The 71,667-nt window shown below is 47.8% G+C and overlaps 3 protein-coding genes across 6 annotated transcripts; 2 read left to right on the forward strand and 1 right to left on the reverse strand.

The window, feature by feature from the left end:
- The first annotated feature begins 13,102 nt into the window (after positions 1-13,102).
- Positions 13,103-44,827, forward strand: LOC119400232 (uncharacterized). Of its 3 annotated transcripts, none has more exons than XM_037667238.2 (2): positions 13,103-13,208; positions 41,351-44,827. In XM_037667238.2, exon 2 carries the CDS (start codon positions 41,366-41,368, stop codon positions 41,813-41,815), a length of 450 nt encoding a protein of 149 aa, XP_037523166.1. In that variant the 5' UTR covers positions 13,103-13,208; positions 41,351-41,365; the 3' UTR covers positions 41,816-44,827. The 3 variants fall into 3 exon arrangements, with proteins under 3 accessions (XP_037523166.1, XP_037523165.1, XP_037523168.1); XM_037667237.2 differs by lacking the exon at positions 13,103-13,208 and adding an exon at positions 22,665-23,068; XM_037667240.2 differs by lacking the exon at positions 13,103-13,208 and adding an exon at positions 30,609-30,627.
- Positions 44,828-53,183: 8,356 nt separating this feature from the next.
- LOC119400230 (uncharacterized) lies at positions 53,184-58,008 on the reverse strand. Its single transcript, XM_037667235.2, has 4 exons — positions 57,998-58,008; positions 56,980-57,905; positions 55,053-55,932; positions 53,184-53,619 (listed from the first exon to the last, which is right to left on the reverse strand). Exons 2-4 carry the CDS (start codon positions 57,837-57,839, stop codon positions 53,254-53,256), a joined length of 2,106 nt encoding a protein of 701 aa, XP_037523163.1. The 5' UTR covers positions 57,840-57,905; positions 57,998-58,008; the 3' UTR covers positions 53,184-53,253.
- Positions 58,009-61,400: 3,392 nt separating this feature from the next.
- LOC119400233 (uncharacterized) lies at positions 61,401-66,171 on the forward strand. 2 transcript variants are annotated; one of them, XM_037667242.2, is made up of 3 exons: positions 61,401-62,412; positions 63,064-63,933; positions 64,918-66,171. In XM_037667242.2, exons 2-3 carry the CDS (start codon positions 63,703-63,705, stop codon positions 65,281-65,283), a joined length of 597 nt encoding a protein of 198 aa, XP_037523170.1. In that variant the 5' UTR covers positions 61,401-62,412; positions 63,064-63,702; the 3' UTR covers positions 65,284-66,171. Both variants share the same exon structure in this region; 1 of them encodes a protein (XP_037523170.1).
- Positions 66,172-71,667: the final 5,496 nt, after the last annotated feature.

The raw sequence follows: 71,667 nt of genomic DNA on the forward strand, positions 1-71,667 counted from the left end.
GCATATCAAATAATATTAATAACAACTATTCTTCCAGTCATCATCACCATCCTCACCTGTTCTTATTCCCCGGTGCAGAGTAGAAGGGTGGAGAACACTAGATCAGGCCGATGTTTGTGCACCTCCTCCAAAGGTTCGAGCAGTGGCTCGAAACAGTCTGTGAATAGGTATTTACAATACGACATATCTTGTGAACGGTGCTAGGCATAAAGATTTCGTGAGACTGCATGTTGCACATAATGCAAATGGCACCTTTGTAAGCGTACAATGGTAGGCGTACAGAGGTTCCTCATTTCGCTTAAAAAAGCCTCGCCGGACATAGATTCTGAAGTGCCCGTTGAATGTGCGACATTCTTTTCTGTTCTCTTCAGTTCAGTCCTGTTCTGTTCTAACTGGCTTGCTGTGGAAAGGTTGACGTTTGTATCACCTCGGCTACTCCATTTCTATAAGTTCTGGAGCGACAGAAAAAAAAGGTTACCTAAAAACAAATATGAACAAGTAAAAAAACATAGCAAACTGGAAACATGAAGAAAATAAGATGGCGATGGACAGTTTGCTAGCGAGAGTTCACTTTGCAATCGAACATTCACACGCGCACATTTCTGTCCAAATTATACATACACGGACTGACCCATCACTTCTTAGTGCAAGTGGATGTGGCGCTTCACTTGTGACATCTATTTAAGCTAACGCAGTAGTAATATTTTATATTCTGGTGAAAATCTTTTACAGTCTATCTTAAAAGAAAATTAGCGCCACGAAAAACGGGGACAAGAATAGAAAAGACGGACTGCAGCGCCTTTTCTATTGTCGTCCTCGTTTTTGTCGCGCTAATTTTCGTTCAAGATGGAAGCCACGGCCGCTCTATGAAAACGCACCGTTCCAGTGCGTTCCATGAAGCGGCCGTGTGGAAGCACACCAATTCGCCCAATTGACAGTTCTGACGCTTTTACAATCTAGTCAGTTATAGTATTCCTTCCCTAATGTAGAGAATAATTACACGAATCTCAACTTAATCACCGTGTCTCTTAGTCAACTCGCGCTAACGAGCGTACTTCCCGCCATTGACTTTTGCTATTTAGAATACTAATTACGGTTGTCAAGCTTCAGAATTCAAATGATCTATAATTTGGAACAGCTTCACCAATAATTTAAAGTTTGACGCGCCTCTTTATTAATTCCTTATAAATAGCAAATATTCATTCCACGTGTTTCTTCAGTTACCTTTCCCCGATTCTTGACTCATCTGTGACATATCTAATGGATTCATTCTGCATTAACTTATAGTTAGTTTCTTTGAACCATTTATAACCAAGATTCCATGCTGTTGTACGCCAATGAATATCCGATATCATGCTGTATTACAGATTCATGCATGTCCAGAGTTTACATTTTGTGAATACATGTTACGAGGTATCTTTGTTCCGCATGCTTGCTATTTTAACTATTTCTCACGCTACTGAAATCGTGCGAAAAGCTTTTCGTGTGGGATATCGACAAATGTCTAAAGTGCGTTGTATGTCTTCCTTCATTAAATGTGCTTGAGGGACGGTTGGGGCCTAAGTGTGGCTCCGGCTACTTCTCTTCTCCTTCAGGATAGTTTTCATCGTGAAATTGTCAATAACTTCAAAACAGTAGAAAATTGACACATGAATGAACATTCGCAAACCTAATCCCAGTACTACAGTATTTACGCATGAATGAACATTCACGTTACTAATCCCAGTACTACAAAATGCACCCATGAATGGACGTTCACATTCCCAATCCAGTTCTACAAAACTTACACATGAATGAACATTCTTATTTCTAATACCAGTACTACAATATTGATAAATGAATGAAAATTCACAAACATAATTTCAGTACTGCAATATTTACTCATGAATGGACATCCAGAATCCTAATTCCAGTACTACAAAATTTACATGTAAATAGAGATTCACGAACCTAATCCCAGTACTACAATATTTCCACTTGAACGGACATTCACATTCCGAACTCCAATACTACTAAACTTACACATGAATATGCATTCACACTCCTAATCCTAGAACTACAATATTCACATATGAATATACATTCCCATTCCCAGTTCTACACAACTTACACATGAGTGGACGTTCAAATTCCTAATCCTAGCACTACAAAATTTACATATCAATGTGCATTCACACTCCTAATTCTAGTGCTACAAAATTGACAAATCAATGGGCATTCTCATTCCCAGTTCTGCAACATTTACACATCATTGTACATTCACATTTGTCATCCCAGTACTACAGAATTTACTCATAAAAAATTCACATTCCCTATTTCAGTAATACAATATTGACACATGAATGGACATTCACATACATAATCTCAATGCTACAGAATTTACGCATGAAGTGACATTTACATTCCTAATTCCAGTACTACAATGTAACTGTCTACGCGGCAGCAATGTTCACGCACACTTATACACACACACACACACACAAACACACACACACACACGCACATACACGGACACACGCACACATGCACACATACGGAACGCCCATGCTATAAAGAACAGTTCATCAAGGTGATCGCACAACAGTAACTGGGCGCTTGCCCACACTTTAAACACAACTGCCATGATTGTTCAAGAGAGGCTGTAATAAGGTTCATACTACAAATGCATTGGCCACTCGAACTGTAACGCGTAGAACCACAGATAAAGTTACAGATTGTACTTAACGACGAAAGCTGGGGTTGCCCTGAGAGTGCATTACTGTTATCTCTTTTTCACGCAGCATGCAGTTCTTCGCGCAGAGCCTCCCTCTGTGATGAACATCGCAGCATGCACATCGTGGTTGCCGACGTTCGGGCTGCATCACGAAGCGCACGACTCAGCATGTGCAACGTGGCTTACAGATAAAGCTCACAATTGTCAGGAAGGGTGAAAACAACTCGCGCACAAAAGCTCACGCGTTCGAGCTGTCGTTAGCGCAAATCCAGCGAAAAGATATCATCCAGCACCCGCAGTGAACGAAAGCAAAGCAGTTCACAACAGTTAGGGCGTTGCGACTTCACAAGCACTCCAAGTGCTAACGGCTGACGACAGAGGCCAACTTCGGGCGTAACTGGAAGCTTCATGCAGTAGTTTAATTTATAGGTTTTACTTTACACGTTCTAGTTGTAAGGTGCGTGGTTACGTGTACGACAGCCAACCCGCCCTGACTTCCTTTGGATTGAAATACTCATCGGGTTCGATAGCCTTCGACTTCGACGGGCATCAGTGAGGTCAGCCGTCTTCACGCCCACTGCGGGTCCACAAGTCGCCTGTGTCTGCATGAGTGAATCGCAGCTTGATCGTGAAAGAAACGTGTTCCAGCAGGAAGAAATCCATGTCAAGCTAGGATGTAATAACAAGCTATAACATGCGTACGTTTAGTTAGCTCGAACTTCATCGTTTAACAAAATGTAAGCACTGTCGTTCCTTCCAACTACCTTTCATGTTACAAGTAGAGGAATCATATTTCAACTTTAGTTCATGTATACAGGGATAAGTGCAGCGTACCAGCCCGACCCTCTTTAAATTTATTACTCTGTAGACCACCATCGCTGAAGAACACAAGCCTACCTCAAGGCCACCAATATTTGTATCGGTCTGCCAGTATTGAGACTCTACTGCACAATTTACATTCATGTCTATCTGTGACTCAGCAGCCACACGCTAAGAGGAGGTATTGACACCGCAGGTATTCGGGATCATGCATCAAACCGACTGATGCTGCTGCTCCTGCCAAGTAAAACAGTGACGAAGACCCATAAATAGACATTCCTCGGCGCTTGAAAGGCGTCAGAGCAACTAGGAAACGATCAGTACGTGCGTGATCAGCGACCGTCGTCATGGAAACAACTGACGGTTCCCTACAAGCCCCACCGGCCGCAGCAGAGACAACAGCGGTCACCATTGTACCGGCCGACGAACCGGACATGATGTCCATGACCACCACGGAGTTATGGATGGCCTGTACCGGCATCCTCATGTCGTCCCTGGGCTTCTTCTGCGTCTGCCTGGGTCTCTCATACCGGTTCCTGGTGGTAACCCTGATTGGCTACGTCATGGCACCCGTCGGAGTGGTCGTCTTCGTCGCCTTTCTCTTCCTGTACCAGACGAGTCGTCGACTCAAGTGTCAGGGCGAGCACGGCGCGTCGTCGTCGTCATGGAAGTACGACAGAGTCGACAGCGAACAGATCGATCCCAGAGACGTGCCGATGGTAGCGGTGCGCACCGCAAACGGCGTCAAGACAGTCGTCGCGACGACGGAGTCCGTGGCGTCACTACCCGCTGCGGAAGAGGTGGCCGGAAGTGGGAACCCCCTTCGAGACAGTCACGTGTGATGCGCTTATACAATGTTCCTTGTGAAACCGCTCTTTCTTCTTTTGCCCAAAGTGAAGTGCGTGTACTATATGTATGCGGTCGTCGCGACGACGGAGCTCGTAGCGGTACCACGCGCTCCGGAAGTGGTGGCCGGAAGTGTGAACCACTTTCTGGGCGGTTACGTATGATCGCTTGAATAGCATTCCTTGTGCAAGCGCTGTCTCTCGTCTTTTGCCAGAAGTTCGTGTACTATACGTATATGATTTGCTGTATCGATGTTGGAAAGTGGGCGCGTGACCGGAAAACTTCAATAACTCGACCAGTGAAGGGTTAATGTAGAACTCCCGGTTCTTGAACAAGTGTGTTGAGTTTCGTTTCCCAGTGCACAGTGCTAGCCGATGAAGTGACTCGGGAGGTTGTACACGGCGCTCTGCCGGTGACCAGGGGCAGTGCCAGGATATTTTTACGAGGGAGGGCACCCATTACAACTACGAGTGCCTTCGTGAGGGGGAGGGGGAGGCAGTTATGCGGGGAAGTTATGCATTGTGTTTTGAATATGCTTGCTCTAGGGGGGTGCAAAGGGGGCGGCAGGCGAAAAAAAAGAAAATCTGGGCAGGGGATGTGCCCGCTCTCGGTGTCCTACCCCAGCGGTGACTATGTTGCAATGTCAGAGCTCCTCTAAAATAGATGCTTGGCCATGTCGGTACGCCAACACATGCGCGTGGACTATTCGTCAACGGCTCTACGTTAAAATGCAAGTGCAAAAGCGTTTGTGTATCGTGCAATGCGCCCACTTTCAAGAACTTCAAGCACTCGAAGCTAGTCAGGACACTATCGCTACAACGTCTCTCATTGGTGACTCAAGTTCGTGTCTATGGCGTTGAATCAGTGGCCAAAGCAGCAAATCAAACTCAGCGAAACTTGAAGTGATGGGAGCATAGGCGTGCGCAGGGTTATCCGTTAAGGGGGTGGGGAGGGAGGAGTTGTACCGCAGCCTCCTCCCCCCTACCCCATTGGTCGAGTCCGAAATAATATAATCTTTTTGATGCAAAAATAAAAATGAAGCAATGACGTGCTTTTCACATGGCCTGCCTTTAGTCCCCGGCTTTTCGGGGGTAAATGTAGGGAAGTAAGCAGGTCTTGGAAGTTGCAACGCAACATCCGTGTTCCTCGGCTGCCATTATCGTCGAAAACTTGTATGGTCCTAACCCTGCACATCAAACAATGAAGAGACAGGTCGGACAGAGTAAAGGTATGGCATAGATATGGCTCCCACCTTAAAGGGACACTAAAGAGAAAAACGATCTTTCTCATATTAGTGAACTACTCTTTCACGATACCAAAAACACCACGCTTGCTGCGAGAAGACGCTTACTAAGCGACAAAACGAGCAAAAACAAATTGTGGGTGGCGACGCCACCCAGAAGTTTCCGCATCATTCGCAGTGACGTCACATGTTTTGACGGCGCCTACTAGGGACCACGTAATCCCCAATCGGTAAAAATGAAGTACATTGTCCTCTGAGGGGCCCATAGACTTAACATACCAAGTTCGGGGTAACGTTGTTGAGTGAATGGCGCCAAAATACGATAAGTACACTTTGAAATCCGTGACTTCACGCGGAGGCGCAAAATTTAGAAGTGAAACTTTGAACTTGATTTTCTCCTCTATTAATAAACGTATGATGGCGAAATTAACGACATTAGAGTTCTCAGAGTACAATTAATCGATCCTAAACGATTCATTGTTTCTCTTTAGTGTGTCTTTTAAAGACTAGAGAGTCTTTAACTCCTCCCCAACTCCTCTTGTGCGCACACCTATGGCCGGTAGTGGCAGACGAGTAGAACTACGCTTAGCTGCAACCAGTGTCGCCCCAATATTCTCGTCGTTACTCAATATTGTGTGGGCTATACTGGCTGCGCTGCCAGAGATGACGCGATGGCATCGCATATTTGTGTCTCGTGACGTTGTGCTTGCGATTTCTAACAGCGCAGAAAGTATGGACGTGTGCCAAAGGAGCCCAACCAATGCAGGTTGATGACCCTGTCGCGTGGACGTTGTATCTGTACATTGTTGCCAGAAGTTGTAGCAACAAGGTTGCTGCTTGAGATTTTGCTGATGCTATAGAGCAGGGGTCTCAAACACGCGGACCTTTCGCTATCGGCCCGGCCTGCACACCACTCTCTTCGTCCCATTTTTTAAATAAGTGTGTTTATGAGCCACACAGACGTGACCAATCTCAACCATTTTTTTTCGAGAGGCACTCAGTGGCGTAGCCAGGGGGAGGGCACATCGGGCCCGTGCCATTCCCCCCCCCCCCCCCTAAAAAATTTGTCCCATGGGATACACAGACGTGACCACACAGACGGGACCAATCTACACAGACGTGACCAACCTCAACCATTTTTTTTCGAGAGGCACTCAGTGGCGTAGCCAGGGGGAGGGCACATAGGGCCCGTGCCATACCCTCCCCCCCCCGAAAAAAAGTTTGTCCCATGGGATACACAGACGTGACCACACAGACGTGACCAATCTCAACCATTTTTTTTTCGAAAGGCACTCAGTGGCGTAGCCAGGGGGAGGGCACGTCGGGCCCGTGCCATCCCCCCCCCCCCATAAAAAAATTTGTCCCATGGGATACAGAGCACATTGACACTCGACCCCACATATCTGCCCAGACCCAATGTAGGATCAAGGAGGTGCCTCCACCCCTCCACCCCCCCCCCCCCCCCACCCAAAAAAAAAAATTCTGTCTATGCCACTGGTGGCACTCCTTGCGGTCGCCATGTTTGAACCATAACCGTCAAACGGAAACTCTATATTTTAGATCGGCGTCCAGAATTCAGTCATTCTAGAGATCTATATCGATGTGTTCTTCGAATTCTGACCTTCAGAAATGATCCATATGTGAGATATGGCAAATGCCGAGTTTCAAATGGCAACGTTAGATGACAACCCCCCCCCCCTCCCTGCCCCCAACTCGTGCCTTCTTCACTGTCCCGGCCACTGCAGGACTCAACTTTGTGACTGCGGCCCGCTAGCTGAGGTCATTTTGAGACCCCTGCTATAGAGGTAATACTCATTCCAAATACAACAGAACAAAAGAAAACGTGTGCCTTCAGTGAAGCCTAAGTACGCTTTCGCGTGCTTGTGAAGTTTGCTTGTGAATGTATGAATTCCCATTTAGGATCATTAAAGGTTGTACTTGCAGTGTATTGCGTAATCAGTGCATGCGAGGTATGGTGCTTGTTTTTATTTCTGTGTTTATTGTTTTTATTTCTGGGCAGAGTTTTGTAGTGTGCTCAAGTGCAGACGTAGGCTCTATAGTAATGTTAGAAAACGACAGTTTTATAAAATTTGCTAAACTAAACAAGAAAAGAAAGCTGTGCAGGTTATATAAGTTGACTAGTTGGTTAACCGCTTTCGCCACGTAGCTGCATTCTTATGCACATTGGTTCAGTTTCCATATTTGGCCTGCCACGCAAAATTTGATTGTGTGGAGCTTTTCCGATATTTTCTTTTTTAGTGGCGTCGGTCTGTAAGACTAAAAAATTCAGAGCCTTGCCACTACATTGAAGGGGGTAGCCACCGAAGCTGTGACTCTGCGTGGCTATCGTTGGTCTGGTATCGTGAATATTGCTATTGTAAATTTATGCGTTATCGTTATTGACTATATTGAGCGAATAAAGAGACGTACACTCAAAGGTCCCGGTGTGCATCTCTAGCGCGTGACGCATATTATCTCATTAACGGTGGTTTGCCAAAATGAAATAATGTAGTACATAAGAAAGCTCGTTGTTTGGAAAGTACAAAAATGGCATGACGTTCGTTTGCTATATGCAAGTGGTCTTGTCTCTGAGTCAAAGCTGTTCACTTCATTCTGCCATGTCGACGAAATGATGCACCTTTATGTTTACTTTTATGCCATGTGTGTTTTTTTTTTTTTCGACACGAGAAAGTTGGAGTAGTCGAGTTAATTGGTTATCCAAAAATTGTTCTACGGGTTCTTGTCCGCGGGCGCGATCCGCCAAGTCATATACAGTTTCTGTAGTAAAGCAAGAGTGGAATATTAATGTAGTATTTACTCGTTCTTGTCCCAATGTAACATACTCGGTACACTATTTATTACATCGCTCCCGCGTCCTCCCGCAATGTTTGTAAGAAGCATGCCTAACACACGTGTCAACGCGTCCTTGTTCATCAGTATTCGTCCTAGCACGTTAACTGTCATTACTGCCTGATAAATTTGTCATTCGGGATATCAAACCTGCCCGAGCTTCATGCAAGTGAACAGTACAGAATATTACACAATGTTCAATTTAAGCGAGGCCCGGGATCATCAAATGGGACACGACCGGCTGGGTCTCCGACTAGTACTTTTGATAACCTTGTTTCCTTATGTTAATGGAAAGACTTAACCCGAAAATTAGGTTAAGTGACGTTAGAAACTGCACTACCACAGCACCAGAGGGAAGAACCACTCTCGCTGCTAAAAGTCTTGTTAATTGAAATTTTTAGATTAGAATGTATTGGTGGACTAGTAGGTTGATCATGAGAGCGCGTGACAGCGCACACGGGGGGAATGGACGATTGCTAGAGGCCCGTGTAATGTGCGATATCAGATAACGTTAAAAAACACCAGATGGTGCAAACTTCCGGAGCCCTCCACTACTGCGTGCCTCATAATCATATCGCGATTTTGGCACATAAAACCGCGCATATAATTATTATTGTTTAACTAACCTTGTTCTTCAGAGGCCGTTCCAGATCTGCGTGCCCGAACCGAACAGGAAGAGAGCTCTCCCAGAGATCCAATGCCTCGTAAATTTTGACGCCTGCTGTAGGTAGCGTCGAAACATTAAGATGCATCGAATCTAGAATGAAACGAGACAACTCTACCCTTCTTCAAGGCATACGAAGTATAATTTTTTTAGCAGTGACGGTGCAATCTGCATGCGACCATTAAAAAAAAAGTTCAAAAGCTCTTCTCTTACCGGAAAAAATGGGGGCAAGCGAAGCTTTGCGTCTGGATGCCTCATGTGATAATTTTCTTTCTTTCTTTCTTTCTTTCTTTCTTTCTTTCTTTCTTTCTTTCTTTCTTTCTTTCTTTCTTTCTTTCTTTCTTTCTTTCTTTCTTTCTTTCTTTCTTTCTTTCTTGTTGTTGCTGCAAGCAACAACGACGGTCATGTGCTCATGTTCAGGCAACAATAAAATGCGACAGCGCGAAATGACAAGGTACCTCGATAAAAGATCAGATTGCCATATTAGAAACGGCTGATCGTCGACGAGCCTACGATCGAGAGGGTATCAGTCATTGGTAAACGGAGCATACAAATACGCACGTCACTGGCACACTTTTGAGGGCCGCATTTCTGTGCACTCGCCGGCACCGGGTTTTCCGCGTACATAGACGCCGCCACTAAAACGTGTGAGTTATAAAAACTTCGCTCAAAAGAGCTTTCTCAAAGAACCGATGCCTCATAAATTTTGACGCCGCCTGCAGATGCTGCCAAAGCACTCATACGCAGCCAATATATAGCGAAACGAGACTTTACCCTCTTCGATACACATGAACTACGTTTTTTTCCCCTGCGATGGCTCTAGCTGCATGCAACTAGCGAAAAAAGGAAAAAAAAACAAAAATAAACACGAAAGAAAGATTAACAGGAGAGCAGACTACATTCGCTCAAGAGCTTCGGGCTTCGAGTGTACAGCTGCGCACGTTCGCTTGGATTTTGATCCCAGGCGAAAGCGGATATTATATATCTTATCGCCGGCTTGGCCCTTTGGTCCTTATCGAGCGGCAATACGCGTCGTTTCACTCCACATCGGTGCAACCTTTTGCCACACCTTCGGTTGCGTAAGAGTTTTGCCCGGTAGTTCCTTTAACATTGGAGAACATCATCACATTGAGTCCTTCTCACGCGGATGCGTTGCTCGTTGCGATGGATAAAACGAGTACGAAAAAACGTGGGGCGAGACGATTTGCAGCTTGGAAAAAATGGTATAGGTGAGGCTTTCTTTATCGCAAATAATGCAATGGGGGTTTCTGAAGACGCTCTCGAAGTTTGCAAGTCGCATTTCCTGCCTGAAGTCAATATTTACCAATTTACTTATAAGTATGCCTAACTAAAAAAATTAATTACAAAACAAAAAGTTGTCTGTAGTGCGCAAGGTGACTGTCAGCAATTTGCAACTGATTTCACTCGCCTGCCTATGGATGGATGGATGGATGCGAAACTTTATTGTAAGTCCTGAGGTGCACGACTCAACGCACAGCGGGCCGCTCCCACGTTGGGACAGTCAGGCCAAGCCCGACCATAATATTGTAATTTTTAACCCTTGGCTAAAAATAGCTGGGACACATATACACCGCGCATAGAGAGAAACGCGCGCTAACCCTTCCTCCTCCTCCCCCCCCCCCCTCCTCCAAGCGAAAAAAGTTTCTGTCTACGCCGCTGAACACCAGAACAAGCAATGTATCCGACCACCTGTGACTGGCTGTGTATGTGTCCTTTCTGGAGCTCACCTCGGCATGCACCCTGATGCCCTATCACTGGCAGGTGTGTTGCAGAGAGACAGTGAAAGACAGAATGGGTGAGGGTGTGCTGGGAAGAGGGAATGCACGTGAGAGAGTGAACAGCTTTCGTGCATTATAGTCAGTCGGTCTCTCCCCCTGATGACGTCAAGCCGTGTTATCCGCACTCTCTCGCCTCGCTCTCTCGATGTCGTCTAGCGCGATAGACGTCACGCGAGGTGCGCTATCTGATGGACGGGCAGTACGCGAATTTCTCGGACGAAGTGGTTTATTCGAGTCTTTTAGGCAAGTTGAGTAAAAATACGGTCGTTGCGCTTTTGACTCTCCTAATTCCAGTGAAGGCACTCCAACGCTACAAATCATTTTGTTTCAAAAATTACTGTGGGGTTGTCACGCCTCATTGTTGCCTCTGAGCATACGCACTGTTAACGAGGAACCTGTCGTTTGGGGGATCCACTGTCACTGGAACTGGGAGCGGCATAAGCACAACGAGCGAGAAAAGAAGAGTGGTACTTCCGTACAGTCTTTCCGCAACTTGCTAAAAGACTCTATCGTAGAAGACATTTGTGGGCTTTCAGTTTGTCCTCAAACTGTCGTTTTCAAATTTCCAGATCAAAAGTTTATTTTGCATATGGTTACATCATGAAGGATATACGTTTGTTTGCGGATTAGCGGGTTGACAGGAGGAGTAAGCGTGTGCGGCCGGGCTGTCCGAAAATTTATGCTTGTTTGCAGACACTGACTCCAACGCGAGCGTGAGCGGCCAGATCGCAAGCTTGAGGCGTAACACAACAAAACGCTTTCGGAACGTAAGATCGTTCATACGAAACGCATGTTCGAGACCTAAGCCTAAGCAGCCGGATGGGCAAGGCCACGTGGTGATGCAGACTCACCGAGCTCAACGAGACGGACACGGATTGCCCATAACAAAACGTGTTTTTACTTCGCCGTTGGTGCAAACTTTCGGCAGCGGCGTAACACGAGCACGCTGCCATTTCAAAAAAATGTTTCCCGTAAATCGGTACGAACACCCACGGAACAGTTATACATGCGCCTATAAGAGAATGTATCAAAAATTCGTGAACACAGGGTGCCACTGGAACCGACGTTTAGGCAAGCGGACCTGTCTTCCTCAAGGCAGCAAGTTCGCTTGTCGAAACGTCGGCTCCGACATCCCTCGTTCATGAAGTTTTTATCTCTTCAAGTTTGCAGCTTCCCTTAAGCTTCTGACTTTTATAAAAAAAATTTAGTTACACGAAGGAACACATTGTGTCGCCAGTGGCGTTCAGTAACCCGTTTGCGTTTGCCGGAACGGAGGAAACACTAGAACTCGCTTTCAGTGTATCGCTATCTTCCTTCTTTTTTTATCTGCCGACTAATCTGTCGATCTGGTGCTGCTGCATTCAGTGTTGTGTGTTTAGGAAAATGTTTTATATCACGGACGGTTAACATCGATAACAATGCAACATAACGTTTGCTTGCTAGACAGGCGTTTACGAGAATGACAAAAAACACTTCAGTAACATGGACACAAAACATGAAATGACGCGGAGCAACACGTTCCATCGACGTTTCCTTGTAATCATCGCAGGTGTCGCTTCATAGCACTCCAAAGCAGCACCGCTATATAAAACTCGCTAAACTGCTACAATACGTCTTCCTTTTTTATAATCACACCCTCACATCCACTGAGGGATGTCATATGTCTCATAGAAGTCATATACAGTGGATTCTCGTTGATACGATTCTCCATGATACGTTTTTCGGCCTAATACGTTTTTCCTTTTTATTCCTGTCCGACGTCCCTTGGAAATAGTGCATTTCCCTGCGTCTAATATGATCCCACTTTTGCCCAAAATTGACCGCGAAAGTGGACCTTGATCGATATATCTAGAAATCCTACGTTTCTTCTTCAGTATACAAGCTCACACCGCATTCCAGCAAGCATAGGCGTGCGCAGGGTTCCCCATTAGGGGGGGCAACAGTTCGCCGCAGCGCCCCCTTACCCTATTAAGTCAATGTATGGGGCAGATTTTGCGCCCCCCCCCCCTCTTAGGCGACTCGAAAGGTCAATGTACGGGGCAGACTTTGCGCCCCCCTCTTAAATGATTAGGGGGGGGGGCGCCCCCCCTGCCCCCCTGTGCGCACGCCTATGCCAGCAAGCCATGATCTGCACGTTGCAGAGCCGCTGAGGCCGCAGCAGCGTCGCGGTTTCGCGGCGAAGAGATCGCTGCCAGGCGTGGCCGCTGCGTCCACTGATGGAAAGGAGAAAGTGCAGCGCAGATTAACCAGCTACTTCAATGTTGTTCAATAGAGGTGAGTTACCGACGGAGTATCCATATGTTCCTCCTTTTTTCTAACCTGTTTGGTTAATACGGTTTTTGCATAATACGTTTTATTTACCGGTAGCCGTGAAAAACGTATCAACGAGATTCCGCAGTATACTGCGCTCCAAGACATTACATTACCTTGAGAAAAATTCCGATGCGCGCTATGAGCACTGAAATTTTTATCCCTCAGACACAGAGAATGAGACAGGAATTAAAATGTATACATAGACTGCTATAGATACAGTCTTACTTAACAATATAAAGAGATTGAAAAGCACCGCCAGTTAATTCACCACGTCCACTATCGGAGCCGTTTTTTTTTTTTTCATTTTCGTTATCTGGGTCGTATTGTCACGAAACAAAGAACGAAAACTGACGCAATCTGGCACATGTTATCATTCGTGTATATGAGCGTTATGGCAAAGTAGATCGATACCGGAGACAGCTTGACAGACTGATTTATTTGATGGTTGCACAAGCTGCAGGCGCATGTATCATGGCACGAACGTAGCCGAACGCGTACTATGACAGGCATCGGCAGATATGCTGCAGACCGGTTCTGTTCTCTACAGAATTGCACTATGAAACGACAACCGCTAGCAGAAGAAATACATTCTCGTTTTAACAAGTACATAGAGCCGCGTTCAACGTTCATTTATTACGGCGATTAGCTTTCTTGGAGTGTACGGCTATTCCATTAATCGTCAACCATCGTTGATAATAACAACAATAATTCGTGGGGCTTAACATGCCAAAACCACGTGAATATTAGGGACGCCGTAGTGGAGGGCTTCGGAAATTTCGACCACATGGGGTTCTTTCACGTGGACTTAAATCTGAGTACACGGGCCTCAGCATTTTCGCCTCCATCGAAAATGCAGCTGCCGCAGCCGGGATTCCATCCCGCGACCTTGGGGTCAACAGTCGAGCACCATAACCACTAGGCCACAATGGCGGGCTAGAATGAATGCTCTCGCTGCAACAAGTGCACGCCGTCATGCTTAACATTCGTTCAATGCGCCGCAGTGAGCTTTCTTGAAGCCTATAGGCCAGGGGTCTCAAACGCGCGGCCCGTGGGCCTTTCGCCAGCGGTCCGGCCCGTATATGACTGTCTTCCTCGCACATCTCTTTTAATTTTCTTAATTAATTTATGTGCTTTCAACCCGCAATGGACAGCTGCCCGCAACAGAAAGGAACTTGGCGGGCAAGCGAGCGTGCTTAAAACTTTAGCATTTATCTTGTGCTTGGCAAGGAAAACATTCAGTGACTTCGCTAAATGGCAGTTGATTGATTTTTTCGCCTCTTGAGATTAATAGCACTTCGTTCGGGTAAGCCATGCAGACGTGACTGCTTTCAGGCATTTCTTTCGTGATGCATCCCATGCGGTCACCATTTCTTAAAACATAACCACGGAACAAAAAAACCACAGCATATCCATGGAGTGAATGATGATGAGTGGGCGAAGCTGCGGAGGTTCATCGGTAAACCGTGAATCTTCCGTGAATTCTGCCCAGTACATCATCACCGACGTGAGATCGGGCGCGTTTATACTAAAGGTTCGATGAGTTATGACGACTTGCAGCGCACTTTAATTTTACATGTACGCTGTGAATTTTCATTGTTTAGAAAACCATTGCTTTAGAAAACATCTGGCGTCTTTCGTTAAGCAGCTGGTGTCTTTTTTTTTGCTTTAGAAACATCTGGCGTTCTTTCGTTTTGCTTTTTAGAAAACATCTGGCGTCTTTCGTTGGTTTATTTCATCAATCAACGGCGTTTTGAACAAAACATTTTATTGTTTAATCACGCACAGGAGAAATCTCACCAGGCACTACCTTGGAGGTAAACAATGGCTGCTAATGGGAATGAGAGACAGAAGAAGTCGGCTTTTAGCTAACACTTACACTTCTACTTCTACTAACGTACTTCTACTAACCTACTGGAACATGCCAATGGCTGCTAATGGGGAATGAGAGACAGAAGAATTCGGCTTTTAGTTAACGCGCACGCTGCGAATTTTTTATTGTTCAACAACGCACAGGAAAAATCTCCCACCGGCACCACCTTGGAGGTCAAAGCGTAAGACTGGTTACGCACTACGACTACTACTACGACTACGACTACGAGGGACGAACGGGCGCCGCCTTAAGGAGCTTCGCCCCTAAAAGTCTGCATTTCAGAATCGGATTCCAGATCTTAGTCATTCTGAGTATCGACGTGTTTCTCTAATCCTGAGGCCAAATCCCCTTCCGAAGTGACCCCCATATATGAAGTACGGAATATTCCTTGTAAATGGCGACATTGGCTGACATTTCTCTTCAAACACTGCCCCCCCTCCCCCTTTTCGCAAGGCTATTCTCGGGCATCGACAATCATGCATCGTTGGTGGTCTGCGCACCGATTTTGTATTCATTAAATTGAATAGACTTGTTTTAACAAAAGAAAACAGAACTGACGGCCGGGCTAGCTGATCTTGACGGCATGTAGAAATTACTTCTACAACTCGAAATACAGCATGGACGGCAAAGAAGCTAGCGCTTGCTGTGTGTGCTTCTTTGACGTCCGTGCTGTATTTTCTTTTTTCGAAAGTCTGCCCTAAGGCATAATAATTACTGATTCAAAAATACACACACAAATTTGCTTCGTGTATGAAGTCAAGTAATGAGCGGTGGTGAAGTCCACGAATCCAGCGGTCAAGGTCGGCCAGGCCTGGGGCCTGTTGCACGGAGGTGACGACGACGGCTTAATTGTAGACCCGTGCACGTCCACAATAAGTGTGTGGCAGTAACATTTGCGACGCCCCGATCCGTGTTGTATTTCGCGCTCTACAAATCGATCCAATATTAATTGTTCACAAATAAGAGGGCCATAGTGAGGGAAAATTAAGAGCATTACCCCTATCTCAACAAATATAATAGTTGGGGTTCTACGTCCCAAAACAACGATATCATTGTCAGGGACGCCGTAGTGGAGGGCTTCGGAAATTTCGACCATCTGATGCTTTTTTACAGCGAAAGCTGTTATGAGATCATTTCACCGGCCGTTTTTGGCGCCGTAGTTGTCCGCCGCCGGTGTTCGTAACCAGTATCGCTCGAAATAAGAAAAAAAAAACCAAATAAGAAAAAAAATTCCAGGATGGAACGAGGTTCGAACCTGCGCCCTCTGCGTGTGAGGCCCAGTATTCAACCTCTGAGCCATGCCGGTGCTTGAAACTGCTTTGCAGAAAGGCTTCATGTCGGGAAGGAACCACATTAGCATATGCAATATATAGCGTGGTAGAAGAGTAAAATAAGCACCAAGCGTCGCACAACGCGAATTCTGTAACCAGGCGTCACACAATGCGAATTGCGCAACGAGTAGGTTGTTGAATGCTTCCAACCCATTACAAAGAGCTCTGCCATAATTCTTCGTCGTCATCAGGCACAGCATCAACAAAGTGCGCATAATGCCTTACATGCGTTTAGCAGGTACCACGGCTCTCCGTAGAATGACGAAAAACGGCACAGTGCCTGCTGCCCTACTTCTAAAAAATTGCAATGATTTATAGCGTAGTGGGTTCCTCGCAAGTGCACTTGTATTGGTTTCCAAGGAAGCCCATATGCGCATGATCCATTTCCTCGGGGTCTCAGTAAAATTTCAATGATTTATAGCGTAGTGGGTTCCTCGCAAGTGCACTTGTATTGGTTTCCAAGGAAGCCCATAAGCGCATGATCCATTTCCTCGGGGTCCCAGTAAAATTACAATGATTTATAGCGTAGTGGGTTCCTCGCAAGTGCACTTGTATTGGTTGCCAAGGAAGACCATAAGCGCATGATCCATTTCCTCGGGGTCTCAGTAAAGTTCTTCGCCCCCCCCCCCCCCCCGGTCTCTCTACCACGTCAACGTATGTTATACAGCATGACGGGAGAGGGAAATAGCGACCGGGCGTCACCCAATGCAAATTACATAACTGGTGGGCCGTTTAAAGCTTCCAACCCATTACAGAGGGCTGAGCCATAATTCTTCATCGTCATCAGTCGTCGCGTCAACAAAATGCACATAATGCCTTACAGACGTGTAGCTGGTGCCTCGCTTCTCCGCAGAATGACAAATAATGGCTTAGTAGGTGCTTCCCAACTTCACAAAAATTGTGATTTATGGCGTAGTGGGCACCTTTCTAGTGTACTTGTATTGTAGACCCAAGAGAGCTTACAACGGTCTCTAGAAACGCCGCTCTTCCAGCTTTCGCTGTGACTGTGCTGCGGTTTCAGCGCAGGCCTGGCGTTTTTTTTTTTGTTTTTTTTAACGTGCGTCTAAATGTAAGTATACGCGGGCCTCCAGCATTTCGCCTCCATCGAAATGCGGCTGCGGCGGCCGGGATTCGATCCCGCGACCTTTCGGTCAGCAGTTACTCATAATAAGCTTCGCTTGAAAAAGAGCAAGAATGCTTAAACAAGACGCCACTCTCTCCGTTGATCTTATAAAAAGAAGCCGCTCCCTGAACTCACACGCTCCTTCCGTTGACAGGCGTGGCGGCGCACGCAGCAAGGCCGGGGCCGTTTAGCATCTATTTGCATAGCGCTCGCTCCCTTTGTTACGGACCCGGGAGGTCGCGAATGCGTCCGGAAGCCAGCGGCAAATTGCCGGCAACATCAACGACAACTGTATTGTCTGGTGTATACGCGTACGCTGCAGCTATACACATAGCATGTAGTACCTATTACGAGGTTAAGCCTAACGTGTGACCTCTCATTACGTGATGTTTCGGTTTTTTCGATGTGCCCTTCGTCATTACCACCGGTGCTATATTTGGAGTTACGTGCGATAAAAAGGGGATCTACAAGCGGAAGACAATTATCCTTCCAAAACACGGATGAAAGGGATTCTGTTTACATTCAACGAGAATGTGGCATGCTCGGCTTCCCGTTTTAAATGGCACTGTCGTGCTATATTTCCAGAGAAACATTTTAGCTTTGAACTGCACATTTATAGTCTTAAAATAGTGAAGGGGAAGCGAAGCCTTTGACACGAATTTTTTGTATACGTCTGTATTGCTTCGTTTTTTGGTAGTAGCGTTACAAACATAAATGCTTTCGTCATTGGGCTTACGAATACAAAGAATCGTTTCGATATCTGTCAGGCTCCCGACAGGCCTTCTATAGGAGGTTGTATCTATTTAAAGTAAAATATAGGTGGAAGAGGAAATGAAGCATTAGCATAAGCGTCTGAAAAATCCTTCATAGTTTCCATTGACGTAACCAGATTGGAGGGGAGGGTGAGGTGTGCTGGATTCTGTTTTATAGAGATATGGGGTGCTATGCAGGATGGCCCGAGCTTCTCGGGCACACGAGTTTGCTCCGAGCTTGCATTACGGCGGTCATGACAGGAAGACAGTGCGGAGCACGCGATAGCAGCGTTGATAAAAACGGCTACAAGAACGAGAATGGCGTCACAAGCGCATATGCGGCATTTGCGGCGGTTTTCAAAGTAACACCGCGTGCAAACGCGTCAGCGCCGCCACTCAGTCAACATTTTGACAGTGCAGCAACGTCAGCATGATTGTCGCGCTATCTTTTTGCCAACTGATCATCGCGCCTCCCACGGGCGTGTTCGTGGGCGTTTGTCCTCTTTCGGAAAATTCTTTCGTTCCACCTGCAGCATGGAAATTTCCACTCTCGAAGGCAACAAGGGCGCACGCGCAGCACTTTGGTGCAGCTCGTTTCGCTTCTCTGGAATATTACAGATAAATAAACGGACAGGTTACTGCTATACTTACATTACACGTCTGAAAATTTTTCTGTAGTACCGAATCGGTAGAAACAATGCCTCCACAAACAAGTAAATACTAAACAAGTAAATAGTTCTCTCCGAAAATCGCACCAGGGGCGCTTGCTTCATAGCTGTGAGTGGTACGTCATGAGAGCGCTGAAAGTGAATGCGAGAAATCGTAGCCACGTGATGATATAACCTTTAGTTCTTCGTGCGTGTGTGCATAGTCTGTGCGATTAGGCTCATAGATGAATAATGCTGCTCGCTGGCGTTGCGTCGTGAGCACTGTTCCACGGCAAGAGGAAACTCGGTGGGCGGACCCCCCCTTCGCCGCGGGCGTCTGTCAGTCAAATTGATTGACGCGCGAACTCGGGCACAAACTCGTTGATTCTGAAAAGGCCCCAGTTCAACTCGGGACTGTCATAGTGCCGGTGTGCTTGTCAAGTGTTTATGCGGTGGACGCTACTCAGCAGCTTCTTTGCATATAAAATAATTTGGTCAGCTTGCACTACTTGTGCAAGGCTGGAGCCATTGGAGGAGCTTGTGATCACCTAGCTTCTTCCAGCTTTTTACGTGGCTTGTCTACTCAGTATGCTTGGTCGGCTTCAGAGTAATGACCGTGTCAGTTCGGTCTCAATATTGGTGTTATTGATTAGGAACGTCTTAACTAACATGATATTGAATGTCCTTTCTTAATTGTTAATGTTTTAATTACCACGACATAATTACCCAGGTTTAATTCGCAAGGTCCTGAATAGCACAGAGGTAATTAGCATAATACTAATTAGCACGATCCTGATTAACACGACTTCAGTGAGTAAGGTCTTCATTATCTTCGTTTTAAGTACACGCTCTAATTAGCATCGTGTTAATTAGGACTAATTGTCGATGTTTTAATTACAGCGGCATTAATGACTCAGGTTTATTTCGCAAGGTCCTGAATTGTACAGAGGTAATTAGCCTAATTCTAATGAGCACGATCCTAATTAACACGCTCCTAATTAGCGTCGTGTTAGTTAACATTAATTTATTGTGTCTTAATTACCACGAGATTAATCACTCAGGTTTAATTCGCAAGGTCCTGAATAGTACAGATGTAATTAGCATAATCCTAATTAGCTCGACTCTAATTAACACGATCTCGGTGACTAAGGTCTTGATTATTTTGGTTTTAATTAAATGCTCCTAATTAGCGTCGTGTTAGTTAGCATGATCTTAATTACCTTGCTCCTAGCTTTACACGACTTCATTAGCATGGTCTTAGTAAGACGTGGCTTAGCTCGGCCTTCGCATGATTGGGCCTAATCAGCTTCGTCATAGCACGTCCTGACTTAGCTAGGTATAACCGCCCAGCCAATTAGCTAATCAGCCGGGCGCACGTGCTCTGGGAGCGAGCAGACGATGAAGAAGAGAACGACGAGGGCGCGCGCCGGCTGAGCAACGCGCTAGAATGTACAGGCCGACCATGGTGTTTATACACGTGGCCTCAGCGATTAGCTCTAGCCGCCGTGTTATAAGGCGTTCGGCCGGAACTAATCTCAGAGGACACGGTGCTGATTATCCTAAAGGACTCTTAGTGGAGACATTAAACGGTCGAAAATGAATTCAAACGGCGCGCGCACACATAAAAAATATAGTTAGTAGAGCTTTCTGCCACTTTTCTTGCATGGGTGCACTTCTGCACTCAGTGGAACGACAAACAAATGAAAGAAGTTTGACGACACCACCCAACCTTCTCGACCGCCCTTGACGTGACGCCGCGTTCCATCGTAACCAATGGACGGAGCGCGCGCTGAGGGATGGATTTCACCTTCTCGTACTATTAGCTCGTTCAAAAGGGGGTGTCGCCAGAGCTCGGAAAGATCTCGAGTTTCGCCAAACTCGGGCCATCCTGCATAGCACCCATGGTCAAAGAAAAATAGAAAACAAGGTGTTTAACAAAGAATACGCTATTTTCACTGTCTCAAAGAGAACGGTTAACTGGGAAAAAGAAAACGTGAGGTGGGCAGCGTGCAGTTACAGTGTATGCTCGGATCAACAGGAGTGATGTCGGCTGCAAAGCTTTCCGGAAGTGCGGTGACGCAGAAGAGAGGGACAGTGTTGATGGCGCCATCTCGTAACGGTTCGTTAAACTGGAGCACGAAGAGAGCACTGCAACGACCACGAACCTGTGGAATGAATACGTCAGCAGCAACAACTATTCACGTCTGCGGTTGATGGGAGCCGAATTGAAGCTGTTGATTTAGAATGGGTTATTGGGCTCACCTGAGAAACACCGTTTTCAAGGCTAAAGGTAGGGGGGGGGGTGTCTTTTCCGCGTACAGGTGGCGCTACAATCAGCAGACCTCAGCAATTTCGGTCAATGGCGTGTCCGGATTTTGATGCGTGGAGCCTATGGGGATGTTCGTAACTCGTTTTATTAACGAACTCTGCCGTAGGCAATGTACAGTAATGCCCAATATGAGTTGTAACATGTCGTCCGTGATCAAAGCGGCGCCAACACTGCACGGCAGGCGCCGACAAAGCAAACGCGAGTGAAGTAAACACTGTTTTAATTACTGATATTCTCTAAACCAATTTGACGTTTGCCGGTGTCACCGTTAAGTCTTGGGGCCCCTTCAACCGCGGCCACCGTGTTACAACTAATATTAATATAACTAATATAACCTCGCTTGCCCTGCAAGCGAGGTTAAGTTCATCCGGTGCATCTGATTCAGAACGCACGCATTACTGAGCCATAGACAACCGCCAAGTCTAGTTAACTTCACAAGCCGCGCAGCAGCGGGGAGGACAATAGGTCCTAGTGTCAATTGTTTATAGAATGCCATGAATTTCTTGATGGTCATTGCTCGAAGGAGCAATGAGCATCAAAGTCAGTTACACGTGACCAGTCACTTCCCCTCTCCACCTTCTTCTGGCGTGTAACATGCGCTCAGTTGTGCGCGCTTAGTTAAATGTGAAATGTAGTTGCCCCACGCCCAACTTTGCGATTTAGGCTTTTGTAATAGAAGTCAACTTCAAGGTGACCAGGTACTCTTTTTCCTTTCCTGTTCCTTCACTGTTTTTTTTTTTTTTAATCCGTGCATGTTACGTTGTTCTACAATACACCGAAAAATATTGCTTCTGTGTTTCGCAGTTTTACTTCTGCTTAATTTTCTTTCTTATATGAATGAATGAATGAATGAATGAATGAATGAATGAATGAATGAATGAATGAATGAATGAATGAATGTTTATTCCAGTGAAATATAGGGAATATACCTTGCGTTGACGGATACCCACTGCAGTGTTCTCAAGGGACCGCTTTCCGTAAATTTTACCAGACCTGCAATACCACACGTTAACGATCAATAAACTCTAGCTTTACAGCTCTTTACCCAGCCCTCCGGAACGCAGTTGCTCTTATCGGCGTACGTCCGCTCCATGCTCTACAAATCACACCCCTCTGTACTTTTACCTTCACACGAGCACAACGCGGCGAGCGAGCGCGCAGCAAGCCAGACGGCGCGCGACCGCTCTGGGCAGGTATTTCCGTTACACGCTGAGCTACGAGGAGGGTCAGGTGAGAAGGTGGAGGAGAGGTGCGCAGGTAAGAGTGCGTTTTCGCGGCGCGTTTCTACGTCTCTCCCTCACTCTCTGTAGCAGAGGAGCACGCGCCTGCGGCGTTTTATACATTTATGTCTTTATGACGCACGTAGGACAGCTGCGTTCTGCCACCGAGGCCTAAACTGCTGCCGCCGTCGCCGCCAGCAACGACCGAATAGCACCTGCGTTTTTTTAGCACCCGGCTCTTTCCCTCTGCAAATCTGTCGCGGCGCTCTGAGGGACGATCCAACAACGAGCAGCAAGAGACGAAGGCGCCAGCGAAGGATCCACTTTCGGCGGGGAATTCCCCCCCCTCCGCATCCAGCTCAACCAATCAACTCTCTTCACTCTCGTTGTTTCATTGAAACATCGCATTACTGCCCGGTGTACACTCGAAACCAACCCTTCTCTGGGATTGCTGGCTGGCTGCAACGACAGATAGGCCACGGCTGCACCGCATAGAGTGTAACACCCACCGCTGTTGCTAGCTGCGACACCATCAACGACGCAGCAGCCGTGAGTACAATCTCTATACCCGTATGAAGCTTATCAAATCTCGCCTGCTTGAGTTGACCGAGTGTGCGCGGAGTTTGATCGCTACAATTGCGAAACTGCGAGAGATTGTTGTCGTGTTTATCGCCGCGATCCCCCGAACGTTGTGCTCAAGTCTTTGTCATCGATAAATTTCGGTTTCCCGTTTGAAATACAAATTTAACTTCTATCCACGCCTGTTACAACGTGTTCATCACAACTATACTGATTTCTAGTAAATTTCACAAGCAATTCTTTCATTACTATTACTTTTGATTACTGTTTTTAATACTATTAAGGCGAAAGCCTTAGATGTCTCATCAAACGCGAAAATTGACCGTCGGCGTCCCGCGTCGGCGGCTTCAACACGAGTGAGGCAAAACAGCATCATCATGTAATGGCGTCATCATGACGTCGCTATATGACGTTACATAAACATGACGTCATCACACGACATCGTCGTTTGGTCAAAAGTGGGTCGATCACGGAGGCAGTGCCAAACCAGTTGAGGTGCAGGAAGCTTGGAATGCTCCGATCTTGGAGGCAGTACAAAACCACATTAGGTACAGAAAGCTTTCGGAGGGGCGCGAGGGAGGATCAGTACATCGAATCAGAAGAAGGTGCCTTTCGCCTTCGAGTCGTCTTAGGCGAACGCATAGGGGACCTTGTGAGTTTTTTATTTTGACTGTGTAAGAGCATATATTATGTAACAGCCCTGACAGTTATGATATTTACACGTATTTTAATGCATTCGTAGTGCGCGTAGGTGTATTTATGTGTATTTATGCCCAGAGAACCACGAGTCATATTAACGAAACTATCATAACGAAAAACTTTTGTTTGTATTGCGCATGCGTGCGCTGCTGTTGTTGCCTGACTGTGACACGCTGGCCTCGTCAAGCTGTATGTTTACGGCTTTCTTGCCCTGCTGGCCTTCAACGTTATACTTTCCGCATGTTGTAAATGAAGTTTGAATTGAATGTTTCCGAAGCGCTTGCGGTTTGGTCATGTATGTGTACCGTATACGGCCTCCCCGATCGCTGAAACGTAGATGATACCATAGTCCCTGATGATACGAACGACTCGATGTGGTACTACACGTACAGCCCAGAGGGTGACAGAAGATATCACGGCCCGGATGTGGTCGATCGCCTGTCACTGGATGGACCGTGGCGCCTGACGCGATCGTGCCGCCTGCGGATATCTTTGTCTTCAAGTGGGTTGAGATAAGGTGCGCGTCGCGTTATCGTAAACGCCACCGCGTCGTTATGCTGTGGACACAGCTTTTTTAAGGCGTGCTTGTCGTGGTACAAGCACAATGCTTAAGATTTAGGGGAGGGGGGGGCGGGTTCAGGCCTCTTCCCTTCGAATTTGTTCAATTTCGCATGTGCATATATACACGGACACATACAAACGCACGCAGAAACATGCATAGATTATGGTTGACCCTCCCCCGCCGGTCCGGGAAAAAATTTCTGGCTACTCTATTGCCCCCTATACTTTCCTCATGATGAGGTTGCGTCTAACAAAGAAAACGAGCCCCTGATTCATTCCCATTCTTTCGTTCATTAGCACTCACTTGCACGTGGTCTAACGCATTAAATGTGGAATACGTCCGGTTTTCTGCATACCCACCTTCACCGTCTGGATCCGTCACTTCAACTTCAAGTTCCATCCGGACTACTATCCCGATCCGAAACAACAGTCCTCTGCCGCCTGTGGCTTGGAGCGTCTTTCACGAACAGCTTTGCTTACCGACTCGGAATGGCAGACAGTGCTGCCATGTGCTCACTGTGGCAGCGAGGAAACCATTGCGCACGTCCTGCGTCATTGTCCTCACTAATTCCCAGAGACAACAGCTTTCAGCAACGCTGGCACACCTCGATGACCAACCGTTTCTTGCACAATCAATTTTGGAGTGCCGGAACGTTCGAGCTTCCAACCAGAAAGCGACAAAGGCGCTGCTGAAGTCTCTGCGCTCAACCGACCTCGCTATGACACTTCCGTGCTTGAGTTTGTGTGCGTTTTTTCTTCCTTTAATTTTTTACTCTTTTTCCTTCGTTACCTTTCTATTCCCCCTTACCCCTTCCCCAGTGCAGGATAGCAAACCGAAGTACTTTCTTCTGGTTAATCTCCATGCCTTTCACTTAACCTCCCTCTCTCTCTCGTTCATTAGAGAGAAAGAGAGAGAAGGAATGTAGGAAAGGAAGGGAGGTTAACTAGACTATGCGTCCAGTTTGCTACCCTAGACATGGGGAGGGAGATAGAGAGAGAAGGATAGACACAGTTCACATCACACGCACAGTGCCGAGTTTCACAGGCGGTCGCTCAATGAAGTTGCTTTCAAATACCGCAGGAGGGCTCGTGTGGTTTTCTGGGCTGATGTGCTGCGCGACTAGTAGCAGTAGCACTTCTTGTACTATGCCCTATTCTGCGCACGTTTCGCGGTGGCTGCAAACGGCAAGCTCTTCGACGTTCGAGCGATTTTAACAACGCATTGTGGCGCCTTGATTGCTTTCGAAGAATTTGTTTCGTTTCCCAGCACACGTGTGTGTAAGAGGGCGCACAGATAAGTTACGCTTAAGAGACAATGGAAAAGTGCCAATGCTTGCAAGCAGCAATCGTATGCGTTGTTGACAGGCCGGGAATCTATTCTAGAAAGTTCCGCGTCTGCGGTTTAGGTCACGTGAGTCTCACATGCCATGTGATTCCGAGTCTTCGCGATTGTTTCTCTGTGCGGACGCGTGTTTACGTGTGCGTGTTTATGTATTTGTTTGCGCATTAACATTCGCATGGGCAAGTGCTTGCTTGCTTAGTGTTTGGCGTGGTACACGGCATCCGAACTATACAGCAGGTATATCGACAAGGGTGTCGGAACCAAATGCTTTTCGCTTAGGTTTCAGTTTCGTTTCACCGAAAGAAAGATACATTCCATTTCTGTTCCCGAATGAAAAAAAGATATGCTCTGTAACGGCCCACGATGGTTTTATTTGTATACGAAGTTTGAAGATAGAGTAATAAAAAAAAAGTATTTCATTTTCTCATAAGTGAATTACGAATTATCTGAGCAGGCTGAACGATTTGCATCGAGAGAGTGAGCATGATCTCAGAAGCAGCACGTCATCGACCCTAGTCTATAAGATCACTGGCATATATAGTCACTGACGCAGTCATATTCATCTCTAAGCAGTGTCGCTCCCGTCACTTTCGTGACACTCGTGTGCTGCGTCAAAAAGTGAATCATCGGTGACGAAGTGCGCACGTATGCAACGAATGGTGCCTACGCAGATCAAAATTTAGAAAATGTTGTTCCTTAAAAATGTATCTTTAGGATTACAAGATCCGCCGCCTTGGGAGCTTAGCGGCTCACCTCTGACCTTCCAGCTTTGTCATGCGGATGACGACATGAATGGAAATAACTTTATTGAGAGGTCCAGTATGTTTGAGAGACCCGGGCTCAGGTCTCGCACGATTGGACGTCGAGATCTTGTCACAACGCCGTCGAGATCTTGCCACAACGCCATTTTTTAAAAATATGAAATCGTGATTGTATATCCTAATTCTAGTCTTCGTTTTTCTTCGATTTCTCTCTAGGCTTAATCAATTGACACGTGTATGGCGTTTAATTTACCTTATTTTCCTATGCATCTAGGCAACCATAATTATCTCTCCGACTGTTAACGAAACAAGGGGAATACTTTCGAGAGACTCGTTTCTTTGTTACACACACCCAAATGAATCCAACAGACAATTGGGCCAGGGAAGGCATGGCGGCCATCAAATGTTGTCTTTAACTGCAGTTTAGTGGTAACGGCGTAAACTGAAATTAATTATAGTGGACGAAAAATCACCTTTTCCATCGGCAGGATTCGAACCCACAGCCTTCCAATAACGCGCGCGGGTTCGGATCCCATCGACGGGAAGGGTGACTTTTCGTCCACTTTGATTCATTTCAATTTAAGTCATTACTACTACGCTGCAGTTACAGAAACCCCTATACTTTCCCTGGCCCAATTAATTCTCTGTTAGATTCATTTTGTTGTGTCTTTCCAAGCAGTGTTATACGATGCTCTCTAAGTAGAGGTTACAGCCACCTGTAAACGTTATGGTCAGTTCCGTCTAGCCGTAAGTTGTTTCGACGACGAACAGCTAGTGCACAACAAAGGATTCCTTGCTATCTGTTTTTCTCGCCTGTCCTGTTATCTTTCTCCTTATCTCAAAGAGCGCCTCTCACGATGTTGCTTTTAAGGTTGATCCTTCCGCCGTACACGTCGAGATAAACGGAACTAGAAGAGAAGGCTGTCGTTCGGCGAAACGATTCCCCGCATTCCCTCACGTTCGTTCTTGCTAGGGATGACTCACGCGAACTGAATGCAAGGCAGACGCGCGGTTGTTCTGTTGTTGTTTTTTTTTCTTTTGTTTCTCCGTCAATCGCAATGACGCCTTTTGTTGGCTAATCGTATACGCGCTGGATACGGCACGAATCAGAAATTTCTTGACAAAATTTTCAGCTGTAGTGTCGCAATTATGAAGTAAATTGAAATGACTTAAAGTGAACGAAAATTCACTCTCTCGGTCGGTGGGATCCGATCCCATTGCCTTCGATTTAGGCGTCCTATACCCTACGAACTGAGCTACGAGGTGCTTCCCAGCCCAATTCATTGGGTATTTCTGTACGTATAATTTCTGGGAGTGTTGGCCAGGGATGCCCGCCACGGTGGCCTAGCAGTTATGGTGCTCGAGTGCTGACCCGCAGGTCGCGGAATTGAATCCCGGTCGCGGCAGCCGTATTTTCGATGGAGGCAGCAATGCTTGAGGCCCGTGTGTTTAGATTTAGGTGCACGTTAAAGAACCCAAGGGATTGAAGTTTTCGGAGCCCTCCACTATGGCGTCTATCATAATCACATTGTGGTTTTGGAATGCTAAACCCCAACAATTATTATTATTGCCGCGTTTAGTCTTTAGTCCCCTTGGCAGACAACTGTGATTCACTTATCGCTACAAAGCTACGTAGGTCCTCGTAGACACCGCCAAAATCAATGACGTCACGACTAGCTTGTCCGGGAGCTCCTAATGCTGGTGTAATTTCTTTTCGCTTGATTAATTGATGTTGAACAATTTTTCGTTAAACAAACTGAAATCTACTAAGAAGATGTGTGCTTCTTTTCAATCAAAGTATTTCACATTTGACTCGGCTGATGACCCGAGTCACGGGTTCGATCACAGTCGCGGCGATCACATTTCAATGGAGACGAAATGATATAGAGGCCCATGTACTGAGCGGTGTCGATGCACGTTAAAGAACACCAGATGGTCAAAAGAACACCAGATGGTCAAGAGAACACCATATGGTCTAAATGATGTAAGTGGACGAAAAAAATGACCCTTTCCGTCAGTATTATGGAGTATAGTATGAGCACCTTCCGGCTCAATTCAGTTAGATTCAGTTTGTTCAAACATACGCGTAATGTATCTAACACTGCTGTACGGACGAGGGCATGGAGGTATTAATGCTTATAATGGTACCTTATACTGCACCCTCGCTGTTTGTTTTTAAACGAAGCGCTTATAATTGAGATTTCGGCGGCGTCGTACACCAATAACTTGGCTACGACGAGCGTAAACAAATGAGGCCCTCGAAAGTTCGCCGGTCACTTGCGCATTTGTATGCGCCGTTTTCCGATAATTGACGCTGTCTCGATCGTGGGCTCGCCGGCGATCAGCCGTTTCTAACATGGCAATCTGATCTTTTATCGAGGTCACTTGCCAATTCGCGTGGCCACGTTTCACTGTTGCCCGAATACGAACTCATAACCGTCGTTGTTGCCAGTAGCAACTGAACAGTTGCGCTGCTAAGAGCACGTGGATGAAGGTTCAATCCGCCTCTTTCATTTTCCTGTGCTGCCCTCTGGCGTTTTGGTAGCGGTTTGGTAGGGGCCGGGACAACCGGTATTGCCAGAAGCAAAGCCTCCGAGATGAAAGACGTTTCGCGACTTTTCCGCTAGGGGAGAGCGCATGCGTAGGGGCGTCGTGAAAAAGGCGGATTCCTGGCTCGGAGGAAAGCAACAGTCAGGAGGGAGTCTTGCGTAATGCGATAGATAGATAGATAGATAGATAGATAGATAGATAGATAGATAGATAGATAGATAGATAGATAGATAGATAGATAGATAGATAGATAGATAGATAGATAGATAGATAGATAGATAGATAGAAATGCAGTGCCGTCAGGCACGCAGGCGCAAAGCTTCGCTTGCCCCCATTTTCCCGATAGGGCAAGGGCTTCTGAATTCTTTTTTCACAGTGAAAGTCGAATGAATCACCCCACGATAAGATGCTGGCATGTCTTCTACTGCAATGACTCAGCTGAATGGGACATATCTGCTTGTACAACCATGTCATTACAATGACATAATCACCACGAAAATGCTCTTGTATGCGTCTTCTTTCTTCTTTTTTTCCCCCCCGAAGCTAAGGCACAACTAAATATCGACAAAGTAAGTACTGCGCTCTTCAAAACCGAACCGTCTAGGTAGCCTATCCTCTTATCGGTTGTTTTTCTGCCGCAGTTGCTTTAAGCAATTCGAAGGAGTTTTGCGAAACGGTACTGCCGCAGCCGATGTAAGGGGGACTATAAATATATATAAGCGATTTTCACTATCTTATCTGCAACGTGTGCTCTTCAGCGGTCGATACTGCCCGCGGGGGCTAGATGACGTGTGTTTCGTCTCGTAGGAAGGTTATGTAGCGCCACGTGCTCGTGGAAATGTTAGGCGTTGGGCAACAGATGCAAATCACTCGCTGTTACGTCGCAGGAAGTGTCGTGCACATGCTCCGTGCTGTGCACCCGTGTCGCTGTGCTGCGCGTGCGACCTTGCAGTGTCGAAATCGTGGCATTGTTCGCCGCGGTGGTATACAGTAGGAATCACACTTGTCTGGAGCGGCCAGTCGGCCGCTTCAGCCGCCGTTTTTCGCAAAAATATGCAGAGATCGATACCGTAAGGCTACCAGACCTATAATGGATTCCAGTGGCAGATTCGGAGTGGCCGACGAACTTCGGTTGCGGAGGGCAACCGAAGGAAATCTGCCAGTCGAACGCAGGTGCTCCCGCCAGAGCAAACGGTAGGGGGCGCTAGTGCACATCTGCTTCCTCGCACGTCTGCTTTCCAGCATTCCTCGCGTTTCACGCCGTGTGTTCGCTTTCACAGGCGTGACCGTAGGGCACGGGCGCGGTCGGGCAACGCCACGTTCTGCGCATGCGCGGGGAGCTTGCGACTTCCACACTTCCAGTCGAATCCGCCGCTTTTCGCGGAGTAGAAAGAGCTGCTACGTGGAGTGAATTTGGCGCAGGAGCTGCTCCAGATCTGCCAATGAAACATATAGGGAGCACTCTCAATCTGCCAATGGAACAGACTTGCTCCGCATGGAGCAGAAAAACTGCTACCGGAAGTGCTCCGAATCTGCCATTCGAATTCACCAGTAGTCATACAGGATGCTAGATCCTTGTGCTACAGTTCAAGCATGGACGGAGGATTGTACCTAAGGTGAGGTAGCAGCTGCGCACGGCACCACTGTCCACAGCCACGCGTTCGACCACTGTATACAAGTACGATTCAGACTGTACCGTGGTTACGGTGCTCGGATGCTAACTCGAAAGTCGCGGGTTCGATCTCGGCGACGGCTGTCGCATTTTCGGTGGAAGCGAAATGCTAGAGGCCCGTGTACTGTGGGATGTCAGTGCACTTTAAGGAACCCCGGGTGACCGAAATTGCCGGAGGCTTACACTACCACGTGCCTCATAATCATATCGTGGTTTTGGCACGTAAAACCGCAAATTTTTGCTATTGTTAGGGTCCCTAGAATATTGGCTAGTCTGCCGTCCGCTGAGGGGAGCGAGCACGCTTACCGAATGATGCGGGTGGTGGCGCTTCGAGCAGTCCTCATGCTGGGGAGCGGCGCTCCGCCGACCAGCTGCGTGTCGCCGAAGCGCGGGCGCACGTTCAGCTTGACAATTTCTTGCAATATTTTTTGCTGCAGCGTAATTGTGCCATGGCAAATACTAACCGGTTCGATTAACACGTTGTCACATGCTTTCGTTCACAAAGGCTTGCTTTGCCGAGGCACATATATCAAAAGAATGCATGGTAGTACTGTGAGTAGGTTGTTTCTCAGGTGGCACGGCACCAACTGACATTGCAAGAACCAGTTTACTCTTTTTTTTCAAAAATTTTATTGGCATGAGCATCAAAAAAAAAAAAACTAAAGCGGGGAAACGAAAGTGGTTATGAAAGCAAATAAATATGAAAAATTGCACAGGTAGGAAAATTATTTACATCTTCTCATTTTCAAATGCTTCAGCTGCTCTTTTTTTGCTGTTCTCTCATTATTAATGGGCCTTCACAAAAAAGCGCAGCCGTAGAAGAATGTTTGGCAAGTAATTTGCTGTGCATGCTCAGTGCATGTTAGTGCAGGCCGCTGTACCCACGTAATGATATTGGCAAAGTCGAGAATGCTTTGCTCGTGTAGCACACTATTTAATGAGAATTAACAGGCAATAATGCCAGGGAAACGGGATGTTATTTGTAGTAATTAGGATATAAATGTGAGAGAGAGAGAAAACATTTTATTAAAGTATATAAACCAAGCATGTGGGAGGGAACCCTAGTCCGGGGTCCCTATGATGATCGCAGCGACGACACGGGCCCGTCCAACCAATGCCTGGCGGACCTCGGGAGGCCCGTCGCAGAGGGCATCGTCCCACAGCTCTTTGGTGCGGAAGGGGCGCAGGATGACTGGAAGGGGAGGGAATAATTTTGCGGTGCACTCCACCGTGACATGGAACGCCGTTGGGGAGCTGCCACAGCCCGGGCAAGAGTCTGTGTAGCGGTCAGGGTAGAATTTATGCATGGAGAGGAGGTTGGGGAAAGTATTCGTTTGAAGTTGGCGGAGTGCCACCTCTTCCTCTCGCGAGAACGACGGTGGTGGCGGGGACATGGTTTGTCTAGCTCTGGTGTAGTATGTTAATATGTCTCGGTATGTGAGTGGAGGACCCACTTGATCTGGACTCTCGGCCTCGCCATGCCGGGCAGCTCGGTGGGCAATTTCTCGAGCGACCGCGTGAGCGTGGTCATTACCCGGCAATGAGGCATGGCCAGGAGTCCAGAGCAAGTGGATACGTTGTGGGCTAGATGTGTCTATGTTTATGTTTGACGACTTGTGTAGGATGTAGTGAGCCGCCTTCGGGAATCCGCGTCCCATCAAAAAGGCTCGGCATGCTTGCTGGGAATCGCTTAATATGTACACCTCTCCAGGAATCTGAAGAGCTTGTTGTACAGCAAGCGCGACACCAAGGACTTCGCCGTCCGTAGGTGTAGCACTCCGCAGAGAGGCGGCCGTAAGTAAAGTTTCACCGCCGTCCAACACTACCGCAGAATACCCGTTGCAGCAACGTGCGGCATCGGTGTATAGCGTATTTGTTTCAGGGATGTCACCGAGCATGCGCACCAGGTACCGAACACGAGCGCGCCGGCGTCCCGCGTCATGCTCAGGACTCATGTTCCGGGGTAGCGGGTGCACCTTTAAGGTTCTACGGACCCAGGGAGGGAGAGCGATAGTGGTGTCCTCGACGTCATTGGGCAAGAATGGGTATCCCAGTCTCGAGAGGAGGTGCCGCCCAGTGGGTGTGAGCAGAAGGCGTTGTCTTTGGCTGGTCCACTGAGCTTCCAGTAGCTCACTGAGGGTGTTATGCGTCCCTAGGGCTAGCAAACGTGTCGTGGCGGTGTAGTGTGGGAGTCCGTGAGCGAGCTTGGTCGAATAGTAGTCCTTGCTGGCGGCAAGTTATCTTTTCGTCCACTTTACTTTCTTCACATTTATATCCTAATGACTACAAATAACATCCCGTATGCTTTTCCTGGCATTATTGTCTGTTAGTTCTCATTAAATAGTGTGTTTCACAAAAAAAAAACAGGGGCCCTTAAGAGTCATCTTCTTTGCTCGTGTAGCTTATTTACGCTGAAAAATGTCGTTAAGCTGTTCTCAAGGATGGTTATAATATCCTTAACGAAGGGTATATCAAACCTCCATTGTCGAAATTTGATATGGATTCAGAAGCATCATACACAGCACCACGCTTTTCCACAGAGAGCAGCAATGTACACTCATTACAGGAAGTATCCCTCGGGATCTTACTGTGTACCCTAGCTGCCACATCATAAATAAGCATTTCATGGCTTTTTGCCGTCACAGAAGACGCGTGGTCCGACGAACTGATATTGCGCAAGGCGCAACCTTGCAGTGCATTTTCAGCATCACCAAACATTCCTCCATCAATCAAATTATCCAGTGCAGCAATCTTGCTTTCCGTTTGTACCTCAGGAAGAGAAGCCAGAGCAGTGATAACTTCTGGGGCACAATTTCCTGATTTATGTGGTTTTGCAATGTTATAAAATGCTCCATGGTGAACTATCACTAAAAATTGTGCTGCAGTTGGATGGTCATTCGTTCCCGCAGACTGATGAGGTGAGGTCCATGTAGTCCAGCAAACACACCGTCGCAGTTGTGGTCATAGTAACACAACGGACGATCCACAGCACCGCAACACAACACAACGAACAAGCAGGCGAGAGCAGAGGGTGACATTCCGAAAGCGCGCAGCGCCCCCTGCGGGGTCATTTAGAAAGCGTCAACCCCTCTCCATACGGTGCGCCATGCGGACGGTAGACTAGCCAGTATTCAAGGGACCATACTATTGTTAAATCGTGGCGTTGTTCAGTTGAACTTTTCATTCCCTCCGCTCATTTATTTATTTTATTATTAACAGATACTGCAATTACCAATGAAGTTTTAGCAGGAACTGAAACATATATCACAATGCAACTGTAGCCAACAAAATAAAGCAAGACAGAATATGTTGTATCTAAAAAAATACAAATATATACGAATACAACAATCATAAGAGCAAGTACATTGCTTATACCATTGCTCATACTATTGCAAACACACAATGCTTATAGAAAAGGGAACAGCCTCATGAGCATCGCCATCGGCCATGGCGACCATCCGCGAATCTGCCCTCCCTCTCAACCCTATCATCCAGTAGCGTAGCCAGAATTTTTTTTTCGGGGTGGTGGGGTTTGTACTGTACGTGCGTGTTCTCGTATGTGTGCGTGTATACATACATATACAAAAATTTTTAAAATTCGGCTGAGACTCCCCCCCCCCCTCCTATGGCTTACGCCAGTGCTGTCGTCCGCAAACTTGCCTAGTAACGTATACCCACTTGTAGCACGTTTGTCGGAGGGCAATACCTCGCAGGGTCGCGACCTCCGTTGATTTGTGGGTGGTTGCATAGTCATAAAATCCTCCTGTGTGTACGTTCGGCAAACGATCGCTACAGGGCTGCAAGCCCACGTCATGGGACATGACGTGTGTAAGCAACTGATTCCGCTGAGAATCCGATCCACGGATCACAAACAACGTCATGCGCACACTCCGTTAAAAGCTGACACTCGTACTACGGCTACGAGAAGACGTCATTATTAAAGCTGTATCCCTTTTCTTTTTCTTTCTTTTTTTTTGCGAGTGTCTTCCGGTTTAGCACATGCTTCGTTGTAAAGTATCCGCCGTTCGTTTACCGCATTCCTCGAAACGGAAGGACGAAAATACAGAACAAGGCAGCTGGTGTACAATGTCAGGGCTACGACTGCATGAATCCGGTTTTATCCGGTTCCAGAGAGAAGTGTAGAAGTGCACAAGAGCACGAGTTGACGCGTCGTTCACGCCTGCAGATCGCAATACGGCCTGCAAGGCCTACTATAATTATATCGTCATGTTACAATACTTACCGTAGTTATTGGAGTGTACGAGCACGCTTATGTTACAGGGCCAAAGACACGTACCAGACAAAACGAAAAAAAAATAATAAAAAGTCATCAATGCTATGAACTACAGGCCATAAGTCTCTCATTTCATGTGTAATCTCTGAATGTTTCCTCTGAAATTTCCTGACCATATATGCCTACGATGAGAACCCAATGAAGCCATCATGGTCAATGTTGTTATCTGATCAATGTTGTTCCCGTCACTGCACTCACCGGAAGACTGTTATTACGTGTTGCTTTAACTTAAAGGCACACTAAAGAAAAAAGCTATTTTTCTCGTATTAGTAAATTACTCTTTCCCAATGCCGAAGTCGCCACGCTTGGTAAGCGAGAAAACGCGCAGACAGAAAATGCGGGTCGCGACACCACCTTGAGGTTTCCGCACCAATAGCTGTGACGTCATAGATTTTGACGGCGTCTAGTAGGGCAGTTCCTAACCGGTAAATATGATGCACATTGTCCTCTGAGGGGGCCAGAGACTTAGCATACCAAGTTTTGGGATACTTAGTGGAACCAATGTCGCCAAAGTACGAAGAAAAAAAAAAACGCCTTTCAAATCCGTGACGTCACGTGCAGCGCTTCCAGCGCGAAATTTAAAATTGAAACTTTCACCTCTATTTTCCCTTCTATTAACAAACCTATGGTGGTTAAATTAACGACAATAGAGTTTTCAGAGTATAATTTATCAGTACAAACTGATTCATTGTATCACTTCAGTGTCCCTTTAAGGTTTTGCGTGTCTCGGGCACCCAGCGTATACAGAGCACGTCACTCAGTATAGCACGTTATCTGATATGTTTAGAACACGAGCTCTGTATGCTTTACTTGCATACATTAGTACCTGTTGTAGTTATCTCAGCTCTTAAATGCGCGGACTCGCTCGCTCAATAATGCATCCGTAGTTAACTAAATGCTGCATGCAACTCATCCGTCTGTACGCTACACAATGCAGCTATCTCAATATAAGGCAGTGAGCTTGTCAGATTGGCATTCTATGCATTTACAGATGGACATTACATGTATAGATGTTTAGGTAATTGAAGAAATCAATACCTCGTTCCTAGCCTCGAACAATATTAGGCAAGAAATTCAACTAGAGAATAATCATTATCGACTGTCACATGTTCATTTTAATCAAGAAGCATGCATGGTTGTTGTTTCAGATACGCGGTGGACATAGTTGGCCGTGTACATGAGAAAGCTGCCTTGAAAAAGTACAAGACAGGAAATCACGAAAGGTTCATACAGTTAAGAAAATGCCACTGTTGCTTCTACACATCCTCCATTGTCTGCGATCTGTATTTCTTTTCTTCTTCTGTCACGGTGCCGCGCACTGTCCCAATCAACAAATACAGATTCCATGTGTCAGGCACACGACTTCCCTTACGAAAATCCCATATATGGACTGATATAAAAAAATCCATATATAGGTATATTAGAAATTGGGCAGATATGGACATATATGGCCATATATGACGTATATGGCCATATATTTCCATATCTGCCCAATTTTTAAGATACCCATATATGGGATCCCTCTATAATGTCATATATGGCCATATATGGCCATATGTGCACAATTTTTAATATACCCATATATGGGATTCTCATATGTCATACATGGGCGTATCTGGCCAATTTTTATATGCCCATATATCAGCTTTTTATATGTTAGTGCGCACGCTCTGACTTATACAGTTCAGTGCGTGCAGCCGAATAATTGACCGAGCCCGTTTGACGAGCAAGTTTGATTCCAGAGCCTTGGTCCGTCGCTATGGCAACAACTGCCGCCAGAGGCCTCTGTCGCTGCTTTGCAGAGCTGCCGCTTCACTAACCGCTATCTGTATCAGTTACAGATTAATACTCGCGACTCTTTCTTAGTTTGGCTGGCTCATAACATGCGGCCGTCGTCGACGTAATGACGTCGATCATTCTACACTGACGTCATAATTAGAGAGAGTGGGGAACTCGTGTAGTGCAATGCATTCTTTCTTATGTTCTTCCCCTTGATGGCACGGCGGCTGAGAACGAGGTCCGATACCGGCCGCATTGTAATAGCAGAGAAATTCTAACGAAAAGAATTCAGGAGCTCTTGCTCTATCGGGAAAATGGGGGCATGCGAAGCTTGGCTTGAGCGCGCCTGATCTTTCTTTCTTTCTTTCTTTCTTTCTTTCTTTCTTTCTTTCTTTCTTTCTTTCTTTCTTTCTTTCTTTCTTTCTTTCTTTCTTTCTCTCCTTCTTTCTTTCCCTCTCTCTCTTTCTTTCCTTCTTTCGCATTGCGCACTGCTCCCTCGTAACTGTTTCCTTCCTCCATGCCGAGAATCGGACCTTCCTCCACGTGCTTAGCAGCACAACACTTTCATTTGCTACAGGCAACGATGGACATGTGTTCATATCCAGGCAACAATGAAACGTGGCAGCGTGAAATGACAAGTGACCTCGATAAAAGATCTGATTGCCATATCAGAAATGGCTGATTGCCGACAAGCCCACGATCGAGAGAGCATCAGTTATTGTGAAACGGCGCATACCAATACGCATGTAACCGGCGCACCTGCGAGGGCCGCTTTTCCGCACGCTCTCAGGCGCCGGGTTTTTTCGAGTACGACGTCGGGACTCGAATCTGTTAATTATAAGAGCTTCGCTTAAAACGATCGTGTAGTTAGACATATGTGCACACTTGGAAACTTAGGGGTTAATATTAACAGGGTGTGCCTCATATGGCGGCTTGGACACTCAGATCTGTTAATTATAAGAACTTCGCTTAAAACGATCGTGCAGTTAGACAGGTGTGCACATTTTGAAACTTAGGGGGCAAGTATTAACAGGGCATGCCTCATATGGCGACTTGCACAGGTAATACTCGGGAATATTGCCACCGCCATTCGAGCCACCGGCAAGCTAAATTCAACGACCTCGCGTTGCCGTCAATACAGTTGTTTCTCTCAGACTTCCCAGTTAAAACTGAAAGCTTGTAATGAGCGATCACGGTAATGAGGTAAATACTGCTGCATCGGAAAATGTCTGGGGGCCTTCAGAGTGCCGGACACGATAGATGACATTCTCAAGGAACGCTAGTCGATGCACTACTTTAAAGTGTTCCAATATAATTTTCATTATTAGCATCACTACCACCCTATTTGACCTATTAGACAGAATTTGTTTGACTTCGTCAAGCAATTTATAACTGTCTATGTGTTTCTTGAGATGACTACGTGTGTCACTGTGCGATTATGTCACTGTGTGACTGTGTCACCGTGTGACTGTGTGCCACTGTGTGGCACTGTGCTGAAGCTCTGTGTAATCGTGTTTGTGTAAGCGCATTGAGATGATATATTTGGTAAAGTCACAGTGATAAAGGCATGATAACAGCATAATAACGGCGTAATGTCACGACCCCTGAACGCAACAGTGACACAGTGAAATGTTGAAAATATTTCAGTGCGCCTTTTAAAGGGACACTAAAGTGAAACCATCAATTGGTTTAGATTCATACACATAATTTGTACTCTGAAACCTCTAATGACGCTAATTTCACCATCATGCGTTTTTTAACAGTGGAGACAAATCAATTGGAGTGTCTAATTTTAGATGCGAAGTATCTTAAGGCGGAGCTCAATCCGGTGGTGGTGGTGGTGGTGGTGGTGGTGGTGTGCGGCGTGACCACCCTTACTGCGCATGCGCATACCCTCCCTACACACCTCCTCTCCACTCCGCCTCACCATTCCTCCTGTCCTCTCCCCCTCTTCCTTTTCCTCTCTCCACTCACCCTCTTCCCTTTCCTCTCTCCCCTTTCCCTCTCCCCTCCTCCTTTCCACACTTCCTCTGAAACGCGGGCTAGACATGCCGAAATTCTCTCCTGCGCAACGCCGCGATGAGCTCGAGCGCATGCGCGTCCCCTCCCCTTCTCTCTCCTCTCCTACGCTGCCCCCTCTCACCCGCCTGTCGACCGCGTTCCCCGCTCGCCCTGAGAGAATTAACGGCTAGGCTAGATGGAAGATACGACGCGCGTAGCGTCCCTCTTCGCGTTCCACGACGCGAGGTCGTAGCATGCCCAACGAACGCCAACAGAACGCTATCGTGCAAGTGCTCCGGCTTCGCATCGGCTCATGGTCCCCTTTAGCGGGAGATGTTTAAACTCTTTTTAAACTTCGCGCCGATATTTGCGTGCTTGACGTCACAGATATCAAAGTGTGTTTTTCTTATTTTGACGATATTTATTAAACGAAATTTGCTGAGACTTGGTATGTTAAATCTCTGGCCCCCTCAGAGGACAATGTACTACACTTTCCCCGATTAGGAACTGCGTAGGCCCTAATAGTCGCCGTGAAAATTTATGACGTCACTCTGATTGGTGCAGGAATTACAAGGTGGCGGCGCCACCCGCATTTTCTTTTTGCACGTGTTCTCGCTTATCGAACGTCGTCTCGCGGCAAGCGAGGTGATTTTGTTACTGTGAAAGAGTGATATACTAATACGAGAAACATCGTTTTTTTTTTTCTTTGTGACCCTTTAAAGTCTTAACGCAATGCATCCGTAGACGTACAACTACAGCGGTCGAGATCAAAGAGCGAACAGAGCGCACTAAAATTTGAGCTCACATCCTGCCCGTGTCGAGGAACACTCATACAGTCACTTGGCAGCTGCGTTACGCTAGCAAAAATGAGCCGGAAGCCGCGGCAGTATTTTACGCAGGCTCGTAAATTACACGTTCGAACGTAGGTGGTGTTTCCTTTTGATGAAAGAGCTCCCACGAGCTCTTTTACGTGCCAAATGCGCTCTTTTCGAAAAATGCAGACACGCGATCGTGACCACGAGGAGTCCAGCATTCTGGAAAATTTACGCATGATTGCAGACGGAAGATCACGTTTCACGAGAGTCAGAATGGTGAGACTGGTGAAAAAAAAAGAATCGGCAGTCAAGTGAATGACTGCAGAGGTTTAATTATAAATGTTTAAACGAAATGTAGTTTCTAAGCGGAGCTTTTGTAACTCATACATTTCGGCGGCGTCTTGCGCGAAAACCCCGGCGCCAGTGAACATTCAGAAATGCGGCCTCGAAGGTGCGCTGTTCAAGTGCGTATTTGTATGCGCCGTTTTCAAATAACTGATGCTCTACTCGATCATGGGCATGTCAGCGATCATCAGCCGTTTCTGATATGGCAATCTGATCTCTCATCGAGAGATCAGATTGCCATTGTCATTTCTCTCATTGTCATTTCTCTCATTTCGCGTTTCCACTTCGGTTGTTGCGTTTCATTGTTTCGCGCATGACAGTCGTTGTTGCCTGTAGCAACTAAAGTGTTGCGATGCTAAACACTTGGGTGAAGATCCAATTCCCGGCATGGAGGGAGGAAACAGTTAGGAGGGAGCATTGCGCGACTATTATGTAAAAGGAGTAGCCGGCGCCACGCATTGGCACCAACTTGTCTTTACGTGCATGTAACTAAATAATGTGTAAAGTGGAAATCATTGGGAGAGGCCTTCATCCTGCAGTGGACATTTAAAAAATAAACTAGCTTCACTGACTTAACATCGTAAAGGGTTGTTAAACAGCGATGCTGATGGCATCCCGTTGCTAGGCGTGGTCTGCGTCGTTACAAACGAGGACGTACAGATTTCCATCCTGCACTCCCAACCAGATGTCTTCCACAAAGTCTTCCTTTCTTTCTCTCTGTCTCTTTTTCTTTATTTCTCTGTCTTTATCTTTCTTTCTTCCTTTCATTCCCTCTGTTTCTTTTTCTCTTCCTTTCTTTCTCTCTTTATTTCTCTCTTTCCTTAATTCTTTCGTTCTCTCCCCGTGGCAAATACGCTTTTGTCCGCGAACTTCATTTTTAGTGGACCAGAAGTGACTAGTGCAGCCCACAGGCGTGCAGAAGTTTTCTCATTAGTGGGGGGAGGGGGGGAATCTTTTGTCACAGCACCCTTCCCCCCCCCCCCGAGTACAAAGGACAACATGCATCACAATTAACGAAAAAAAATGAAAATGAAGCGATGACGTGCTTCTCACAATGGCATGCCGTTGGTCCCTGGCATTCCTGAAGTAAAAATGGCAAGTAAACAGTTGTTCAAATGCGACATCAGGGGTCTTCGCCCGCCATTACCGTCAAACGTCTGCGTGGCCGAGTAAACGTGTGGGGCAGACAGAGTAAACCTACGTGTAAGTCTTTTTGCGCCCCTCCCTCCTAGGTGATTAGGGTGGGGGAGGGGGGGGGGGGCTCCGCGCGCGCACGCCTAAGGTGGGGCTTGTTCTATTCCTGTGACGCGTACCCGCTAGGAACTACGAACGCTCCCCGGAGAATAACCACGCCTTTAAACAGCTCTGCTATTAAAATAGGTTGATGATGATGACGATCGTGATGATAATGATTAAACATTATCTCGCCGCAGGAGTGACCAGCAGCCATGACTCTCGCCGACAAGGAGCAGCTGCTGAGGGCCCGGGTTCGCTACCCCTCCTACCTCAACGTGCTGCTTTTCGCCGGCACCATGTCCGCCTGCCTGGGCGTGGTCCTCTGCTCCTACCACCTGGTGTACGCCGCCGACCCCGTGGTCTGGATCAGCGGTCTCGCAGCGTTCGGCGTTGGCGTCGCACTGGCGCTACTGGCGCTAGCGCTGCTCGCCGCGTCGCTGCTTTTTCGACGCCAGACGCTCGAGGCGTCGTGGGTGCCCCAGAGCGTGTCGCCGTACGAGGAAGACTTCGGCACCGACTACTACTTCGGCGACGCCGACGACGCCGCGCGCGTCTACAGGCCCACGACGTACGCTGCGCCCAAGCTACTCGTCTCCAACCCGCTGGCCGCTCCCGTGGCCGCCAGCGTCTATCGGCTCGTGTATGGCGGAGACCCCAAGTGAAGAAAGAAAACTAAAAGGAAAACTTCGCTATAGCGAGAAATTCGCTCTAGTTGGTTATCCGGTAGTATCCAATGAGAGCGAGTGAAAATAGGGGGCCGACACGGAAGACACATGCAGAGATTGCTATAGCGAGAATTCGTTCTAGTGGGTTGCCCGCGATCATCTAAGAAGACAACTCTTTTCGACTCCCTTCTAGAGAGTCTTGCGAAAGGAGTTGTCAGCATTCCATTCCTTCTTGTAGACTACGCCCGATGTGATGATGCGGCGGCCGCAACATAATACGTGGACATACGTCACACTCTCTTGCCTTTTTTTTTTTTGAGACTAGAAGACGTGCCGATATTTTTTTTATAGAAATGCGCTCCGCGAAAAATAGACTTATGATACATTTCCGTTGACAGAGTAGGGAGGTTGCCCAGTACAGTTCGCGTGGTGATTTCTCTCTCTCGTGAGGTGATGCACCTATTTCGTCTTCAAGCTATTGAACGTTAAGCAACGGGCAGCGGAAATTGTTATCAGCATTTCCACTCCCGTTGAAATTAGTCAATACACCTAACAATCATCGAAAGTAAAAGTGCAGGTGTCGGTGGTGCTTACAGACCGGGCTCGAGCACTTCTTGAGGGTGTTTCCCGATCACTACTTCGTGCCTGCTTCACCGCGCTAGAGAGTGTCATCGCATGTTTTGCACCTTTATAGGTGTGTATTTCTGTTACACTAGCCACTTAAGTACTGTCTTCGCCACTTCAAGTATTGTACTTTGACATCTGTAGTGTACATTGCTGTACACAAATTATCGCCACATGTAGTCGCCATCCTCTTGGGCATTTTATTTCTTGTAGTTACTAGCCGAATGTTTCGAGAAATTTGAATAACGCATTCAAGCAATTCAAAGCAAGCAATTCATTGTTACGTATTTCAATGCCATCCGACATCACCACCACATTATCACCTCCAAGGACTTTGTAGGCGATCTCTGAAAGTATTCCAAAAAAATGAATAAATTTAATGTATTGAAGGCTGCCTGTCAACTACTTTGTGATTAGACAGGTATTCCAAGGCGTTCTGCATGTCGTTCCTCGTAGGACTGTACCAGGCGAACGACCTCAATAAAAATACCGACAAGTATTAGCAAAGTCATAACGTTTATGAGCTGATTCGTTAGCATTATCATAAATTTGTGCTAGTGTTCTCAAAACACACTGCGTAGACTACGAAGTGCCACAATAGATCTCCCATCAGAGCGTAGTTATATTTCTATTGTTTTCTGGAAATTTAGCACCATTCCCGTAACGATCAACACGTTCAAGAAGAACAATGATAACACAATAGTAGAAATGAAAATGAAGAGTTTCTTTCAGGATAAGTGTGTATTACAATGAAGTGCAAAAAATCGGGTATGGAAATTTCACTGGTTCATGCAGCAATCACGCGTAAAATCGACGTTATATAGCGCATGTTCTGAGCAGTTCCCACTATTTACCCACAAATTCCGTACACCGATATCCTAACTTGTGTAACGGGAACTGCAGATTCCGTACACTAGTAGCTAGCTAATTTAGCACCATTCCCGTAAGGGAACCACAAATTCCTATATATTGATTTGCACCAGAGGAACTGCAAAATCTGTATACCAATATGTTCACTTGTATAAAGGCAACCGCGAAATCTGTGCACCGGTACGTTCACTTGTACTAGGGGAACGGCAAATTCCGCAAACCAGCATGTTAACTTGTGAAAGTAAAACCGTAAAATCCGTTCACCACTTACCGCAAGATACATACCGTACGCCAACGTGTTCACTCATACATGGCGAGAGATATCGTAATAAGAATAGTGACTCCAATATATATAGACATTTTTTTCTCAGAACCATTAACACGTGATCTTATAACGTACGAATGTATATTAGCAGCTAGTAATACCACATGCGTGAAAGACGCATGAAGAGTAGGCCTGTTATACGCAGCTGAACGACTTCTTCAAAACTGCATTTCTTTCATAATCCAAGAACTACACGCGATTACGAAGCTCCGGGCAACTTGTTGAAGTTGACCTCTAATGGTTATCTAGCGATATCGGCATCGCTGCGTATCATGCGGAGATCTTGCCGCCATCTTTTGTTCTTTCCGTACTTTTTTATTCTTAGTAACTATCATACGCGTGCGCATAAGGGGGCCAAGTTTCACCGCAGCTCTATCTTTGGTCGAGTCCGAAAGAAGACAAGGTCCGCAGTGAATGCAAAAATTAAAATAAAGCGATGACGTACTTCTCATAAGGGCCTGCCATTGGCCCCCGGCTTTCCGGGGCTAAAGGCGGGAAGCAAGCAGTTCTTTCAATGCAGCATCAGGGGTCCTTTCTTTACAAAAATGGGTTTAGACAGTCTATAGACTGCCTAAAACCATTTCTAGACAGTCTATAGACTGTCTGAATACATTTTTGTAAGGGTTGGTCGCCATTATCTTCAAAAAAAGAAACATGCGCAGTCATAACCCTGCGCCCTAAAAAATGACGTGAAATATCCGGCTGAGTCAAGGTAAATGGCAAAATTAGCGTCCCCTTTAAATTAGGGAGGCAGACCGCCTCCCCCCGCCCCCCCCCCCCCCCCCCCCCCTCCCACCACCATGCGCACGCCTATGGTCACTATGTATATAACCAGACATGTGTTGTACATATCACTTTCCTTAGTGTTACATGACTATGCAAGTGACTTACTAGGCCAATCGTGTTGGCTATTATTAGGCATAAGCCCCGTTTATTACGTGCTTCATTCAATGAATGCTAAAGGCAATATATTTATTTGCGATGTTTATTGGGTATGCGGATTTTTATCGCAGTTGTACCTCTTCAGGAAGAAGAAAAACTGCTGCATAAAAAAAAGTGCGCATGAATTTTCCAAATTCTACAAGCGGCAGTCGACTGATGTACGGCTGTGGTGCCAATATCGTGAGTGAACACTTGCTTCAGCTGAACTTGTGTTGCCAAATAAAGCGTTTCTTTGTTTATGTGTTTCATACTGAGAATGTTTTGCTTACGTTGTGAGGAAAGGGGCATGGCTTCTGAGCTGGCCGGCTGGCTAAGGAGCCCGGGATGACTTGACAGAGAAGAGGACAGCGGTAGATAAATCTGCCGTTCAGAGAGAACAATCGACAGTTTACAAAAACTGTAAGTTGGCTTTCCGGCAAAGAAGTTTCCTAGCCAAGAACTCTCGTTTGATGATGATGATGATGATGATGACCTTTATAAATGGCTCAGAGAACTCTCGTCTTCTTCCTCATGAAAGAAGCTAGGTCAGTCTTCAAGCACAGGCATAGACAAATTAAAAGGGCCGTAACACCAATTTTCGATCACATTCTGTGTTGTGCTGGTTTAATGCTCGAGCATTCAAAAACAAGCTGGCGAAATTTTAGCGCATTTGGTCGAGCACTTAGTTTATAATTGCATACTTTGTGAACACGCGAGGGGCTTGATAGTCGTGCAACACCGGCGCACTCGCAGCCGTGACGTAACAGGCTGTGCGAGCGTCTGCATTCCGGCAAACGAGTTCATTCCGTGGTCAGCTGCGCCTGTAATCTAGCTGTTCAAGCTTTCTTCAGCTCGGCATCAAAATTGAACTGTTTGCAGCGGCTGAAACCTTGGCAGAAGAGGACGACTCCACTCCATGCAGCACATGACGTCACAAACGACATGGCAAAATGGCGGTCGCAAGCGGTGGGCGTGGTTTATAGCCGGCGACTTCTAGGCCTTATTTTGCACTGCAATATTTTTGTACAGCCTATTTTTCTTATATGTATGCCACAATACACCCTCTACTTCGATTTTCGCTGAAAACCGCAAACTGTTGGGTGGCCGTGTAGCAGCACAAACACGCAGACTATCAGATGAGAAGGCGCACAGTGGCGAAAGAGATAGTAGACACAAAGCTTATCTGCACATGCCCAGGTATGGTTGCGCCATCTATCAGGCAGCAAGATGGCTAGTAAGGCCAGTAGGTAGACATTCATGATTAAATAATGGTTTTAAGCGCACCGAAGACGCGGATAATGAATGTGGGCAGGACAGCACTCACACTCGCTACTGGTTCTTTGTTGGTCGAGGACGCAGGTTCAGCTCCCAGCCAAGCCAGGGCTGCCGCTTTCGATGGGGGCGAAATGCAAAAAACTTGGAAGACGCTTGAACTTCGCTTTCAAGATAGAAAACGACAGCGTAATCGGGCCGTGTTCGTATCGCCTTTCCAATCGCTAGCCAGGCTTCGCTCCTCGTTGGAGACCTAAACCATACCGCAAGGATAACCAAAGTGCGGACGCCCTCCGAGTACAATACCCATGCATGCGGCGCGACGAACCATGGCAACACGGCGGGGCGGTGCCGTTTAACAGCTCGCCCCGGGGGCCCTTTGCGCGATCTACCCGGTAATAATTAAGCCGCTGAAAAACCTCCGAGATGAGCCTACCACCAGCGCTGAATAGTGTATATAAATAGCTCGCCCTTAGTATGCTAGAAGATGTATGCGTGGTGGCCGAGGGGATAAGCGCATCGTGCCACTCCCCGGTCCCAATGGAAAAGAAGGTTTTTATCATTTCTTTATTTGCGTCTACCTCGAATTTACGCTCACGCACTAGGCTGATTTTTCGCTCACAACCAAAGACGCCGACACCGACACCAGAATTTCTGCGAAACGAGCTCTTTAACGCTTTCGCGTTAAAACTTTCTAACATAGTCGACAGAGATCTTCAAATTAATTTAACAAGCGTCTTTGTAGGCTCTCGTTTGTGATCTCCTTAGCGACAGCTAGACTCGTTACCAAAATTCCTACCCTTCGTGGCGATTCGCTACACTTGTCTGTCGTGCGCCTTGGATAAGAGGCTGATGATTTAAAGTGCTGCGCATAGCCACACCTCCATATAACGAACTATCGGCTATCACGAAATAAAGGACGAATATTCTTGCTTTTAATGCTGTGTTAACAATATCCGCTTATAACGAATTTTTTAATCCAGCGAAGCTATTTTTTTGTCAGATATACGACATCGCTATTGGCCGCGAGATCGAGCAGAGTCGGCACCTAGCGGCGAGCGGACGAAACCCCGTGGTGTGGATGGCTCCTTGCGTCGTCTGCTGGCCACACAGTGTTCGCATGTGCGCGTACGTCATGCACGTCCTCAGATTACACCTTATTCCATTGTGCTAGCACAGTATCAAATGCTTGTACGTATGCCTACACGATATACATAACCATTTCGTCTTACGAGACTTGTATGCTCTTTAATAAGCGTGTGCATGCACGTGTCGGTATGGCACTAGGTCTAACCATCGTACCGTCCATTTGCCAAAATCATTTCAATGTGGGTACCACTTTGTCGTTGAAGCACATCACATAGTGTATTTGGCGTCGCCCTAAACGAAAAAAGGTACTAACTGTCGAGGTGTGAATGCAGAATTTTAGCGACACCATCTCGTGAAGTGCTTGCGATTTGGAAATCCTTGTGATACCGCAAAGCATGAACTAGCGTCTGCATAGGCCGGTTAACCTTAAAAAAGACCTGAAGCAACGCATTTCTATAGCAGTACACGTATTCATACAAACAGAAAAGCAGAGTGCACAAATTCTACTTCATCTAATTACGCAGAAATGCAGGCTCTTTTTTTTTCTAGCCGCTAGAGCAAGAACTAAATACTTAATTGGCTCAGTCGCGCAACACTATTTATATTGTGGTAGAGGCAAAACACAATTTAAACACGTGCAAATAAAGTAAGAAAAGACATCGAGCACAGTTCAATACACGAATGGGACCGAAGACCAGTGCCCCATTTATTGGCAGATTGCGTTTCTCTCACACGTAATAGGAACGTTTGGCCAATTTCGCGCATTAATTTCGCAACGGCGGGCGTATACATCACTATTAGGCTGCAGTCAGCGAGCTTTATTTGCCGACAATCGACTCAAACCGCCTAAGGCGAAGCGCCGCTGCGTACATTTGTATACGCGCTGCCGACCGTCTATCCACACAAACGCGGCGACGGTGCTGCCACCTACAGCCCGATCTCGCGGCGAATATGGCCGCGAGATCGAGCGGAGTGGCCGCCTGGCGGCTTCTGGCTGAACCGCGCCTAGTGTGGATTGCTCCATGCGTCGTCTGCTAGCCACGTTGTGTTTGTATGTGCGCGTACGTCATGCAGGTCCTCAAAAGGAGGTTTGTTCAGTTGCATTAGTGCAACTTTAACGGCACGTACGTATGCCTAACACGTTGTAAAGAAGCATTTGGCCTTGATCGGCTGTATAGGTACTGTAATAAGATCAGTGAGTGCACTTGTCGAGAGTGCTGTGTGTGGTCGTCATACCCTCCGTCCACGAGAGTCATCAGTGTAGGTGCCGTGCTGTGGTTCAAGCGCCTTGCAAAGTGCACTTGGCGTTGTCCTAAAGATGAGAAGTATTAAATCTCACGTGAATATAGCCTCTTATCGGCTCGGTGGTAAAAAAAGTGGCTCTTATGCACTTGCGCGTTGTGGTTGGGTGTATAACTTCGGGACTGTCATTTATAGGTTACGCGATGAGCTTTAGCTGTGTACGGTCCTGGTCCCACTACAGAGAAATGTTTCTGTCGAGTCACGTCTGACACTTTGGTACCTAAATGGTCCCCTAAAAAAGAACAGAAAATGGAATGACATGGAAATCGCAGAACTGAGCTGCCTTGCGCAATTTTAACTTCTGGCGAAATTTATACAAAAACACCCGTGTACTTAGATTAAGGTACGCGTTAAAGAGTCCTAGTGGTCAAAATTAATCCAAACGGTGCACTTTACATTTATGCCGTAGTAATTTCACGCGAAGCCACATCTTTCTTTCTTTACATTATCTTGAGCGTTTGTGTTGCGTTGTTATAGATTGACGAAAGGCAGCGAACATTATTCGCACGAAAAAACGTACTTTGGTCCCATGAAATAACCGGGCCTTTGTTCCATTACTGTCGTGCATTGTAATCATTGGAAGAAAGTTCCGTGCTGTACAGTTACCTTTGTGTACTGTTAAAGGTCTCCGTAGCGCTAAAGCGCTGTCAGCCACATAGATTTCTTCATTAAACCTATCAACTGTCCTACATTTCATGGAGAACTGAATAAGAAGTGCCGATGAATATTTGAGCACGCAGTGCACAAAGTGCTATTCGAACTCTTCGCGCAGGAATACGGGCTTTCTTTTTGTTTGGGGGTATCCAGATGAACAAGAAGTAAATACTTAATTCAGTCGTGCTACAGCAGCGCGTAGTAGGCTGAACACAAACTAAACATGTAAAAATAAAACAAGAAAACGTCATCCATTGCCAAAACGCCGAATGTTGCCGAAGGCGAGCAACCTGTTCGTTGACAGAATGCGCTTCTCTCACAAGTAATAGTAACGTTCGGCGCGCTTCGTGCATTAATTCGGGAATGAACAGCGCACATGTTACCAGAAAGCTGCAGTCAACGCAATTTGTTTGCCGGAAATCGGGTCAAATCGCTCACAACGAAGCGCTCTTGTGCGCGTTTGTATACGCGCCGTCAACCGCCTATCCACACTAGCGCGGCGACGGTGCTGCCATCTGTAGCCCGATCTCGCGGCAAATAGGAGAATGGCGAGCTGTACAGTGTGTTTAGAAAAATTTATTATCACAGACGCTTCACATCAATAACAATTCAACGTAACATTTGCTCGCTAGACATACGTTTACGAGAATGAGAACTCACAGAAGAACAGCTCCACTGTCAATGGAAATGAACCCAAGTACGCATTGCTAGCATAAACAATCAGTAAAGCCTCCCGGACCCCTCTAGGCTCCGCGACAGTTTCTCCCTCAATAGTTCGCTAGCGTTCCATTTTTACTCAACGCCAGACACAGAATTTGAAATTATAATTCACTGCCTTCACATCCTTTAGACGAATGGCTTTTTTCTTTTAAATTCCTAATGATGACGACATAAACACATTGCAATCTGACCGTCAGTCTAACTAGCGTTCAGAATGGTTAGTGGACATAAACAAAAAACATGGTTGATCCCTCCGTCATAGGAATCGGAATAACACGAAAGTAAAACGTGCCCTTGTAGAAGTAACTGAATGTTTACTGTACATTGATATAAGAGAGTTTGCACAATGTATACTGATGTCTGACAGCTATAGCACCGTTTAACGTGGATACACGCACTTTGATGCCTGGTGGTACATCTCCATGCCGACGACTAACGTCCATGTTCAATGATTAAAGAAACGTTTGTGGTAGCTATAGGCACCCGGCAATGCAGTTTCCGAGATACGATGGTAGCGCCAGAAAACACAGCCTAGCGAGTAGACGCAGCAAAATCGAGTGTCTATCCTCCGCATCCTCCATGTTCAGAAACGCTCTTTGACTTGAACGTGACTTGCCACCGCCTCAATGCAATGCGCTTGAAACGCGTTTGTAGCGTTTGTGCTGCCTTGGCACAGCCTGAAAAGAGCGCGTTCTAAACGCGTTTGTGCTGCATTCAAGGTGGTGGCAACATCTCTGACGTGATTATGAACGCACGTAGGAAGCGTTCGTTGAAAGAGGCGCCCAAAAGGGAGACACTTGAGCGCGTCGATGTGTCCAGCGAGCATTTCATTTTCTTGGTATCCCTGGCGGCTGGTGCCCTAAATACTTAGGCGTTCGATAAGAGCTCCATCGCGCCCTCTGGTCAGTGACGGGTGCCTATAGTAGTTAACGGTGAAAGCGTAATCTTGAACGAGTTGTGATAGCCAGAAGAGCGTCGCATATTGGACGCAGAACTTGGCTGCCATCCTGCGGCATGTTAATATGCGATTGAACACCACGGCCACACTAGAGGGAAACGCAAAGCGCGTCGTGCCGCTCCGGTAGCCCGGCCGCAATTTTTCTCGGGGCGAGCGCGTACGCGGGGAACGCGGTGTTACAGCCAGGTGAGGCAGACGCGCGTCGCAGAGCTATTTTTGGTTTGATTAGCGTGATGCTATGAACGAGCCCGACGCTTTTACGACGCTTGCGTTAAGGTCGCCACCTCGCGGTGTGTTAAGGCATTGACAAAATTGCACTTCTATTGATAACGCGCCGAATCGGACGAACGTGTAACGCGTTGCTGGTACTGATCGCGGAAGCCACAGTAATGATGAATTACTCTACTTTGCCGCTCCCAGAGGGCAACACCACCCGGCCGACCGGGAGAGTGGTAGATATAAAAGGCGCGTTTGTAAAGCGTCTAGAGTCTGTGACCGTGGCGCAGTGGATAGCGCGCCCGGCATATGTAGTTGCGGACCCAGCGGTCGTGGGTTCGATGCCCGTTGCCGGAACTTTTTTTCTTTGCCATCTGATCGTGTACATTTTTTCGACGTCATTTCCGTGACGGAAATGCGTCACTGAAGTCTTGGTGGACCCCGGCATAAAACACTTTCGTGTTAAAAAGATTGTACAGTGGCTTAGCTCGGCAGCTCGGCTTATACGTAGCGTGAGCTAAGGTTCAGCTGATTATTTTTAGCTCTCCTGGTTGTCTAGGATTAGCTTGATTATCATGCTTACTGCTGCTTCAATGACACACACGGTGTACGCATTATGTGACACATGTATATTTATCTTTTGCTCAACGTCATTTCTCTGTTGCCACAAAGACGGCTCTGTGATCAGTGTAGTAGCACGCTGCCGTCTCTATGGCAGCGTCTCGTGCCCGGTCAACACCACCTATAGACAAGCGAAGGCCTGCGCACTCCCTCCGTGACGTCACAGACCTTGCCCGACGGAGAGGGATGATGCTATCGCCCGTGGCGCAGTTTGCGCGTTCCTGCAGTGGCAGCAGTGGACGCACTCGGTCAGTCGACGCTACACGCGCGACAGGGACGCGATCAGCCCGCGCCCAGCCACAGGCTCATAGCGTTAGAGTGTTCCAGCGTTCTGGTGCGCCAGCTGTGACATGACGTGAAATGTCTGACCGAGTAAATGTATGGGCGCAGAATTGCCCCCCCCCCCCCTTTTTAGCCACCCCTGACCCTCTCGTGCGCACACCCTTGAAACGGATGGCCCGGCTTTGAGTCCGATGAGACGTGGGACGTCGGATGATACGGCATGCGGCGGACGACTCAGCACACAAGAGGTGAACACGCCATCAGCTGCAGGCGCCGCCCACATACGGCGCATCGGTATGCACTCTCGGAAGACTTCGTATCCTCGTAATGAGGCACAAAACAGACAACTATGCACAGCCACGCTTCGTTCTATAAGGCAATAATCAATAACACTACGTCTTCACGTGCGACAAGCACACCGCAACAGCCCGCAGGCAGTCACGACTCCGATAGATAGGCTTAGAAAGCCGGACGCCGCCGTCCGAGCTCAAATGTGAGCTCGTCATAGGGCGCCTGTGTTTACCAAGACAAATAAGCTTTCTACTCTCATGTCATGTGTCTATGTATGCAATTGATTTCCTGACGCCCTCGATGTGAGGAGCAAAGATGGAAGCGAAGCGAGCTGGCTTGACGAGTATAGGCCGGTGTCGCTGTGTTTAGCTGCGGAGTGGCCTTGCATTGCTGCTCCAGATATCGCTAGTGGTTTAGAAACGGGTGCTGTCACGCAGAAATGGCACACTTCAAACATCAATTTATTCAATCAGGAATTATTTCGCGTCACGAGCAAATTGTACTCGATGGTTGTCATGGCGCCGCAAGCGGTGATGCCGGCAAATACTCAAAGGCTCAACGCGGCAACAGTGCCAGGGGCACCACCAGCGGCGTGACGTCACATGTCTTCCGTGCTGTTATTGGCTGTCCTACGCGGAGACGAAAACATCTGCGCAGTTTGACGCACGCCTGAGAAGCACTCCGGCGGTCCCATGTTACGAAACGTCACCACTGCGGCTGGCACAAAGCCGCGTCGGACCTCGGATGCTAAACTGGACCATCTGTCTCGACACTAATGCCTAGAACAGACAACCGGCGAACAGCAACAGAGTGCTTACCAAGGGATGGTATACGCCGTCGAGGAAGGGAGGAAGTCGGGTAGCATGATAGAATTAAGAAGTTCGCAGGGATAAAATGGAATCGGCTCGCACAGGATAGGGTTAACTGGTTATCCTTCGGAGAGGCCTTCGTCCTGATGCAGAATAAAACAGGCTGAGCATGATGATGATGATGACTAGCATCTGCTCCTGTCGAGTCTAACCCGCACCAGCGTGATTGAGATCAAATGTTCCCTCGTGACCTCGGTAATAAAAGAAGTAATAACAAAAGGAATCCTCAGACGGTTCCTACAAATTCATGATGATGCAAAAGTTGGAACATGGAAATGGTTTTGAAGGAAACTGTACGTGTGCACCTGCTACAGGCTACTGCTCCGCGGGGCTAGAGTAGTGGTACACCTAATCAGCCCGCGATTCCGCTAAGTATACCCGTTCACACTGTAAAGCAGCCCTAAGTCCACGCCAGCACATGTCAACCCCATGCGACATCCGCAATTTTTACGTATTCGCGGATGCATGACCAGCACTCCAATGGCAAGTCCAGGATGTGGAGTCCTTGGGCTTCGGGGTCAAGGCACGTGGCCCGCCGCTCCCGGACCACGCCGGTCAGCCACAGGAAGTCGTGGACGTCGCAGTACCGCACACGCGAGACGGCGAGCTTGACCTTCTCCTGGGCCTCTGCGTCGGTCAGACCGGCGTCGTCGCGGACTCGTTCCGGCAGCAGCGGATTGTCGTGCAGTTGTTCGATGGCGCTCGCTCCATCACGGGTGACTTCGCCCAAGACGAAGTTGCCCGCGGCGCACATCCGGGAAGCGTTCTGGCGCACCACGTTCTGCAGCTACAAATCAAGTGCATGCTTTTTAGAAAGCTTTCTATAAGATGCATAGATGATACGATGACATGTACTATCGGCGTCAAATGAAATCCGAACAGCGGCAAGCCTTCGCAGTGGTATAGTGGGCGCCGTCCAGTTATCACTATGGACAGGCGCACGCATCCGGTTCAGCAGCACTGCCCATATATGCGCGCCTGTCCATGTTGATAACTGGACGGCGCCCACTATACCACTGCGAAGGCTTGCCGCTATTCGGGTTTCATTTGACGCCGATAGTACATAGCTAATCAGACAGCAGGAGGGAAGGGAAGATGAGAGGCAGATAGATGACAGATTTCAGGAGCATTACCCCTATCGCAGAGGCCTCAAACACGTGTCACACGGGCCGCATGCGGCCCGCGGGCGTTTCGCTAGCAGCCCGCTGCTTCAAAATGAATAAACTCTTTGTGACTTGGTTAAATGGTAGGCGCATTATTTACGCGCCTGTAGCGATCCTTGTCAAAATGGATGATTGGCCGAGTTGGCTATTCATGATACTTGAAATAGAAGAGCGTGACTAGAACAGGGATTTTGTCTTCCTATAAGATCCCTCTCAAGTTACGCGCTCGTATTTCAAGTATCACTAAGAATAACGCTTTGATCGGGTAAGCTACGGAGACAGGACAGGTCTGAAGTATTTTTATTCGCGAGGCACCCTAGACGGTCACCATGTGTTGAAACATAACAGCGGAACAAGATCTCTATATATCAGAATAGTCTTCCCAATTTCAGTCATGCCCCGCCACGGTGGTCTAGTGGTTATGGCGATCGACTGCAGACCCGATGGTCGCGGGATCGAGGCCTGGCCGCGGCGGCTGCATTTTCGATGGAGGCGAAAATTCTTGAGGCCGGTGTGCTTAGATTTATGTGCACGTTAAAGAACCACAGGTTGTTGAAATTTCCGGAGCCCTCCACAACGGAGTCTCATAATCATATCGTGGTTATGGGACGTTAAACCTCAGATATTATTATTAGATTTCATTCATTCTGGAGAGCAATACCAATGTGTTCCTCGAACGCCGAATCCCCTTCAGAAACGATTCATATACGAGATAATTGGCAATGCGTTGTTTCAAATGGCAGCGTCAGCTGCCGCTTCCGGCAGCTGACGCTGACAAATGCTCATCTGACCTGCGTACCTTCGAGGGCCGCATTTCTTCGTGCTCACGGGCGCTTAGTGTTATGCAGGCACACACACAACGCCGATGACACTCGCGAGACAATAAAAGCCTTCGCTGGAATAATTTGGCTGACAACGTCATTTTTATTTATAGCCTACTCGACTTACAGGTCCTAGTAACTGTGGCCAGCTAACCAAAAAACCCTTGTTCGGAGGTGCGTGAAAGCTATGCGCAGTGAACCCCGTTTAAACGAAAGTGACAAGCTGAAGATCTTACCTGCAATGCTGCCTCACGGAACCCTTCGGAAGGCCAGTCGCAGCTCGGTGGACAAACCGCGCTCAATACCCTGCAAAACGGAGTCAGCACGAACTGGCCGAGGCTAGGATGCTCGCGGGCGTTCTGGCAAAGCGCGTCCAAATGCGCCGTTTCCAAGGTGCATTCTACCAGTCTCAGCTGGACAATGCTGGAGTTCTGCGCAAGTGCCGAGATCACTTTGTCGCACATTGCAGCGCATTCGAGGCACGGGCGAATCATGGCAACGACTGTCACGTCCGTCAGCGCGGTCGACTCTGCCAGCCAGGTCAGCCAGTCGCCGAAGGAGGGTGCTGTCGCCATTGTGCAAGAGACCTCGAAGATCGTCTGGGCGCCTCGGTGACAGAGAATTTTGCAGCAGGCGAGAACCTCTATAGCGTGCCAAGGCTGCAGCTCAAATATGAGCCGGAAGAACTTCAAGGAGCAAAGTTCCGGCAATCCAGCCAGTGCGAGCGAGTTATCGCTACGAACAAAGAGCTCTTGCACGAAGGAAACATTATGTCCAAGGCTTCGTTCGCGAGTCAGCCTAGAGAGGAGCTCTAGATTTAGGACACGGTCGTACGTATACAGACCATCCCAAATTAAGATGTTTTTCAACGACCGATTGCCTTGCACGGCAGCGAATAAACTACGCAACTGCGTCTCGCCCATGCCAGCTATGGAGATGCAGAGGTCGCGCATTTCGCGGGTCCCCTTCAGAGCGTCGATCAAGGATTCCGGCCACCGCTTGTCGTCGTATTCCGGTAACAGAGAGCTGTGCATTCGGCTTGACGTTGGCAGCTGCAAGCGTCGCAGCTCGGTACACCGAAGAACGACTTGAGCGAAGCCTTCACTCACTGCGGTACTGAAAAACACGAGCGCAGGAAAGGATTTCAATGTGTAAACGAACTGCACTAAACGAAAAAAAAAAGAAAGAAAACATAGCCGCCGCTGCTCGGCTGCTGACCCGAGAGAAGGGAGTTTTCGTTAGAGCCGCGGCGGTCGCATTTCAATGGAGGCGAAATGCTAGAGGCCTGCGTACATTGCACGTGGAAGAACGCCAAATGGTCTAAATTTCCCGATCGCTGCCCTACAGCATGCCTCGTAATCATATCGTGGCTTTGACACGCAGCGGCGTTAAAAGAAAACATGGTATTGAGGTAATGGGCTAGCAGAGACGTATAGTTTCGTCGACGAGCGGCTCAGGGAAGATGCTCAAAAGGTTAACAAGAATGCTGATAAAGGAGCCCATCTTGTGGGTTGGGTTGGGTTAGGTTAGGTTAAAGTGGCAACGGTAAAGTACCGTCAACGAAAACAATTGTCAATAATTGCGAGAATAGTTATGAGAGACGCCATAGTGCAGGGGTCCGGAAATTATGAACAGCTGGGGTTCTCAAACGTGCCCCACCCCTAAAACCTGGAAGGGAGGTTGGGGGGGGGGGGCAAAGTCTGCCCCATAATTTTACTCAGCCGTACCTGTCCCGTCACTGTTTACAGAGCAGGGTTATGGTCACGCCGATTTTTGGGGATCATTGCAGCCGAGGGCTCCTGATGCTGCAATCCAAGAATCGTTTACTTCCCATCCTGACTTCCGGGAAGCCAGGGACTAAAATCAGCGCAAGGCGAGAAGCACGGCATAGCTTAATTTTCATTTTTTTTCATCCATTGTAAAGCATGTTATCTTTTCGACTCGATCAACGGTGGGTGTCCCCGAGATCAAACTTTGCCCCCCCCCCCCCCAACTTCCAATAACGGGGAACCCTGCGCACGCCTAAGCGCAGCTGTGCAACAATGGTATATCTCACTGTTGCTGTAATATTGCAGTCCAATTCTTCATTCGCGTACGAAGACGATCTAACGGGAAAGCGCGGATTCGACAAATGCCAAAACTGGAGGCGAGTGGTATACTTACTAGATTTCGACCGCCATATTCATATCAACGTACAGCTCTTCCAATTTGGCCACTTCGGCGAACGCTTTAGTCAGCCGCAGCCACAGAACTCGGTCCCAGCAGACCTCCCAGTGAGTCAACCTGAGCTTTCTGAGGATAGCCAATCGTCTGGGCAGGTACAGGGATCCGAGTTTAGCGGGTCCATTGAGGCCGGCTTTGAGCACCGTCCAGTTCCCAGCGAAGTCGGTCACGCCGCGGTTATCTGTGAGCGCCCAGAGGAACGCGACCGCATTCTTTGGTCCCAAAATCACTCTCCCTAGATCGAGCGTCGTCAGATGCTTCAGGGATTGGTCGAGTAGTTGGCCCCGCACTGAATTGTACAATCCGAGGTGCGGAGCTGCGGCTTCAGTGAAGGCGAGCTCCTCTAGTGACGTCAGAGAGGAGACGAGGGCAAAGACGCCTTCGTGAAACATTCCGGAACCGTGGCGAAGTACCAAGTGTACAGTCAAGCTTTTCACGGTGGAACCACGTTTCAGGGCTCGTCGGACGCGCTTCGGCCAGGGAGTGGTAGAGTACATTTCCAGAGCTGTGAAGCATCGGTGAATGGAGATGATGTCGTGCGCAAGGTGCATGGACGGCACCTCGAGCCACTCCCTCGGCTCCCAACTGAAGAAGGAGTTGCACGCAGGTGTCAGAGACGGCGCCATGCGCACACCTCCGATCTGTCGGTGGTCCTCGCGAATCTCGAGTCCGACGTCCAGAAGAACGTTGTTTATGGCTGCCCGGTGCTCGAGGAGCTGGCAGCTGACGTCACCTCTCTTGGTGCACGGGACGTATAGTTCGTTCGGGTAACCTTGAGCTTGATATTCAAGAAGCGCCATGGTGATCACGAAGACTCCCGCCTCGAGACAAGTACTGGCTCCAGGGATCCTATTGGCTGCTGCCAGCTGCAACAGGGAGTAAAAGATTACAAGTACAGTTCATATGCCAGAAAAACCAGCGAAAACCCAAGAGAAGGACGAAGAGAAGGCACACTCACTTGCACAGCGTCGCCGGACTTGTAAATGGTTTATTGACGCATCCGCGTACTTTATACACATTATCCCGCGCAAGCGCGGTAGTTACAGTCACCGACCTATAAGCCACGTGATAGTTAGCCACGTTCCAATAGAAACCATCACTCTTATTCTGTGGTAAGCACAGAAGGCTCACTGATACGAACCTGCCCATTATTTTTGATGTGGCACGATTCAACACGTTAGCGCTCTATCTTTGGGCTTCGCCATGCGTAGAATGCTGGTGTGGCGAAACAGAGGCTAGCAACCATTCCATTATTTGAAAAGCTAGGAAAAGCCCCGTGCCCGATCGTACATCGTAAGCGCGTTCATTGAGGCGTTTTTTTTTTTTTTTAAAGGAAACCTGCAACACTTTTTCAGCATCATAAGAAAACACTGCCGATCGGTGGTCAAGGATCCTGAGAACACGCGAGATAAGCATTACCGCGCAGCACGTGGCCCGGAATTTACAAATATTTCTCAGTCAGGTATAAATCGCTCTCTCTTATCTATACAAATAATGCCATATACCCCAATTACTACGCCGGACACCCAAGTTCACGGCCATTGGCTCACCTCGGCATTGTGCGCCGAAGAATTATCGAGGCCGCCGTGGGATGCCGCCAGGTGCCCGCGCGTGCGCTCGCAATCGCGCTGAAAGTACACCGCGCGTTCCAGGAAAAAGTGAAAAAAAAGGGCTCTAGCTCATGACGCGCGCTGACGAAGTGACGCATCTTATTGCCCCCTTGTCATCCCCCTATCTTTTTTTTTATTGGCGCCAGTATGCCCTACGGCATAAGTTAAATAAAAAGGAAGAGTTCAGTTTCGTGGATAAAGGCCAGGAGCGGTCGCTGCAAAGGCCCGTGCGTCCAGCGCGTTAAGTCAGGTGGTCAACCGGCATCCCCGTGTTTGCGTAGCTTTCAGCGCACTCGCTAAGAGAGGGCAAATACCTGTAACTCCGCTCGTACCTGAATGATTCTAAAAACTTTTTGCGGCAATCGATTCGCGCGGTAATAATCTCTTTTACTGTAGCCACTCGATGATTACTTGGAAAAGTGTTGCAGCGCCCCGTTAAGCACTGCCCCGTCTGACAGGTACAAACGTTGCGACAGCACGTGGGGATTAAATAAGTCATATCCGCGCTGCACATAGTGAAAATGGTGCGGTGACTACAGAATTGCCCTCATCGCCTGAGAAACGGGCGCAGAGGCCATAAAGCTTGCGGGGTGCTGAAAAGCACCACATTAACACCAAACCTCTAGGACACTCTTTTCGGCCCGTGAGACCACTTGTGAAAGCACGACACATCCTCAATTTTTCTTGCCTCATCTATGGTGGCCGAGTACGTGGTTTACTCTTTTTCCTGGCCAACGTTTCAACAACCGACAGCAGAACGGACGACGGGAACCCAGATGCTCTCAGCCGAACCACCTGCGCCGCCAGGCATTGCTGCATGACGTGCGAACAACTTTTCTTCTGGGCAATCATGAAACACTGATTCGCTGTGCTCCGGTTATACAACTTCGAGTGGTGCAGATTCGAAAGGCGTACTCCAAGCACAGGAGTCCATCCTGTAAAAATGTTATTTTCACGTCTAGAAACCTAATGGCCTTGTCAGCTGGGACTTCTTTAGTAAGCATCATATTCTCTGCGCAGACGCTAAAAACATTTAAAGTTTCATCAGCCATGTGGAATAGATGGTCAATAGGTGAAAGATTCGAAAAGGTTTTCAAATCATCAACTCATCTACACACCTTGATTATTGTTGGGGTTTAACGTCCTAAAACCACGATATGATTGTGATGGACGCCGTAGTGGAGGGCTCCGCAAATTTTGACGGCCAGGTGTTCTTTAACGTGCAGCTAAATCTAAGTACACGGGCTTCAACCATTTCCGCTTCCACGAAAATGCTGCCTCCGCGGCCTGGATTCGGCCCTACGACCTTCGGATTAGCAATGGAGCACGATAACCACTAGAGCAACGTGGCGGGTGCCCTGTGGTTATGGTGCTCGGAACCATAACCAGTTGTCACGACATACTTTGACAACACGTGCGCCATGAAGTAGACTCCGCTTTGAGCTTAGCCGAATTTAGTCAAAAATACCGCACGCAGCGCTAGCACGACATTCGACCCGATAGATACCTTGTTTACGGACTTTATATATAGTTGTATCCGTGCTGCACAATTGTGGACCTTAAGAACACACTGAGAAGATCCAGAAAAGACTCTTGAGGAGACATTCTTCTTGGCCTAGTTTGTATTGCTTACTTTACGACATTGTGCCGAGAGCAGGCCCGTAGCCAGGGGGAGGGGGGGGGGGGCGGGCCTGCTCGAAATTTTTATGATACCTGGTGTTTTACCGAAAATAAATAATGAAAATAGGCGTTTTTCTCAAATAGTCAAGGCTTTCAGCAAGTGCCCCCCCCCCCCCCCCCGAAAAAAATTCCTGGCTACGGGCCTGGCCAAGAGTGAAGACAGCACACACAAGAAAGACACAAACACGACGGCAAGGGCCGCCCTTGTCGTCGTGTACGTGTCTTTCTTGTGCGTGCTCTCTTTACTAGCGGCAAAATATCGCACAGGAAAGACTCTAATGAGCAGGTGGGTCCGTTAAGGGCATCTGGGTTCCCGTTGTCCGTTCTGTTGCCGGCTGGTGAAACGATAGCCTGGAAAACAAGGAAACCACATGCTCTACTACTAGATGAGGCAAGCAATATTGAGGTTATGTCATACTTTCACAACACGTCTCACGGGCTCAAAAGAGTGTCCCAAAGTTTGCCGTGAACTTGGTATATTTCAGCACCCCGCAAGCTTTTTAGCCGTCGAGTCCTCTTCTACGGCGGTAAGCGCGATTGTGCTTGCAAAACCAGTCACCGAACTGTTTTAACTAAGCGCAGCGTAAGTGCGGTTTATCGACTCCTCACGTATTGCAGGAATGCTCAGGTCGGCCACACGGGACACTGTTTAATTGAACGCCTCAAAAAGCACGCTTACAATGCACGATCGAGCACGGACCTAGCTTCGCAAATGACGTAATGCAATTGTTGCGAGCCTCTGTTCCCCCAAACCAGCATTCTACGCATGGGGGAGCTTAAAGATCCAGCGCTAACTCCATGAAGAGTGCCCGCATCAAAATAATGGGTAGGTTTGCCGAGATTATCACAAACTTGCCGAGATTATTACAATAATGAAAAAAAAATGTGACGAATTCTATGGGAAAGTGGATAACTATAAGGCGGCTGATAGGTCTCTGGCTGTAGCTTGTGCGTTTGCGCGGGATTATGTGTATAAATGCGCGTGGATCGTCGATAAATAGGTTGTAATTCCGGCGACGCGGTACGAGTGAGCGGGCCTTTTTCTTCGTCCTCGCTGGTTTTTCTTGCGTATAACCTGTACTCGTAACATTCTTTTACTTCCTATTGCAGCAGCCAATAGGCTTTCTAGAGCAAGTTCTTGTCTTGAGGTGGAAGCCGTAGCTACCAGCATGGCGCTTCTTCAACATCGAGCTCGAGGTTATCCGAGCGAGCTGCTCGTTCCGTGCACCAAGAGCAGTGACGTCACTTGCCAGCTCCTCCAGCATCGGGCAGCCATCAATAAGGTGCTCTTAGACATCGGGCTCGAGATTCGTGAAGACCACCGACAGGTTGGAGGTGTCCGCATGGCGGTGTCGCGCACACCCTTGTGTAAAATCTTCTTCAGTTGGAAGCCGATGGAGTGGCTCGAAACGTCGTCCATGAACCTTGTCCACGACCTGATTGCCAATCACCGATGCTTGTCATCTTTGGAAATGTACTCCACCACTCCATGGCCCAAGTGCGTCCGACGAGCCCTGAAACGTTGTTCCGCCGTGAAGAGCTTGACTGTATACTTGGTACGTCCTCTTGAAAACAGTGCATATACAAAAAGACGAAAGAGACGACGGGTAATTCGCCACGGTTCCGACGCGAGGCTTCATGAAGGCGTCTTCGCTCTCGTCTGTTCTTTGACGTCACTAGAGAAGCTCGCGTTCAAGGAAGCCAGGGATCTGCATTTCGCTTTCATCGAGCCTGTTTGTGGCCAACTCCTGGACCAATCCCTGAAGCATCTGACGACGCTCGATGTTAGCAACGTGCTATTGGGACCAAAGAATGCACTGGCGTTCTTCTGGGCGCTCACAGACAACCGAGGCCTGACGGACTTCTCTGTGAACTGGACTCTGCTCCGAGACGGCCTTACTGAGCCGGCTCAACTGGGATCCCTGTACTTGCCCAGAAGACTGGCTGTCCTAAGAAAGCTCACGTTGATTGATCGGGAACACTGCTGGGACCGCGTACTGTGGCTGAGGCTGACTAAAACGTTCGCTGAAATGGCCACATTGGAAGAACTATACGTGAAAATGAAGATGGCTGTTGAAATCTAGTAAGTACGCCACTCGACTCCAGTTATCCCACTCGCAAAGCCGGCCACGTAGGTCTAGCGGTTATGGTCCTCGACTGCTGACCCGAAGGTCAGGAGATGGAATACCGGCCGCATTTCGATGGAGGCGAAATGCCAGTGGCCCGTGTGGTTAGATTAAGTGCACTTTAAAGAACCTAAGGCGGTCAAAATTTTGGGAGCCCTCCACTACGGTGCCTCCCATAATCATATCGGGGTTTTGGTATGGTAAATTCCAAAAATTATTATTATTTAAGAAGCTCTATCCTTGCCACTTCTACGTCTCTGCTAGCCTGTTTTTCCAGACTGATGTTTTCTTTTTAATCACAACATTAATTTCTGGGGTTTTCCGTGCCAAAGCCATAATGAGTATGAGGCAACCTGTAGTGGAGGGCTCGCAAAATTTAGATCACCAGGTGTTCTTTAACGTGCACTGACATCGCACATCACACCGGACTCTATAGCATTTCACCTCCGCCGTAATGCGATCGCTGCGATTACACTCGCGCCTTTCAGGCTTTCGGGTCAGCAGCCGGGCGCTATAATTATAGTGTGCCAGCGCGGCAACTTTTTACGTGTAGCAAAACTAGTGTTCGTTTACACATTCAAATCCTTTCTTGCGCGCTTGTTTTCCAGCACACCAGTGAGTGAAGGCTTCGCTCAAGTCGTTCTTCGGTGTTCAAAGTTGCGAAGCCTGCAGCTGCCAACACCAAGCCGAATGCTCACAACCCTGTTGCCGGAATCCTTGATCGACGCTTTGCGGGAGGCCCACAGATTGCGCGACCTCTACATCTCAATAGCAGGCATGGGCGAGACGCAGTTGGATAGTCTATACGCTGCTGTGCAAGACAACCGGACGTTGACGAACGTCGTCGTTTGGGACGGTATACATTCGTCAGAGTATATGCCCGACGAAGAGATCCCCTCCAGACTGACAGAAGAGCATAGTCTCTGGCAGAGCGTTTCCTTCGAGCAGGAGCTGCTCGTTTCTTCCGAGAATTCGCGCAAACTGCTTGCATTGCCGAAACTTCGCTCCTTGAAGTTCCTCCGGCTCCAATTTCTGCTGCAATTCTACCCGTTGGTCAAGGAAAATGATATCGCCTGCTGCAAAATGCTCTGGGTGCTTGGACCATCTTCCGGGTCATCTGCTATACGACTGGGGAACAGGGCTTCGACGAATGGCTCACCTGGTTATCGCGTGCGTCCACACTAACGGACGTGACAGTCATCGCCGTTCATTTCATATCGATCGGTCCGTGCGCTGACTGCGCACACATGTGCGACAGGTTGGTCTCGGCACTTGCGAACAATTCCAGCATCGTCAAGCTGCGACTGGTCGGATTCAAGTTGAAAACGTCGCATTTGGATGCGCTCTGCCAGACCGCCCGCGATCATCGTAGCCTCGGGGAGTTCGTGTTTACTCCGGCTTGCATTGAAATGAAAGTTTTCTGCCCCGCCATATGCAACGACAGACTCTCCGTAGGCTTTCGTGAGGCGGCATTGGAGGTAAGGTCTACCGCTTGTTACTTTCGCTCAAGTATAGCGTTCAAGCAACTCCCCGCCAGGGGTTCTTGGGTGGGGGCCCCAGACACCTGTGAATTCAAAGCAGAGGTGGCCGAATAATAGGCGTGCATCGTTGCGCTTTCCATACTGGGGGAAGGGGGGGGGGAGGGGAGATTTACCGCAGCGCACCCCGCCGCCCCTTGGTTGGTCGAGTATTAAAAAATATGAGCTGCACAATGGCTGCAACGATGAAAATGACGCGGTGACGTCCTTTCTACAAAGGCCTGCCATCGGTGCCTAACTTTCTTGGGTAAAAGTGGTAAGGAAACAGTTCTTTCAGTGCAACATCAAAGGTGCTTGGTCGCCATTATCATAATACAAACAAAAAAAATCTGCATAGCCATAATCCTGCGCTTTACAAAATGTCATGAAAGCTCCGACTTAGTCAATGTACGGAGCAGAGTTGGCGCCCCCGCTTTTGATGATTAGGGGGAGCGGTCGCCCTGCCCCCTCAGGCGCACGCCTATGGGCGAAATCACCCGTAACAAGTGACTAGATTACTAATGGCTATTCTAAAACATTGTTCAATGTGATTAGTTTACGTTCCAAATTACAGCTGGCCGAAGGTAAGAAGAAGACAAATAGAAGGCCGGGAGGTTGACCAGACACATGCCCTGTTGGCTACCCTACGGTGGGGGAATGGGAAAGGTGTATAGAAAAATGAGAGGGAAAGGAAATGATCAAGAAATGCGCTAACGCGTACGTTGCCGTGGCACTATACAATAGTCAAAGGCGTTACACGGGCCCGTAGAAAGTATGACATTGCGTTAGTATTACTTTTGCGAAGTAGTGAAGTAAGATTGAAATGCAAATTTATGCAAATTACTTCTGGCAATGACAGTGATGGTTGTGGACGGCACTGACATTTTTTTTTCTTGTGTGATAACAGAGCCCATGTCAACTATCTACAAAACACTGCATTTACAGCTGCAGGACTTGGTGCGCCAGAACGCTTTCCGCATGAGTGCCGCGGTCAAGTTTGTCCTGGGCGAAGAAAGCGGTGACGGAGCGAGCGCTATTGAAGAACTGCACGACCATCCGCTGCTGCCGGAACGAGTCCGCGACGACGCCGGTCTGACCGACGCAAAGGCCCAGGAGAAGGTCAAGCACGCGGTCTCGCGTGTGCGTAGCCTCGACGTCCACGACTTCCTGTGGCTGACGGGCGTGGTCCGGAAGCGGAGGGCCACGCGCCTAGACCACGACGCCCAAGCCCTCCACATCCTGGACTTTCCCTTGGTGTGCTGGTTCTACATACGCGAATACGTAAACATTGCGGATGTAGCATCACGCTGACATGCGCTGGCGTGAACTTGTGGCTGCCGTAATGTGTGAACGGGTACTTCGCGGAATTCCGCGCTCAATACTCAACGACTCGAGTCGCGCGGTGCAGTAGCCTGTAGCACGTGTGCATACACATAGTTTCCATCAAATCCATTTCCATGTTTCCAATTCTTGGTTCCACCTGAGAATATACTTTACTGATTTTTATTACGGGGATCACACGCGCACTTTTTATCGCAATCAGGCCCATGCGGATTAGACTCGATCAGGACCAGAAGCTTGTCATCATCATTCTCAGCCTGTTTTATTACACTGCAGCACGAAGACCTCTGCGAAAGATCTGTAGTTGAACGTATCCTGTGCGGGGAGATTCCATTTTATTCCTGCGAACGTCGTAGTTTCTACACACTGTCTAACTCTCTGTCATCATCGACCGCGTTTCCTATCCCTTGGTAACCATTCTGTTGCTCTTGCCGTAGACCGGTTGTGTGTTCTACGCATTAATGGAGATGGAGATGGTCCGATTTTGTATGCGATCCTACGTCCGACGCGGCGGTGCGGCAGCCGCAACGGTGACGTTTTGTCGTATATGGCACAGTCGGATCGCATGCCCGGCGCGCAGCAAACCGGGCAGGTGTTTTCGTCTCCGCATCCGACATTCGGACGGTCGCAGCCAATCGCAGCACGCGAGACTTGTGGCGTCACGCCGTTGGTGGCGCCCTTGGCACCACTTCGGTCACCGTGGCTAAGGCGAGTCGATCCTGGAAGCATTTGCCGGCATCGCCACTTGCGACGGCTTGGTAAAGATCGAGTAGAATTTACTTGTGACGTGAAATATTTCCTGATTGAATAAAGTTATGTTTGTGGTGTACCATTTCTGCATGACAGCGCCCGTTTCCAAACCTAGCGCGATGGCGAGCAGCGATGCGAGGCCATTGCGCAGCTAAACACAACGACACCGGCCGTCTCGGCGAGCCGGCTCGCTTCTCTCCTACCTTCTTTGCTCATCAGGGCGTCGAGAACATCATTGCATACATAGACATATGAGATGAGAGTAGAAAGCTTAATTGTGTTAAACAAAAGAAAGAAAAACAAGCACTTTATGACGAGAGCGCGTTTGATCGCGAACGGCGTAGGCCGTCGTCCGATAATCCCTAGCGCAGGCGTAGTTTCATTGATTATTTTGTTATAGAACGAAGCGTGGCTGTCCAAAGTTGTTTGTTTTGCGAAGGTGCGAACTTTTCCGAGCCTACAGGCGCCGCATGTGGGTGGAGCCTGCGGTTGACTGCTCGTTCGCCCCTTGTGTGCTGAATCGTCGTACGCCGCATGCCGGATCATTCGACGCCGCACGTCGGATCGGACGCAAGATCGGACTCTCTGTTACGCGGCCAGTCCAGGTCACTTTCTAACACTTGATGGCAACTACACTGTAATAAAAAAAAGAGAGTGTGACTCCTTTCGGGGAGTCTTGACTTGCCCCGTAATGACTATCTTTAATGAGGCGCGTTAACACTCCTCTGGGTCACAAGACTCTCGGCAGAGGGCATAATGATATCTAAAGAGAGTTTACGTGCCTCTTTATAGAATCACATACGTGGCAAGTCAAGACTCCCCGAAAGGAGTCAAAATAGTTTTTTTTTTCCTTAGGGTGTAGGATATCTGCACCCTCTGTTTGTTTCCTCGCCCATTCTGCCGTCCTATTACTCCACTGAAGGGGCAGAAATTGCACTTGGTTTTGCAAGAGTCGCGATAGTCACCACCACTGTTTGCCTCGTCTGAAAAAGAAGGCGAAGTGTACAACCGATTGTGAAGTCATCGGGGCGTTTCACGTCGCAAAAATTGGAGATATCTGTGTCGGCTCTTCTTTTGTGGCACTATCAAGGATAGAAATACAATTCTTCGATCACATTACTACCGCGTATGCGATGCACACGAGTTCTTGCTGTTGTCCTTAACAGTGTCATTGTGATTGATCCTTGCTCTGTTGTTTTATTATCTTGAAGAAGCTATAAATCATTTGCCTTAAGTAAATAAAATCGGTTGCAAGTTCTGCGCTTCGGGTGTATGTCTGTGTTCCCTTTTTCGTCCTGTGGTCTTTGCGTAGTTTAAAATTTTGCTGGATCTATGAACCGACTACCCCAACGAGATGCCGTGCTTCACTCTGGCTCCCAGATCGCGATAGGGCAGGCGTCTGCGCTAGACTAGATCCGAATTAGTTTGCGCCGTGTATGCAGGCATGGGTTATGGCCGCATTTTGCCTTTTGGGGGGTGTTGCGTCGCGGTAGGGGAGGGGGGATCGCTTGTGTAGCTTGGCCGGGAAGGGGGGTGGGGGTGCGAGTGTTGTGTTGGCTTTGGAGTGAGTGGCCCAAGTGCCCCTTTTGGACCTCCCCTCTCGACGCCCGTGACAGGAGCGACCATTGGGGATCGCGATCAAGAAATTCGATGCGGATCTGATTAAGTACATACCCGGAGTTTGGGGGATATCTGTACGCGCGCTTATCTTGTACGTCTTGCGCTCTCACCGCAAGTTTGCATTGAAGTTACAGAGAGCACGAAGGTCACTTCGCTCACTGCAGCGACCGCTTTTGCGAAAGAAGCGCGCTGCGCTCAAACAAATGAGTTACAACTGTGACAGTTGCCCCGCCACGGTGGTCTAGTGGTTATGGCGTTCGAATGCTGACCCGAAGGTCGCGAGATAGAATCCCGGCTGTGGCGGCTGCATTTTCGATGGAGGCGAAAATATTTGAGGCCCGTGTACTTAGATTTAGGTGCACCTTAAAGAACCCCAGGTTGGTCGAAATTTCCGGAGCCCTCCACTACGGCGTCTCTCATAATCATATCGTGGTTTTGGGACGTTAAACCCCAGATATTATTATTATAACTGTGACAGTTCGCGCTCATCCTGTGTATACTTGTGCGTTCGTTTCGTGCGCCCTCCTTTATATTTGACCAGCGCGCTTTAACTGTCGAGCTGTGACAGCTATTAGTTCGCGCTGATCCTGTGTATGTTTGTTCCGTGCGTCCTTTCTGCTTGAGCAGGGCGTTGCAAGTTTCGAGCTGCATGCCGTTCTTCACGTGACATTACAACTTGTTGCTATAGCATTCATTCCTTCGCCATCGGGGCAAAAAAACAATGCACAACAAATGCTCAACTACGTCTTGTGAAGACACGTTTTCCTTTCGTCTCATACCGATTTCTATGACTGAGGGATCAGCCATGTTTTTCGAGTATATGGAGGAAATGTTGCGGACAGATATTTTACTCAGGCTATCATTATTTTATTTTACAAACTGGAGGCAAATATCTAGAAAAAGCGTATTTTCTATCCTCTCGCTATTTTTTTCATTTCGTGTCCTACAGAAAATAAACTAACTATCTTAATTTCGTCCGCAACGTTTCCTTCATTTATCATTCCTTATTTCTATGGCATAATTGTCATGCATATCAAACCTCTGGTTTGCATTTTGCAGGCTCCTAAAGCGTCTTGCATACTTTTATCGTGGATTTAATATTCGCGACAAACTTAACTGGCGCGATGTGACTTCACCTGGTGCCGGCTTTTCGATTATCCTAAACTTTACCACCAACCTCTCATGCGGTTGTGTTAATGGAATTGAGAAAACTGAAGGACGCGCTGGCTCAGAGCTTGAACTATAGAATCAGCTTGACGAAGCTTGGGCTTTTTGTTAGCTTATTTTTGGGGGTGCACTAAAGAGTCGGACGGCTGTCTTGCTTCCTTGTTCCCCTTTTTGGGGTTTCATGCCATCTCTGGAGTGTTTTACGCCATTTCTCGAACTACTACCCACTGTGGAAAGCCGCAGTCAGTGCCTTTGTTCGAGTCATTCGGGGAAGCGCAAGTGAAAGGGGGGGGGGGGGGGGGGGAGTGGAGCGAATCACGCACTTTGTCTCTCAAATTTTGACACAGGAAAAGCAAGTGACCCCCCCCCCCCCAATTCCCACCCCTTCTTCTGCATTCTGCCCTTACAACCTGTTGAGCCTGCACCTACAAGAGCAAGCCTGAGCTCTCCCTGAAGGCCTGGTTGCTGCGGTGGCCGTCAAGCAGTTGAACAAGTATATGCTCACTCAAGAGCAAAAGTTCCTATAAGTATACTTGTTTCAATTCATCAAACGAAATTTATTTTTCCAAGAGCATACACAGAAGGAATAGCCTACCTCCATTACGCAAACACCGTGATCAGAGTCCTGACACCATAGGTCGGCCAACTCACTAATGAGTCGGCTCACTCAGACTCTCATCAAGCCGTGAGTCTGAACGTGCGTGAGTCTGGGTCAATATTTGGTGGGCTTGAGTCTGAGCGATTCCGGTTGAGAAAATTTTTAGTGACTCTCAGTCCGGCTGAGGAAAATTTTGCTGAGTGAGTCTGAGTGAGCTCAACATTTTTTGCCGACCTATGCCTGACAGAAAACGCGTGCTACGACATGCCTACCAACCTCAGGAACGCACCTCTCCTAACCCACCAAAGCCCGGAGACTCACCGGAGACTGAAACACGGAATACACAAGCTTCCTAGCTGCGTTCATATAGAGTTACTGTATATGCTACCTTTAGGTAGCATATGCTACCTAAAGGTAGCATATACAGTTAACTCTACGCGAAGATGATTCAGTGCACCGCAAGTGACAGCAATCGCAACCACGAAACGTGAACACATCCACAACACACCGCAAAACCGCCGAGTCCTAGCTTGCCACCCATACGACGAGAACACCACGCCGCGCATTGATACAGCTTGGGCGCGAGCACTTTTTTTTTTTGTGGGAGCTTCTTCACATTTGTTTATTATTATGCCCTATGAACGATATTACTTTACTTCTGCCGCAGTTGCCGTAGTTGACAAGACCGTTGACACTTAAATGAACTGTTAACAGTTAATTTATTTAGCGGACTCTTTGAATACGCGCATGCTGAACATTCGTTCGAGGCCGCCACTGCGCCTGAAAGTTTCATGGGAGTAAACGTTGCTCCCTGTGGTCTCACTTTGCACACGGCACCCTCGTCTTGCAGTTAATCCCTCCGGGGACTAACTATCTGTTGCGGGGACGAAATGCAGCACTTACTCCCATTTCGCACCTTTGCGGCTTAGAGTGCATGCAGATCCCGTATCTACTTTGTTTTCTCTCTCACAGCCTGCACAACTACACAATGCAGCCTTTCAACAACGGCTATCCGGGTGCGGTCTCATTTCCGTTTATGATGATGTAAATATGCGTGATCCCTAAAAAAATGCTCTGCCGAGCCATTGATGTAACCCTCCGTACGCCCACATTACGTCTCTAGCGCCGACACCTTGTATTCCTGCAGTGTCCTTCACATCGTCGATAGTGTGATGCATTGGAGTCTGCGCAGTGGGTGCCGTCAACAAAAGCGCCAACAAACCGCGCGGTATTTTTTTTATGTTTTCTTTCCTGCCGATTTAACCAGTGGCTCCATTATTCTTTTTCGGCTCTCATCTGAAAAACCGGAGCTAATCGCGGAAGCGACGAACAACGTAAAGAACCTGGTGCGGTTCCGTGTGTCATCGGTGCAACTTCTTTCCGCAAAGGGTCCTTCAGAGCAATAAAAGGGGTTTACTGCAAAGTACTTAACATTTGCCTCCGGTTTTTTCTGATGGGCAGAGAAGGTACCCAAATCTGGCCCTTCGCTTGGTTTTGTGACTGTATAGTGGACTAATAATCTGAAATAATGGATAGCGCGGGTTCGACAGAGGACAGATAAAGATCACTGATTAGCGCTTGTCCGTGGTCGCCGCTAGCGACCGAGGTAAGCGGGCAGTGCTGCGAGGAATGTTCTGACTGCAAGGAGTGTTGGAACGTGTTTGCAGCCATAGAACAACGTGGAATGGAGACGCGATTCATCTTACATGGTTCTCTGTGAAGATACATCTATAGCACAACACCGCAGCCTCATCGCTCACCCAGCGTTAAGCTCAACGCCCGCGAATTTGAGGAATATCGGACGTCCTCGTCATCAACGATATTTCGCGAGAGCGCACCGCAAGAGTCCGCAAAACCAGATATGCGCGGGTATACGCGCGCACGCAGCGCTAATTAACATGACTGTTAAGTTTTGCGCATGTGCAGCTTTAAGCCGCCTTACGGATGCACTTTTGCAAACGTTAAGATAACACTGTGTTGCGATTAATTGGATTATAGACCGCTAAACAGACGTAAAATGCGCTTAATCAGCAATCTATCATTCACTTAACATATGAGACGATAACACCCTTGTCCCCATATCGAATGTTGAATTACGCTTTTGCTTTCTTTTGTTTTTGTTTTTTTGCAAGATCGCAACTTGCTCCTCATGGATACAATACAATTGAGCCTTAGTTGAAATGTTTCCCGTTCATAAGTCAGGCAGCTCGATATTTTCC

This window comes from Rhipicephalus sanguineus, chromosome 7, assembly GCF_013339695.2.
Source record: "Rhipicephalus sanguineus isolate Rsan-2018 chromosome 7, BIME_Rsan_1.4, whole genome shotgun sequence".
NCBI classification, from domain to species: domain Eukaryota; kingdom Metazoa; phylum Arthropoda; class Arachnida; order Ixodida; family Ixodidae; genus Rhipicephalus; species Rhipicephalus sanguineus.

What these genes read in the sequence shown, in the direction of transcription:
- LOC119400232 (XM_037667238.2), top strand. Translation starts at nt 41,366, where the DNA reads ATGACTCTCGCCGACAAGGAGCAGCTGCTGAGGGCCCGGGTTCGCTAC.
- LOC119400230 (XM_037667235.2), bottom strand. Translation starts at nt 57,839, where the DNA reads ATGGCGCTTCTTGAATATCAAGCTCAAGGTTACCCGAACGAACTATAC. An exon ending in AATATGGCGGTCGAAATCTA is followed by an intron (nt 55,933 to 56,979) that starts GTAAGTATACCA and finishes CGTGTTTTTCAG; the next exon opens with TACCGCAGTGAGTGAAGGCT. An exon ending in TCCGTGAGGCAGCATTGCAG is followed by an intron (nt 53,620 to 55,052) that starts GTAAGATCTTCA and finishes CTTGATTTGTAG; the next exon opens with CTGCAGAACGTGGTGCGCCA.
- LOC119400233 (XM_037667242.2), top strand. Translation starts at nt 63,703, where the DNA reads ATGTGCGACAGGTTGGTCTCGGCACTTGCGAACAATTCCAGCATCGTC. An exon ending in TTCGTGAGGCGGCATTGGAG is followed by an intron (nt 63,934 to 64,917) that starts GTAAGGTCTACC and finishes CTGCATTTACAG; the next exon opens with CTGCAGGACTTGGTGCGCCA.